This window comes from Chamaea fasciata, unplaced genomic scaffold (assembly GCF_029207755.1).
Source record: "Chamaea fasciata isolate MVZ Bird 193981 ecotype frontalis unplaced genomic scaffold, bChaFas1.0.hap1 SCAF_4, whole genome shotgun sequence".
In the NCBI taxonomy this organism is placed as follows: domain Eukaryota; kingdom Metazoa; phylum Chordata; class Aves; order Passeriformes; family Sylviidae; genus Chamaea; species Chamaea fasciata.
In genome coordinates this window covers 42511817-42572764 of record NW_027094089.1, presented here as the reverse complement: position 1 = coordinate 42572764, position 60948 = coordinate 42511817, and the positions used below count along the sequence as shown (strand labels likewise).

The 60948-nt window shown below is 36.2% G+C and overlaps 1 protein-coding gene across 4 annotated transcripts; it reads left to right on the top strand.

The window, feature by feature from the left end:
- Positions 1-4735: 4735 nt before the first annotated feature.
- CEP120 (centrosomal protein 120) lies at positions 4736-42790 on the top strand. Of its 4 annotated transcripts, XM_066181386.1 has the most exons (22): positions 4736-4886; positions 6025-6181; positions 7112-7226; positions 8114-8255; positions 10937-11085; positions 12177-12374; positions 14457-14684; positions 14942-15149; positions 16194-16307; positions 17545-17586; positions 17668-17722; positions 19618-19767; positions 20616-20798; positions 23102-23198; positions 23287-23439; positions 24075-24164; positions 24583-24675; positions 26259-26414; positions 29305-29427; positions 30863-30961; positions 41529-41674; positions 42278-42790. In XM_066181386.1, exons 1-22 carry the CDS (start codon positions 4835-4837, stop codon positions 42513-42515), a joined length of 2988 nt encoding a protein of 995 aa, XP_066037483.1. In that variant the 5' UTR covers positions 4736-4834; the 3' UTR covers positions 42516-42790. The 4 variants fall into 4 exon arrangements, with proteins under 4 accessions (XP_066037483.1, XP_066037482.1, XP_066037481.1 ...); XM_066181385.1 differs by having other exon boundaries at positions 10961-11085; positions 17545-17722; XM_066181384.1 differs by having other exon boundaries at positions 4763-4886; positions 17545-17722.
- The last annotated feature ends 18158 nt before the right edge of the window (positions 42791-60948 follow it).

Below are 60948 nucleotides of genomic sequence, written 5' to 3'. Positions count from 1 at the left end.
TTCCACTGATATTCATGATACATGATATCCATGAGTACAGTTCATGTGAATAGAATTAGGCATCACAATAAACTGTCCAGTGACATTTACACTATTTACACATACCACAGCTGTCAGTGGAGGAGAAATATTTTATGACCTTTTCTGAAAAAATATATTTCACCTTTTTTTCTCCCATTTCCAGAAGAATAAAACTTACTACTTTTCTAATCTAATCTAATCTAATCTAATCTAATCTAATCTAATCTAACATAATTTTTGAAAAGTGTCTTCAGCTTCATTTCTTCTTAAATTCACATATCTTTTGTGTAAATGATGTTTTTTCTCCTCCAGGTCATACACTGTGGATCAGTGATTCCCATTCTAAATTTTGCCTTAAAGATCGTATTTAAAATTTGTCTCTCATATTGAAACTTCATAATGTATGCTCTTACTGAGGCTATTTTATAATAAGTTACAAGAGAACACTTAGGAATACTTCCAAAGTATTCCAAAGTGTAACCAAACAACCATAAGAAGACTATTTTTAGAACACATATTCCACTTACATGCAATTTAAATCCCCGCTACAAAGGGATACAGCTATTTATTATTCTCTCTGCATGAACAATCCTCAAGTGCAAAAGGAGTTCCAAGAAAGGTTAAATAAGAACTAAATAAATGGTCCTAGGCCAATTAGAAATGCAGCAAGTAAAAATCTTTCAATATCAATATAAACACATTTTAAAATTTTTATTTAAGAGAATGAAGTAAAGAAGGCAGAATGAATAACTTTGTAAAATGAGGTATAAGGAAAGACATGGAGAAAAATTGACATGTCATGTCCATGGGAAGTGAAGCTATGATTGGAAAAAATAATCATGCCAAGAAAAATAATGTCATAATTAAGAACTGTTAAAAATTAATAGGCTCTAAATAGAGATAAACATGAAAAGTGTTGATTAAAGAATTTAATAATTGTACTCATAAATTATTACCTCAATAATTAGTTTAACCATTGTCTATATGAAAAAATTTGTAAATCAAACTTCTTGATTTGATTTCATTAGCTAACTTATAATATGTATTCACCTGAATTAATTATGTTGTTTCCTTAGAGACATGGGAAAAGTGAAGATAGTAATGAAGCAGAAGATAGTGGACAGTTTCTATCGTCTTCACAGAAATTTGAGTACAAATTGACAAATGAATAAATGCAACAGTTCTGTTGCTATAAAAGAAGCACAATAACATTAATTTGTTGAAGATGCATTAAAAGATTAAAAATGGAAAAAAATAATATAATGTAATAGAAACCGACTGTAGTTGAAACAGGCCATTTTATGACGTTTTTATGACAGTGGATTTTTTTTTACAGTTTCATCTTGAAAGTTTTTAAGTCTATATAATTTCAGATAGATTAAAACAGTCTCAAAATTATTACAAAGAAGTGTGCTGAATAGCAATAATATATAAAATCTTTTTAATACCAGCATTGTCTTTATATTGTTTCATTTAGATGCCTTTCCACATCTAGTACATGTCTAGAAGTGTGAGAGTCATTAGGTGGTTCCTACTGTTTGGAGTTTTCCTTAGTTTGGAGTCAATAAATGCATTTAGAAAAGGACAAAACAAATTTTAAGAAAACTTGTTTTACTCTTCCATCAATATTGTCAAGCTCTAGATGATAGTGAAAACAGTCCCTAACCCCTCCACCTCCTAAAGAGGCCTCTCTTTCTCTGCTGATTCCAAATAGCCACTTGTTGCAGCATTCCAGAATCACAAGTTATCCCACCATTTTTCCACAATTTCTTACACTTTAATTTTTGGGCTTCACAATGTTTTCCACTGGTGTAGATGCATTGTAGTTTCCCTGTCAATCCTGCCAGCTTTTTAGGGGAAGAAAACCTAATTCCTATTGGCTGTTCTCAGGTGTTTTCATGGTTTCTAGCACTTCAAATCCCACCCCTGCTGCACAAATTAGTACAGGGGCAATTCAAATCTGCTAGTGTCCATTTGCATACCACCCTTGAATATATTTGATCATCAGACCTGCTGCTGACAAATGGGGTGCACCTGCCTTAAAGTGAGAAAAGGATCTTCACTCTGGAGTTAAGAGGCCTCATTAAAGGTCTTATAAACTAGATTTGAAGAGGAAAGGGGATAAAAACAGGCTCACTAGAAATAAGCCTGGGAGCATCATGATGATCAAAACCCTCAAAATTCTGCCAGGGACCAGTCTGATCAGTCTCAGTTTCAGGTACTGATCTGTTGTTCTCTTGATCAGCTTCCTGTTTCTTCCTTCATCATTCCCTGAAACTGGAACAATAGAAGTGAATTTTACATGTGCTCCTGATCCTTTAACCAGTTAGTCTCAAGGTGCTGAATTCCCTTTTTGATTGCACTAAGACTTCTCATTGCAATTTCATCACTGCCTGCTCGAAAAAAATATTAGTAGTTAATAATCTGAAGGCTGTACCAGAGTAGAATGTGGCCTCCTAATGTCTTTAACACATGCTTTAGGGGACAGCATACTTTCTTTAATAAGTGGATCCAGTGTGCATATTGGGTTTTTTGTTCCTCTCAGAAGAAAGTCTCCTTTGACAGTGACACGTCTTTTTTTCTTTTTCTGTATGGAAGCAGTCTTGACACAGGGAGCAGGCTGACTTAACCTCAGTGACACCTCTGACCTAATTGAACAATTCTTCAAGCTGCACTTGCAGAGCCTTGTACCTGTTATGCCAGGGCACCTGGGAGGGTGGGTAGTAGGAGAGGATGCTCCACTGTGCAAGGCAGGAAATGTCACCATTTCTCTCCTATCTCTTAAGTTATGATGTTCTGCAGATTTAAGATGAAATAGGGAATCCCCTGTATCATACACCTTGTCTGCCTGACAGATTTGAACCTGGGAAGGTAGGGGGTTTTTCAAGTAGTCTGTCTCTCACTCAGACTCTCTGACGCTGCTTAATCTACTCACCTCCTCCCACAGTTCTGTCACTAAGTGGAGGTGTTCCTCTACCTGGGCACACCGCCCACAGCTGTGCTCACTGCCAGTGTTCTTGCACAGGGCACATCCTGCATCTGACACCTCGGCAGCCAAATGCGCAAGATGAGATACAAGTTAGCAAGACTACCATTGCATAATAAGAAAACAACCTTTGGTGGCTCTAGGGTGAATAGATAGAGACTTGGCATACTGCAAAGTAAACGTAGATGATAAGACCATCTTATCATGGTCCTATTGTCTTTTAAATGTCGCTTTTCTCTCCTTCTGTCTTCTTTTATTTTATATAAAAAAAGTCTTTACTGAAAACAGTTTATAGTGATGAGGTTCCTGGCACAATTAATATCTGTAACATGAAGATAAAAGTCAGGTTAAAGCCAGGAGAGAACGTCAAAGGATAAAGTTCCCTGAGGCAGGTGACCTGATTTAAAGGCTTGCTGTTACCCAAAGGAGAGATTTCCCATGCTTTGCCATGTGCAAACATAAACACCCATAAACCAGAGTTGTTGGTCACATGCTCTCAGTCTTTTGTGCTGGCTCTGGCATTTGTCTGACTCTGTGCTGAACCAGTCCAGCTTGCTAAGTAGGCAAAATGCAAATCCATGAACAGCTACAAGAAGAATGGTTCACAAAAATATTACTTTGACGAATCACACTAAAAGAAACCAATTTTCAAATATAAAAGCTGTACAGGTAGAACTGTTTATTTTTACCATCTGGGATAATGTTCCCTCACTAGTCCAAATCACTCACTTTTCAGATGTCTGCCTCCAGGTTTTGTGTAAGAAGTATAGATAAAAAGTACCTACAACCTGGCTTGCAGAAGGTGACAGTGATAGAAATTTAAGAATTCAGACTGTAGAGATAGAAAGTTGCTATGCCTCCTGCAGTGTTAAACACCTGAAGATGAACACAACAAAAAGGAGCAGCCAGAATTGAACTTGGGCAGATTCAACTCAGATGTAAGAAACCGTCTGTTTGGGAAGTGTTTCAGAACTAGAATAAAATTCTTGGAAAACAGGTTCTCCCTCTCCTGGTATTCACAAATTGTGACTCAGCAACTTTGCAGAATATACATGATACTAAAACTCAGGGACTTTATGTCTACACAAAGATTTTGCTAGGCCATCTACTAAAAAAAAAAAAAAAAAACGAAACAAACCTGTAAACTTAAAAATAGGGGGGTTTGCCTCACAGTCAAGACATACGTGTTTCACTTGGGATGTCAAGTACAGGGACACACTATTTCGTGATATTGCTGCTTTACTATTACTTCCTATGGAAGACAATACTCCAAAAAAATACCTAGGGAGAACAAAGCTGCATTTCACTACGACCGCATTCAAATTCTGCTCTGAGGCTCATCACAGTGGGGGGAAAAAAAACCGTAAAGAAACTTCCCCGTTTTAATAGAAGGCACGACTTTGAAGCAGCTGGCATTACTCCACTGGCAATGCAGACTGCTTGTGAAAAATCTTTTTATTCTTTTATTTGCGAGGTTTTCGACTACAGTTCCCCGCCCCGGTCTGACACTCCGCGCTACAGCACGGCCGCCAACCCTGCGGCCATGGGGCCGTGCGAGAGGGGCGCCGGGGTGGCGCCGGGGCGGTGCCGGGGCCGAGGAGAGGCGGTGCCGGGGCGGTGCCGGGGCGGTGCCCGCGGCGGAAGCGGCCGGGCCGGCGTTTCCGGGCGGAAGCGGCGGCGGTTGGTGTGTAAAGGCTCTGCGGCCGTTAAAGGGCGGTGAGTGGCGGCAGCGCGCGCGGAGCGGCCCGAGGGTTTGTGGTTTCTTCTGCTCTGCCTCGGGAGCTGCCGCGCTTCCCGGCCCCCGTGGCGCCCAGGCGGAGCGGGGAGATGGTCTCCAGAGCCGCCGATCGGCTGCTGATCGTCGTCTCCGTGCTGGAAGGTAGGTAACCGGGAGGGTCGCGGCCTTCCGACTGCTGCGGGTCCCCTCTGTCCCGAGAGGAGGATGAGGGCTGGTCGCTGCCTCCGAGGGGTTTTCTCTGGTGGCGTGAGCGCGGTAAGCCGAACACCGTTGTTTAAATCGATTTTATTAATGAAGCTTTGGACATACGTATCTTAAGGCCAGGGTTGGCTACCCTCCGTTAGGTTTTGGAGGTAGAAAAGTAATTGGCTTTCCCTGAGGATTTCGGCTTTGTTGGGGTTTTTTTGGTTTATTTTGGGGGTTTTTTTTAGCTAGTATTCCGACGTCTCTATTCCTTCGTAGCAATCCGCTGTAAGCTTTTTTTGGTAGTGCTGACTCACATGTATATCTAGTTGTTCATCTTGTATTTCTACAGTTTTTCTTTCTGTGGTCTAATTAGAGTGTGTGTGTGTGTGTGAGTTGTTTGTTGGGATGTCTTCTTCTGTTTTGGGCTGTTTTGGAGATCAGTGGGGGTTTGGGTTATTTTGGCTGTATGCTTTATCTTTGTCAAGTAAATCCTATTATCTCTGTGTCCATTTATGTAGTTTGCCAGAGGAGCTTACTAATAAGATCCTGTCGTCTGATATGCCAGTAATATCATCCCCCACACTGTGGTATAAGTAAATTTTTACTACTTTTTGTCATTTCAAATCGGAATATGGGATAATCCTGAACCCAGGACCAGTCCTATACTGTTTTAGCCACTCTCCTAATCGGTAATGATTTTTTTTTTTTCCAGCAAGTGGCGGGTGAAACACCTTTCACTACTTCTATAAGATCATGTTTTTCTATTTTGTTGTCAGTCAGTCATAACATCTTCACTTGATGTAAAATATTCATTCTCTTTCACATGCCTGTTCCCTTACCTTTTGCCAATCCTAGATTTCTCAAATAATTTTAATTGCTTGCTGCTTTGTTCTTTGTTACTTAATATCCTGTTTCTTCACAAATAGTCTGTTTCATGTTACGTTCTTTCATATTTCTGCATAATGCACTTTCTTTAAAGAACAGAGCAGGGAAGGTGATATAGGAAATTAATTTCAGGTAACTGATTTGTGGCATAAATCTGAGCTCTTGCGTCTGTTTTAGTGATGGTGCATGCAATGCCACTCTATTGCAGGGCGCTATTTCCCAAAACGGCCCAAGCAAGTGCTTATAGTTGAAGCTAAGTTAGATGGTGAACAGTTGGCTACTGACCCTGTGGAGCATACTGATCAGCCAGAATTTGCTACAGAACTGGCCTGGGAACTTGATAGAAAAGCACTTCATCAGCACAGGTAATGTTAAAAAGTGAAATCTAATTTGTGGTTAAAATTTAATTTTCTTGTATTTACAGTTAGTGAAATGCAGTTTTTGTGTTACTGTCATCTGAATAGTTTTTTAGAAACTTTCGCAACATTATGGTAAATAAAAGAAAAAATGTACTAGTGTACAGAAAAGGTAGTATGTGGCAAGAGAAGTGATGTTTAAAAATTCTAAAGGGTGTATTTTTATACTACTAAAAAACACCCCACAGCCTCTTAGAGCAAATTAATGCTATAATTCAAACATTGCAGTCAAGTTTCCTTATGTCTGCTGTGACACTAAATTAACTTAACTTCATATCTGAGAACCTATGTAAATAGGTTTTGAAAATGTCAAGGAGATAAGCTGAGAAATTGAATGTTTCCATAAATGTTATTTGGTTTTACAAGTCTTACAACTTACAGACTGTAATAATATGACCATATTATCAAAGAAGTTAAAACGACTGTATCATTTTTATTTTACAGGGAAAGATGCCTGCATTTGCCATGTGCTAGACATCTTATCTGTGCCTCAAAGTACTCAGGTGCTTTACCCAAAAATCTTCTCTAGAAGTTCTGTTTTTTAAGATGCCCCTGCGAGGCATCTTATTCAAATTCAAATTTTTTGTGAGGCACCGTGCTTATTTTTTATATGGATGAGGTATTTGTTGCTAATGTCTTTTTAACAATGCTTGAGACTTTGAGGCTTCAAAGCACTCTTCTTAAACAATTAAACCACTTGTTCATGCTCTCACTTAATGATGACTTTAAATGCCCAATAAAAATTCAGTTTCTGACCTAAAGAAGTTAGTTATATAGCAGATATATATCATTGGCTTGCTGGAAACTTATGAACTATCTTTGAGAACTATTGCAGAGATACATTTTATATTTAATATTTCAACTGAGTTACTTTTTCAGGCTGCAGCGTACACCTATCAAACTACAATGTTTTGCACTAGATCCTGTATCTTCAGCTAAGGAGAGTATAGGCTATATTGTACTGGATTTAAGGGCTGCACAGGAAAAGAAACAGGTAAGTTCTGGAATATAAAGACTTAAAATTTTATTTTGACAATAATGCTGTTACAGATAATATAATTTGAATTAAAGCATAGGCTGAACTTCTGAGTCTCATTTTGGAGTGTGACTGATCGTGTATGGGGATTTTGTTGCTTTACGTAAGAGGAGAGAGATCTTGACTATGAGAACGTGCAAATGAAAAAATACTGTTGGTACTAGTCTTGCTTATTTCTGAATTGGGTAATTGGATCACTAGCAACCAATTACACAATCTCATCATTTAATCAACTGGAAAATTTTATCTAAGCAATAGATATGGAGCAATTGAATTGAATCTCCATCATCAAATCAAGTCTGAAGTTTTTTTTTTCAGTGGGCATCCATGGAAGAATATGTATTAGGTGATCATTTCTAGCCCCTTAATAAAGCATAGAGTAAGCACAATATAATTTTTTATATAAATTTAATTAACAAGCACCCTTGTGTCAAGCTTGAGCAAAACATAACTGTGATATGGGTCATACAAGGAGCCTGATGTCCTATTTTGGCATCACTCTTCTAGAGAATTTTCATTTCATATGACTTACTATGCAGTTGAGGACTTGAAGGTTTTCTAAATAAAGATTTATGGTATATTTATCTTAACTTTTTCACTGTGCAAGTCAGTGGGAAAAAAACAAGTATGTTTAGCTAGTCATCCAGTAACCATTCTATAGAATATTTTAGTACAATAGTGTAGTAAATAGACCTAATTTTTAGAAGTAAGAAACAAAGTGTATTTCTGTAGATGATGAAATAGAAGTGCTGGATTAAGACTAAATTTTCTGTCATGGTAATACACTTTTTTTTTTCTGTGGATTTAAATGCTCTTGGGTCTTATTTTTGTTTTTTACTATGCAGGCCCCTAAATGGTATCCTCTGCTTAGTAACAAATACTCTAAGTTTAAACCTGAAATACAAATTGGTATTGCATTGGAGACGAATTCAAAAGCACTGGTTGAAGATTTTAAAGCAAAGGAGGCACCCCCTAGAGAAGGAAAGGGTAAGTAACATGGCATCACTCACTTTGAATTAAAAATCTTCCTGTGCAAGATGACATATCACTTGTTGCAAATGTGTTGCTTTACATCTCAAGAGAATATTAATTTCACAGCAATTCCAGCTGCAAATGCTTTACAGCTAATTAATGTACCTTGTGGTAGTAGGTTTTTCAAGGATTCTTCACTATGATAGTGTGGTTTTTTGAGGGACAGGTTACAAACCAACTGGTATTTAAAATGACGATCAGGGGCTCATAGCTAATTCCCTTGGGTATTTAATTTGTATTTATGGGCTTTGGAAACAGCCCATAATTGTTAGGAAAGAAATAGAAAATTGGTGTGAAAGAATTGGTATGAAAGAAATAGAAAAGGAGCTTCTTTATGGAAAGTAAAGTTTCAGTACCTTGGGTTTAGAACTGTAAAGTAGAAAAGTGTCTCATTTGTTGGGTAGGCTGGCTTCTTTTTTTGGTGGCTTGTAGTGGTTTGAAAGCAAAACAGATGAGAGGCTCTAAGTCAGAGATACAATTTAATAGGAAGAAAGTAAAATAAAATAGATGCAATAGTACAAAAGACCACTGACACAGTCAGAATACTACCTGAGCAGAGTGATGGAAGCAGTCCAGATGAGGTAGTCTTTCTGAAGCAGTGATTTTGTAGTAAGGTCTGGTAGCTCTGTTTTTCTGGGAATCTAGTGGGTAAGGGTCCCCTGCATTGTCTCAAAGTCCAGATTATGTCCAGATGAGAATGCTTGGTTCCTCCCCCTGGGCGGAGCATCTCACAATGGGATGATGTGTCATGCAGATGGTCCTTGATGACCCATTAAACAGAGATAGCTCCTGGAGGTGGTTATCTATGAGTCATGGGCAAGGCATCTGATGGGTCATTAACAGAAGATAATGGCCCAGAGGGAGGGGGTCATGGAAAACACTGCCCCACCTGGATTCAACAGTTCATGAAGATGGTGATAGAATACTTTGTGCACATCCTATACTACAACCCAGGACATGGCTTCTTCTGATCTTTACGTACTTAAATTATGTACTATTGTGAAGTTTTTTTGTAGTAAGATCTGCTTACTGTTGGGTCTGATTCCAATTCTGGGTTCTCTTGTTTATTTTTCTCAAAAGAAATCAGTGAAATGTATCAAAAATCTGTTGTAGCTCAAATGTTAACAGTAGTGGATGCCTTTACATGCTGTGCCTTTAAGTCGCTTTTTCATATGTGACTTTTTTTTTTTAATCCAGGTTAATAGTTGTGAAAAAAAACTAAAACAAGAACTTAGAAACTTGATTTAAAGAGCCCCAAAACAAAAACATGTTTCCATCTTGCCGTGATCTCTCACCCAAATGCCCATCTATTTAACTTTTGAAAAACGAGCCTTTTGGTACAACTAGTGGATTTTCTCCTGCATACCTTACAATACTTTGTGTTCTTGCCCTGAAGGTACCATTTCCCTAACTCTAAATCAATCATCTATCTGCTGATGATCTGTGGCTGTGATTTTGTAAAAGCAGAGTGGTCAGTGGCAGGACATGTTTCACAAGCTTCTGGCCTAGAATTCACAGACTTGTCTGCATTTCAAGATTGGTTAAGACAGTATTTAAATTTCAGTGTAAGGTAGCTTACTCTGTTCTTTCAGGTTTGCAACAAAACACAGGGAACTTCCTGTATTGTAAAATCTGTAAGGGAGGCAAAGAACCACTGTAAATGATTCCTTGGTCTGCATTTCTCATGTGGTCTTTGTGCCTGCAAATTCTCCTATCCCTGATGACACTCACAAAAAATAAAAGACCTTTCTGCCTTTGCTCAGCACTGTTTCCGATTTCATGTTTTCTGTGGAATAATTGTGGGAAACAAGTTTGCCGGCTTTGTCCTTTCTTTCATCATGTCAGTGGGGAAAAAACAAACTTTTTGGGTTTTCACAGTTGTAAAGTTAGTGTTCCAGTCATTTGGTATGACAAAGCTGGATTACCCAGTTCTAGTCCAGTCAGATACTTTCTGATTTAGTATTCCTATACCCTTTTTTCCTTTACTGACTTAAATTGTATAAAGCTTCCAGTATTTGAAATAGAACTTTTTTGTTCACAAAATGCAATGTCATTATTTCTATTTGGTGTAACCTGACTGCTGAATGTGTTGAACTACTGGCACAATAGAATAGTAACTGGCAAGCCAGAATACAATGTTTTATGCATTGAAGACTTCAGATGAAAAATCTTTAAATGAAACATTCTGAAGATCTGTGGAATGGCACACCATACGTGTTCCAATAGTTTGCGATATGCAGTTACTGTCCTGCATTTCCTTTAATGAGCCAGGTAGAGAAACAGCATGGTTTCAACAGCACTCTAGCCTAGTGAAATATACTTCCAGTTACTGTAATGTTTCTCATTGTAACACAAAATAAAAATAACAACTAGAATTCTGTCCAGCATGATGTTCAACATAACAGTTGTGAATAGAAGTTAATTTCAGAATTTTTTGTAGCTGTTCCAAAGCATACCTAGACATTTTTTTGTTTTGCAAAACTTTGGTACCAGGCATCAAGATCTTTATTTGTAATTTTTCTTCCCACATGTAATTTCTGTGTGTAATGCTTGAAAATAAAATTGCAATTATACATCAGATTGCTGCAGCAATTATAAAGACCACTAGTTACTTAGGTTTATTTCTTCCCTCTTAGTACTCAACTTTTTTCCTGGACTAGACCCTAACAGTATTGTGCCAGTCTTGAATGAAGAAGAGGGCTATCATCAAATTGGACCAGCAGAGTACTGCAAAGATCACTTTGTCATGTCTGTAACCATTGCATTTGCAACACAGTTGGAACAGGTCTGTTACCTTGTGAAGTTTTTTAGGAGTATTATCCCACTGTAGTATTTTCACCCTCCCATTCCTCATTTCTAATTAGGTTTTTTGTTTGTTTTCTAAGTTTATTTCAAGAAATAGCCTTGTCCTATATTGAATTTATATTAATTTTAAAACTTTATGAAGTTCTTAACATGTCAGACTGCAGATGAAATGTAATTCTTTTGCAGTGCTAAAGCTGTATTTACTTTTAATTAACCATTTTTATGAAATGCATATTTCCCTACTGCAATCTAGTGTAAAAAGTTAGTATATGGATAATACCAGTCTTCACTATGGTTCCCATGCACTGGAGTTCAAACAGTGTGAAATACTTTTCAAGTATGTAGAACAGAGTTTGTATATTGCCTGAGTGAAGAACTTATTAGCTTAGATAAAATGCCATGGTAATGATTGTTTCAGCTTTAGACCTCAGTTGTGTTTATGCTGTACTGACAGCATGGTTTTAATAGATTTAGAACTCATGGTGTATGATAAACTCTCGTCAGTCTTGTTGTCGTTGTTTTTTTTTGTTTTTTTTTTTTTTTAGGGTAGATACTCTTTCATGTCAGAATTATGGGACCTTAAGAAATAAAATTTATTGTGATCATTCACTGTAGGCCTTGAACTCGCAGTTGCCCACAGGATTAAGTAGCTGTTGGTCTGTTTCGGTCTTCTATTCAATCACACAAAATATGTAACAGTATCTAATCTGCATTATTTAAACTGAAAATATTTTATGAAGGCCCAGTTTGTTTCTGAGTATTTGTGCAGTACTTGATGTTATTAAATAACGTGTCAGTTACAGCCCTTGGTGTTGAGGAGTCTTAATTAAAAGGTAATTCAGAATATTTTGCAAGTAGTTATGCTTGTAAGTTAAAGCTTGTTTTTTTTTCTTATTTCAAAAAAAGAAAACTTTTAATTTGAGTATTAATATAGTAAGTTAAATGTGGAGTACAAGATAGGGTTTAGGTCAGCTGGTCACTTTAAACTCTTAATTTCCAAACTAGTGCTTCAGAATTACCGTAACTGCATCAAGGAAAGATAAACATTATTCTCTTCTGCATCTCTTTCAGTTAGTTCCTAGTACTATGAAGCTCCCTGATCCACAACCTGAGTTTTTTTTTTACTACTCATTACTGGGTAATGATGTCACAAATGAACCCTTCACTGATTTAATTAATCCAAACTTCGAGCCAGAAAGAGCCTCAGTTCGAATATGTAGTACAGTGGATGTTCTTCAAGTTTATCTTTGCACACAGTCAAAATTACAGGTAGGCTGTTTAATTTCAAATGTAAATGAAAATAAATCATTAAAATGAAAGAAATAGAGTATGTCTCAGGCTGTATCTATGAAGCATTTCTGTTTCCAAAGCTAAGATTGTATCATAGTATTCTGGCTCAAATATAAGTTTATTCTCTTGCTGATATGATGGAAACCATAGCAGCAAGTCTCCTAGCTCCAGTGGAGTGCTGTCTTTTTATTTAGTTGCTGTTACAGCAAGCTGATTTACATGTCGTGATAAAAGGTATTGCTGAAATATGATCTTTCCAAAGAACTGATGTGGCACTTTCAAGAGCTCTGAGCTTTGGGGCCTGCACTGCAATCAGACCATCTGCAACCCAGAGTCCTGCTTTGTGCTACCTATGGTATTCCCATGTCAGGTGCTCAGGTCACTCTTGCCTAAGTTCTAAAATCACTGCCCTCCACACTCTTTGTGAATGATAGAGGAGATCTGGCTTTTTTCCCCGCTCTGTGGCAAAATGCTGTTTCTAAATACACTACAGATGTTGTTGGGCTGTTATGGGATATTGCTTATGTTTAGACTTGTCTTTAAATGGAGGACATGGTTTAGTGATGGTTTGGCTTGGCAGTGTTAGGTTAGCAGCTGGACTCAGCAGTCTTAAGGGTCTTTTCCAAACTAAATGAATCTATGATTCTAGATATCAGGTAGTAATTAGAAAGTTTATGGCAGTCTGTGCATGGCTCGAACTAATTACCAAACAAGAGTCTGCTTCATTGAGTGTGGGTGGTGTAGGGTTTCTGGTAGTGTCGCTGGTAAATAGGACAGTATTAGTTTTACAAAGTAAGTTGTAGATCTGGACCTTTTTAAAGTTATATTTCTTTAAGTTTACACAGACCATTCTAAGGTTTTTATGCAGGGTGCTTTAAGAATATTTTTGTTTAAATCTTGTATTGTATCAGATTTTTTTTTTTGCCTCAACTTTAGGTATCTTTGGCTCAATGTGTGCACTGGTGTGTTTGGAATTTAATCTTACTCTACAGTCTTAAAAGTATCTAATATGGCATGTATGATGCATGTATCATATATGTACACATGTGTACATATATGGGGAATTATGCATGTTTGCATCATGTGTAAAGAACAACTTTTTGAACAAAAGTTCTTGTGCAGTCAGAGCCACATTTTGATGTACAGTTTTTTTTCTTTGACTTCTCACTCAGCATCTTAAATCTTGGGATATAGGATCAGAGCACTGTGTTCCAATTCTTAATTTTAACATAGGTTTCCAAAAATGAAGACTTTGGTTGTAAAAGGTGCTAGTGGCCAGACTAGAATGCGTGTATATATGTATTGCATGACTGTGTTTGTATGTATGTTCATATATATACACACCTAGGTACATATACTGGCAGCTCACACCTTTCAGCACAACAGTTTTCCTTAAGTGCAAAAAATATTAAGGATGGGGATACAGTGTTCTGATCTGCTAAATCACAACTGAAGTGATTCTTATTTGGGAAAAAGCAAGTTAGTATTTAAGTTTCAAAGAATAACTTTGAGGAAAATAGATTACCTTAGTGTGTGTTGGTTTTTGTAAGACCCATCTTTCACTCATATGTATAAATATTAACCTGTGTAAGGAATAAACTGTTGAGTCAAGTTTTCAAATAATTATATTTACCAGGAATTAAAACCACAGTTACTTAATTCCACAAATCCTTTCTACTTAAGTGGTGTCTAAATATATGCCCAAAGCCTTCAAGTAACCTTTTTCATTACTTTGCAGTCATGCATTTTATATGCCTATACATTAAGGGCAAGAATCTGTGCTGTGTTTAGAAGCCACAGAGTACTGAATCTATGCTACAGAAGGAATGATATAATAGGTCATCAGAAGGGCAGTGCAATGATTTGCTGCTGCCCTGTCAGTGAGTAAATCCCACCTGCTCAAAACTGATGTTTCACAGCTGTTCTTATTCTCAGCATGCAGGGACTAGATTAGGGATGATAACTGGTTGTATTTATGCTACCTTTACTGGAGGGTGCACAGATGGTTCCAGTGCAAATCGCACATGCCAGTTACTTTCTAGCACCTTTGTGTGTGTGCAGATCCATCTTTGTTGTGGGGACCACTCTCTTGGAAGCACTGAAGTTCCCCTGTCTGGACTACTGAAGAATGGAAATGTAGAGATTGACCAACATCCTGTGGCAATAGAAGGACCATTTGTTCTTGTTCCACCAAATAGAGCTAAACAGAAACTGCCACAACTGCCTTTGGATCTGGCTCCTACTGTTGGGGTATCTGTAGTTCTTCAAAGGGAGAGCATGACTACCCAGGTATGTCTTTCCAGTTCATTGTTGGTTTAGACACTGTTGCACAATTTCACATTAAAAAATTATTGGTGTTTCTAAATTCTATTTGACTAGGTTTTGTGTAAAAAAACCCAACAAAAACCTGAAAGAAATAATTGCTTTATATGAATAATCCTTTTGTTGTCATTTTTCTATGTCTGAAAAATAATCACGTATTATGAAATGTCACAGAATTTTTCAATGCAAGCCATGATTAATAAGAAAACTGTCATTTCATTCAGCCTTTGATTCCCTTAAATGCTGCAACTGAATCCAAACAGCCACAGGAGAAAGTTCTTTCACCTGTTAGTGGGAAGACAGAGAGCCAGCAGCAGAGATCCCAAAATGTCCCATCCCAAGATGACCAATTCTCTTCAAAAGAAGATGTAGCAACAGAAAGTGAAGTGGAAAGTCTTAAGTTTGAAAAAGGCACAAAAGCAAGGAAAAGGGGTATGTGGTATATAATTTTTTGCCCAATTGCCAAATGTGGTCTTGGATTGTGTGCTACTCCTCTCTACTATTTCATGAGGTAGTACTCTTTTCTGGTGATAAATTTCAGGCAAGTCAGAATTACTTGTATAAAACAACAAAGGGTATAAATGTTGTGATTTGAACATGATTGTTGTTCGATTGCTCTCTCTGCAAGAGCCAGATTAGGGATTTGGGGGTGTTTAGATTACAAGTGATGAGGATGGTCATCTGCTTGAAAAATCATAACGTATGTTTCTGGAATTTCTTGAAGTTGTGAATGAGAAAGTTTAGAGCAATACATATGAAGAAACTGACTTGCTCAATGAGATGAAGTGGTCTAATATTAACTTATTCAATCGAAAAGCAGGGGTAAGGTGGGACTTTCAAATTATCTATGGAATTTACTTATGTGGATAATAATTTGTGAAGTAATTTGTTTGTATAGTAGAGATTCCTGGACAAAACCAAGCAACTGGGTTGTTTTGTTTGTTTTTACATGATCCTGTTGTTTGGACTTGATAGCCCAAGCCCTGTGAAGACCTGTTTCTGATTTGAGAACTGAGTAGTGGAAAATGGAAGAGGAACAGAGATAAGAAATACCATATATAACAGAATAAATCTCATAAAAGTGTTGTTTAGCTAAACATTACTGAACATGAATCTTCTTAAGTGATGGTTGATGAATAAAGCAGAATGATTATTTTTCTAATGATATTTGTCTTGCTGGTGTTTTGAGATGTATCCTAAAGACACCCAGTTCAGTAGAGGAAATTCTGTGTCTTAGAATGGGCTCTCAGGATTTGTCTGCTAATTCAGCCAAATTTTCTTTTAATTCTAACTGATCTCATCTAAGCAAGGGTTAAGTCCTTTATATGGAATGTAAAAAGATATTGTGATCCCAGCAGCTGGTTTGAATCTCTGGTTAGGAAATCCAGGATTGTGCTTTTTTATTAATAGTGGCAGTCATTTTATAATTCTGTTTTGCTAAGATGTAAAACTTGTCCTTTGACATTTGTCTTTCAGGGCTGGTGACTGGCTGCCCTCTAGAGGTTAACAAACAGACATGTTTTGAAGAGCTTCCAGCCTTGAAATCACAGAGCAGAGCAAAGTCACCTCCGTTAGATCTGCAAAATCCCAGTAAGGCAAAAGTTATTGAATTTGGTACAGGAGATGAAATTTGTCTATAGTACCAGCTTAAATGAATTTAAACAGTAAATTTTTTTTTTTGTTTTGTAATGACTTTAAAATTCCACTTTGTCACTTCTTTGCTCCAAACAATCTACTGACATTTTATCTGAACCACTTAAAATTGTTTCATTCATACATTGTTAACTAGCTGATGTTGAAGTATTATAGCATTTTTCTTTTTTGTAATGTAAATAATAATGCAAACAAAACACTTAGAAAAAGGAGAAAAGAATAAAGTCAATGCTAGTAATGATGTATTTCTTTAAAAATTACAAAAAGGGGAAATTTTAAATAATTATGTAGGAAGTAGCACTTAGAAAAGGCAGTTGAGTTCTTATCTGACACTTTCATTCCCTCTTTTTGTAGGGGCTCGGTAGCCTGAATAGCCCTTAAAGACTTAAGCGAAATGTCTTCAACATTCTTCTAGAACGCATTTTTCAAGACACAAAACCTGTCTGTGGGACTTGTAGTTTGTTGTTTCCTCTCTAGAGGCAGTATTGTGTCTCACTGTAAGGATAGAAGAAGCCAGGATGCAGCTGGACAGGCACTCAATGTTGCTTCCACTTCCTAAATTATAAAATTCATGTCACAGTATGTGGGTTCTATGACGGAAGCAGATGTGCTTTGCACATTTTCGTTTGCTTTAATAGCTAAACCTCAGTTTGGGGCCAGGGGTGATGCTGGCTTACAGAAGCGCTACCATTGACCTGTGTTAATCTGCCTTTATAATTCCACTAAAGAAATCAGTTAATTTTAACAACCCCTAAATTGCTAAAAATAATTTTTTCCTATGCATGCCCTCAAGTTGGCTAAGAACAATTACTATAAACTGAAGTCTTACATCATCTTTCTGAAGAATTTAAGGTCTTTTATCGTAGTATAAACTTATTTCATTGAGTTAAACTTGCATAGCTTCAAAGATTAATAGAGAAAGGAAAAATATTGCAATCCTGTAAAAACGCTTAATGTATATTGGGTTTTTGGTGGTTTTTCTTTGGAAGTAGTAACTCCCAGAAGGAGTGGTTATTTTTCACAGTATTTGTTTATTTTTAAAGGAATAGAAATCTCTTAGGGAAGTAACCTATCTACTTGCATCTAAAATGTGACGTTTATTTCTGATATATTTTGTTATTTTGGGCAGAACAAGTCATAAAAAGTGTCCATAAATTCTCTTCTGCATTTTCAGCTGTCAGTGGTCCAGTGGCGATATCTCAGCCCAACCCTGTAGGTGCGTCCTGTTCTTCTGAGCCTGTGTCAGCACACAAAATTGTCATTCCAGCAGCCTCTCACCATTTTTGCTTTTCAATAGACTTAAGAAGTATACGTGGTCTGGAAGTTGGATTTCCAATAAATTGCATTTTAAGGTACAATTTATTTTTGTTGTTCTTGGTAAATACAAAACCTTCATAATTGGAATGATTGCTGGCATTTTGTTTCTCTGCTTCTTCATGCCTTTCATGCAGCTGATTTTCAGTAGCAAAAATACTTTAGAATGTTCATCTTGCTTATCACTAAACTGAGCATTTAAGTTGGTGTGTAAAACTTTACTTTTTAATGTAATTGGTATTAAATCTTATTTGAATGTCTGAGCTTGGACAACAAGGAACATCAGACTTTAAAGGAAGAGGAGAATTACTTTCCATGTTACCGTCTGGCTAATCATTTCCAGCTGATCAGTAAAGTGACTTTTTTTTTTTTTCTTTATTTCTGTAATTTTCCACGTTCCACCAAAAACTCTTCATAGTGTTTCAGTAAGAGACAGATCGCTTGTTTGTATATGAATCCAAAGGAAGCATATTGTAGTTTTAACGAAGAATCACTGTAGTTAAATTGCATTTCTGAGGGACTTGTAGATGCAAGAATGATTTTGATGTTTTAAAAAAGAAATTCTGCATTTGTTAAATTAGTTATTGATGGTGTATTTGAAGTCAGGGATTAATAATAGTTTTTACAATTTATTTTCTCATTTCCATCAGGGGGGTTTTGGTATTTGTGATGAAATGTATCCATAAATGGTGATTCAGTCTGAAACCATTGAGGATTTCTGTCTGGGGAGGTGTGTCTACATTGTTCTGCCTCTTCTCTGGCAGAGCTTGATTCCTGCAGTTTTAACTGGTCACTGGGAAGTCTAGTTGTGGTAGTGGTTCTTGGAGTTTAGACTTTGTCTGAACTAGTTTGAAAAGGTATGGATGGGATGTAGGGGTGGAATATTTTAAAACACAGCTAATATAGAGTGCATCATTAATGTCTTTCCATTCGGGCTTCATTATTAAATAGTATGTGGAAAGCAATATACAGTGGATGGAATTTTGCCACATAAAATCTTTATGTCAAATTTCAGTAACTAATTTGTTTCAGGACAGTAACAACGCATAGGTTTGTTTCATGCACTTGAATTTTTGTAGTCCCTGATGAACATGGCAGGAAGCTGAAGAGGAGAAACATCCAGATACCTAAATGTTAAGAAAAGTTGCAGGGTAAAAATTGCTTATTTGCTGTTGATTGGAAACTTTGTTTTATTCCAGTCCAAACAAGCTCTTTCAACAGCTCTCCACAAAAGGTGAAGAATGGAATTTTTATATATAGAGGCATCACTTGATGCAGCTTTTATTTTATTAGTAACTTAGCTGACAGCTGACATCATCAGTTTGAGCAAAATGAAGTTTAAGAGGTTTATGGCCTCCCCCTTTCTTACAGTTTATCATACACTGAAATGTGCCAGTAAAGTAATTTCATGCCACATTTTAAGTCATATTGGTAAAATGATTTGACTTGCCTTTTAGTCAATTAAACTGTGGAAATGAAAAGCTAATGAAATTTTCTAATGGTTCTGACACTGTATGTATGTATACTGAGTTATCAGTTACTGCATGTTAGTCTAGTCTGAACTGTAAGTATAGTTACAGATGTTCTCAAGTAACAATCTACATGTGAATATGAATTTTTCTTCTGTTTGTCTGCTCAGTTTATATAATAATTGCAGAGTTCTAGTAAAATATGAATTCATTGTGAACATACAGGTCATTAAAACTTTTTGTCAAAACAACAGCTAATATAAAGAATCTGGATCATTCCTGAAGTAAATGAAAACATGAATACTTGAGAACTAAGTTCTGTTGTTGTATGTACTAGTATAAATTTCTCAAACTTTGGTATAAGTCATGCTTTAGTAAATGATGTCTAAACTGATTTTCCTGTTGAAGGTATAAGAAAAGTTGTCTATTTATAGAATTATTATTTTTGTAACTGTTTTTATTAGGTACTCGTACCCATTTTTCGGCAGTGCAGCACCTATTATGACAAGTCCACCTGTAGAAGTTAGAAAGAACATGGAAGTCTTTCTTCCAAAGTCATATTGTGCATTTGACTTTGCAACTATACCTCATCAGCTTCAAGACGCATTTTTCAGGTAGTAATTTGCATTTTTTTAATCTTAATTACGCTTTTCTAGATTTTGTAAATGTCTAGATGTTGTAACTGCAGTCACTTTAAGATTATCAGTTTTATAATTTAGTAAATAATTCAAGGGCTAATGCAAATAAATATTTAATGGCTTACTCTTCCAGTTTCTCTATTAATTTCATTTAAAGTCAGGAATTCTATAGTTCTTAACTTTCTCTTGCATACTTAGGTATTGTTGGTTACAGAAACAAGTGGAATTGCCATAAATTTTCAAAGTAAAGCTTGATAGCACTGTTTTTGACGAAGTACTTCTTGAAATATTAACCTTTTTCTTTTTAATATGGAGTGTCTATATGATACCTTTGAAAATACAGCAGATACCTGGAAAGCAGTTCACAGTGTTGAGGGCTGTAAAGCAGTTCTCCCAGTAGTTCCACCAGCTTTCAATAAATGTTAAAGGTGTAAAAACGAATCATCAAAGAAGCAGTATTTTGAAAGTAGGAGTGGAGGGAGATGTATTTTGAGTAACAATGGCTAAAATTCATTTGTAGGTATTTTTAAATGAAGATGATTAAGTTTTGTTAGTATTATTCTGTCAGTCACTTTCACTGTAATGTTGTTAGTCCCTAATAATTGAAGAAAGGAATGATAATCTGACTGAACCAGGTAACTGAGAAGATAGAAAGTCTGTAAGTCTCATTCCTCTAAGTGAAAGGCAGTTAAAACCCACTCATTTTTGACATTTGTAACTATCACTGATTTAAGAAGTTACTTTTTGAACATGAGGTTCTTCTGAATAAGACTCTTCCTCCTTCATTTTGAAGAACTGACACTAAGATCCCTTCTTTGTTTCAGATTGCCTCTGCTGGTTGAATTGTGGCACAAGGATAAAACAGCCAAAGACTTACTTCTAGGAGTGGCGAGGCTTCAGCTCTCAAATGTTTTGGCTTCAGAAAAAACCCGCTTCTTGGGTGGGAATTGTGAACAATGCTGGCGTCAGACTTGTAATGAAACAGTCAGTTTCACAGCAGCACAAGGGTAAAACTATTTAAAAAATACTGAACTCCCGTAGCAAGTTTTCTAGAGTTGTTTGTTTAAAATTTCTCTGAAAAAAAGCAAGCTCTTCCTGCTTAACTTTTTGAATGGTAAACAGACTGCAGAGTACTGCAGTTTGCAGGAGGGGGATAGGCATCCAAGAGATGAAAAGCTAAACTGCCACTTCGTATTGGGCTATGACCACACTACTGTCAAAGTCATTGTAATAAACCTTTATATAATCATGATCCTGGGTAAATCAAACTTCCCAGACAGATTAAGAAATAAATAATTGAAAATAATGTTACTAAGGTACTTCTTTAAGTAAGTTATTCAGTTATAGAAAGTGTTGATATTCCAGAAAATAGTTAACATTGTTTTTCCATAGTATGCTTTTAGATACAACTGACTTCTGAAAGTTATGAGGGCAGATACATCCAGAGAATGGACATATCTCCTGTTTCAGGATAGTAGCAGGGGTTTCAGCTTGTGTACATCAGAAGGAGACATATGTTCATTTACACAGAGCGGTGATGGGGTTTTTTGTATATATATATGTATGTATATATATGTATGTATGTATATGTATATTATATATGTGTGTGTATATATGTGTGTGTATATTTTTTTTTAAATTTTAGTTATTTCTGTTCTGTGTCCTTGTTGAAGATGATTAGTGTTCACAATCAGGGTCTAGACCCTCATCTTTTCTGTGTGTTGAAGGAACTTGATTATGCCCTTAAAAATAACCATAATTGTTTTTAAGACTGAGATCAGTTTTAAACTGCTAATGCAACAGATTTTTAAAAAACCATGTTGTATTTAACTCACGGGAAATTTTATGTTAGTGACTGATAATCTCTCTCCTCACAACTTAATAGAAAATTGAACTCTGGCTTTCTTTAAATTTCTGTGGGAAAGTCAGCATGGCCTGATTCTGTGAAGAGTTACTTTAAGGTCTCACTGTACACTAAGGTTCCTACTTTTACTGTACATTAAATGAAACCTGGTTTTGCACAAAACATAACCACTAGATGGCATTCTCAAAATGTAATCAGGTCTGTGTTTTGCTGTGCTGTCCCCTTCTTCTCCTTGTCCTTGTTGGTGTAACCTTCTTTTTACAGTGGTGTGTTCAAAAGACTTGTTGAATCAATTACTCAGATTTCTGAGGTCCACTAATATGAATCTTTTTTTCTTTTTAAGTCAGTGGCTGATGAAAAGTTGTAAAAATTTAATGCAACGATTTATTTTAACTTAAGTGAAGTACAAGCATTTATTTGGTTTCTTTTCCTTTGCAAATAACTGTAGAAGGCTGCACCCTTGTAAAAGGCATTTTAGTGTTGTCTATATATATTTGCTGAAAGTGAATTTCTGTGAAAACTACAGCCATGGTTAATACCTTCAGCATCTTGTTGCTTGATGCATTCTGCAGGTTCCAGGTGACAAGTGATTGTGTAATTTGCCTTACTGAGTGGTTATCACTGAAATGAAAGGTTTTTTGTTGACCAAGGTCTACACTGCATTGTACTTTCTTGTGAGACTTTAGATAATTTCCAGTTTCATGACTTCTGTGTGTTCCTTAATACCTTTTTGTGCAAAAGACTGCCTTTGTTTGCTACATTTTGATTGTGATTAGAGACGAAGCAGTTGGAAACAAATTGTTCTTAAGCAGAAACCACAATTACTTTCAAATTAATTTATTAAATTATCTGTTGTCTAGGCCTTGTTGCCTTGTTTCACTGTACAAGGTCGGGTAGATGTTTAACCTCTAAGTGATTTAAAGTTGCCAGTTTCCTCTGCTGAAGCTTCCAGGAATGTTTTTTAGTAATTCAAGGATGTTTTCCCACAAATGATACACTAAGTTAATTATATGGTGGATAGCAAGAAGGTTACTGTTAAAGTCTAAACAAGGAAAGCTAAGGAAATTTAATATCTTAAGCTGAAGTCAGCAGCAATGCCTGTATATGAACAGTTATATCTTTAGGAAGACTTAAGACTGTAGGTACAATTTTGGATTATTCCCTTGTTACAGGGATGTGTTGATTATAGTAATCTGTTAGTTAAATAGGTTTCCAATGACAAGTTATCTGTTTAAGTCAGAAACCTTGCCATAGATTCATAAACTAAGCCCTAATTTAAAAATGTACATAGAAGAGCATGTTTGGACTCTCACATAGGCACCTCTTTAGAGATTCTGAGCTTGCACAGAACAACGTCACTTTTGCTGTTTTGTGTGTTGTATTACAGTTCTCTTTCTGTATATTTAGACAGTATTAATTAAAATAACGTTCTAATGCCATTTATAGGTCAGGCAGCAGAATAGCAGACCTTTCATATGCCATCACCTTGGAAGACTATGGACTTGTCAAAGTGCAAGAAGCTGTGGTGTCAGATTCTTCTCAAGTAATTTTATATAAATCTTTCCTTTTTCATTTGAACGTGTCTTTGAAAAGTTGAAGTTCCAGTGACAAATCCACTCTTTTTAAAACAGGATGTGGGTGCTGGTCAGCAACGGCATGTCCCTCACACTCAGCCTTGCTGTGTCCCAGAAGACCCTCCAGAACCTCGAGAAACTCTGGAATACAAAGCAGCACTGGAGTTAGAAATGTGGAAGGAAATGCAAGAGGACATTTTTGAAAATCAGGTTTTTACTCTCTTCTTTTATTACCTAAATTACATAGTTGCCAGAGAAGGTTTAGCAGAATTGGTACAGAGAATAACATTAATTGTATTTTATTTTACTGTTTCAAGTAAGAACTAAATTTGACTCATACAGAATATTAAAACTTCAGATGTAAACTACTCCATCCACAAATTCTGTGCTCTTAAGGAAGAAGGTTAATTCTTGAGTGCAGAAGATGCTAAGTTTGAAGTACCTTGCAGCGTACCATCTTCATGGTTTCCCATTACTCTTTATAAAGTACAATAGATTCAAGATTCAAACTATGTTGATGTTAAATATTAATTTTGTATTCCTTTACTTGCATCTCAAAAAACATTTGCTGTCTGCTCTTGAAGTCACTCTAGGTGTTTTTGTTTCCATGCTTCTTTTTAAAAGGTAGTGAAAATCCTTTGTTTGGATATTTTTCTCAAACACACATTTACTTTGTATTTCATACTTCAGTGTAAGAAATCTTTCACTATCAGAACCATATCTTGAGCTATACAAGTCAGCATACTTTTCCTCCAGACTTAGATCTGTAGGTACTCTGAAGGTGTAGTTCCAACAATTTTGATCGGATTTGGAGGTTTTTATCTTTTTTTTTTTTCCTCTAAAAGCTTAAAAAGAAGGAAATGATCCATATGCAAGCACTTGCAGAGGAATGGAAGAAAAGAGATAGAGAGAGAGAGGCATTAGTGAAGAAAAAGGTAAGGAAATTCCTCCTTATACTTGCAGAAAGTTTAAATTGTTACAAATTTTACAAGGTACTTGGTAACATGTAACAAAGGGTCTGTGATTAGCCTTTGCACCTACTTATGAATATGCATCTAGTCTACAACAGTAAAAAAGAATTAAAAGTTGCCTTTAATCATAGAATATTTGTTAGAAATTTCCTTAGGTTAGCTTGCTGTATATAAGAACTCTTTAATTGCATTTTACTTGCCTGGTCAAAAAGCCCTTCTACAGCCTAGCCGTGCTTGGCAACCCATTAATCTATGCTGAGTTAGAAGGATTTTTCATTGCAAGTTCTTAACTAAGAGCTGGAGATCTGTTTCATATGGAAATTTCCAAATAAAAACCATCGATATTTTATATTTTATATTTTCTTTTCCCACCTTTGTTTAGGTAACAGAATATAATGTTTTGGAAGAACAAGTTCAGAAAACCCTGAGAGATCTGGATAAGCGAGAGCGACAACTATTTAGTGCTGAATCAGAGGTAAAAATTGGTCGTATTAAACAATGTAATTGCATTAGCTACTTCTATAAGGTTTGAGTTTTCACATAGTGACAACTGTGTTTTTTATATAAGATATTAAATAGCCACATTCATAGTGATATGTAGAGGAGCACTAGTAATTAAGCCAAGTTTTGTTACAATTACGATTTTTTACTGAAATAGAAATTCAGTGAGATTTTAAATGGGTTGCTATAATTACAGAACTGTAAACCTTCGATTCTTGACAGAATTAATGTCAGTGTAGATGTTTATGTAACATTAGCATATCTCCATTTTAAGTTTAACACTGTCAGGTGAGTATTGAACATATAAACAAGAGTGCCTCCCTCCAAAAAGTAATCGCTAGGTTAATTGCAATAGGAGAGAGTAACTAGGAGATCTGGGAGAAACTTCAGGTTTTGTTGTCCAGCATTTTCAGATTTCCTTCTTCTGTTAATATTTTTTTTAGTGATGACAGGGTCAAGGAGGATGCAGGAGAAACCAGTAAACTACCACTGTACTGAACACCCCCAATCTAAAGAAGTGGGGTGTGACTTCAGGGGTGCTGGTCATATGAAAGGATAAAAACCTGCCTATTCTTATATTTCAGAACAAACTCAAAATTATATAGGTAGAATACTGTGGTGTTTTAGCTGTCCAACAAACTTTCTCTTTCCTCCTTGTAGCTCAGATTAATTTTTCAAGCCTACTAATCCCTTCTGTGCTTTTAACGAGAAGTCCCAACACAGGAATTGGCTGGCTGAGCCTGTGTCCTGGTCAGTACCCAGGCAGTCTGTACCTCAAGAGGCAGTTTGTCCTGTAAATAATGTTGTGATTTTAGAATCTGTGCAAAAAAATCTGGTTCTCAGGTTTGGCCAAGTGCATTTCAGTCTGAGTAGAAGTAGTTATTTTGAATCTCATGTATATTTCTCAAAAAACTTTCTCAAAGTTAGTGAGATTGTGACCTGAAAGCTAGAGATGATAAAAATCAGTGGATTCAAAAAACATCTGGTCAAAATGATGTAGTGTTTGTTCAGTTAGCAATTACACAGTTTGAGAAATGGGCCATTGGGCAAGTTTCTATTCAGCTAGCAGGTATCTGGGACAGTAGTATCTTTCTAGAAGGTTCAAACATGTCAAGGATTGTTCTTCTGTTTAGCTTGATTAGAAATTATCTTAATATGCTTGCAGTCTCACTGACCTAAAGACATTTTGGCTGTAGCTGTGACTTTCACAGTCTGTAGTAAATTGGAGTATTTAGCTTTTCACTTTTTATTAGGAAAGTAGATGTGAAATCTACCTTGACCAATCGTGTAGAATGTACAGAAGAGCTCCAGAGAGTCCTGTTTTTACAGTAGTCAAGCAAGGGTATATTTGTAGCCCAAATATAATAATTGACAGATTGTTAGTTAAACTGGAATGAGAATATATATGGTGAACACTTGGAAAATGGGCATTTTATTGTGTAATTTCAGAAATTAATGATAATTTTTCTGTCATGAGTATCAGTAACAGTTTTAAGAGACTTTTCAAATGAAGCTCTTGCTGCTATGGCTTAATATAAATATGTGTCTCTTTTTAAGCTTCAAAGAGCAAAGAAGGAGCTGCAAGCAGAGCATGAACGAAATCTGCAGGTGCTTCAGGATTCTCTGCGCGGAGCCAGATGTGCCCACCAGATAGAGCTAGAGAGGTCAAAAATCAAGCAACTGGAAGAAGACAAGCATCGCTTAGATCAGCAGGTAAGTACACTTATGTTTTCCAATAGAAGCAGGAATTTGTCTAAGTGTACTTAGTTAAGCAGTGGTTTGGAGGCAATTGTATTCTGGCAACTTTGTAACAAACATGTTATTTAAAGTGGGGAGCTCTGTGCTGAGATCCATCCATGTTAGTCTTGCTCAGTTGTCTGGCCAGTTTGCAGTATGGTGCTTGTAATTTTTTTTTCAACAATGAAAATCAAGTTTCCTTTAAAAACATACATTACATGAAGAACTTGAACAGCAGTGTACATTTCAGTACCTTAAAAAATTGTTGGCAGTTAACATCTAAGTAGTTTGACTGTACAATTAGTTTTATTCTTCTATTGCAAAAGAGTATTTCTTTTATCCTTATGGGGACAGAGGAGGAAACTCTCTTGTTATTGCAATCTTCTATTCTGAGAATAGTACCTTAAAAACAGAAAATTTAGACCATGTTCTGTTGTCCTGTAAGCTAACTTTGGCTAACAGCAACTAACTAACAACAGGAATAATCTAGGTGTTTTTACAGACTGTTAAAGTAAACTGTCACTTTATTTTTCCTATTCAGGACAGACATACATTTGTCAGACCAAAGATCATTTAGCTCAGTATTATGGTGCAGCAATGGCTGGATTTAGATGATAAGAAAATAAAAAGTGAGACTATGAAAAGTATGCAATTTTGGTATATCCAAAATTGTATATACCATCAAGGGTTATACGTACTCTTTGCCAGAGTCAGTTTCATACTTACTAGCTGTCCATGAAGGTTTTCTTCATGATCTCATGTGAGTCCTTTTAAAATGTATTTAGTATTGCAACATCCTGTGGCAGTGAGTTCTAAAATTTAATTATGTCTTTTATATTTAAAAACTTCTTTCTGTTCATTTTAAACACAGTTTTTAATAATTATGAAGAATCCTTTAGTGCCTGTGCAACATACCATTTCTGATTGCAGAGGTGGTGTCATACTATCTCTCTTCCAAACACAAGCCCGACTATGTTTTCTCGTTTCGTATGGAGGCCATTTTTTCCAGAGCATCCTGGCTGTCTTCCTCTGTGCTGTTCCTGCTATGCTTCAATATGTGGTGATTTGTTGCCATGTATTGTTCATTAGATGGGCTTTTTTCTTTTGCTTTGTTGGGAGTGGGGCTTTGTTTGCTTACTTTGGAGTTTACTCTAGGACCCTGCTCTTTGTAATGTGCACAACCAGCAAGTTTCTGTTCCTACCAGAGGAGTCTCTTTTTTAAAGACCTTTTGTGGGTGTGGAGTTTTTTGTTTGTGTTGTGTTTTTTGTGTTGTTTCTGGTTTCTTAACACAGAATGTTCTGGAATAAGTGATCTTACTCCATACTTCTTAAAGGGATTTGTAAATACATTATTTCCACATTTAAGCATTTAGAGAACTCAAGAATTCATCTTGTTTTGAGGTAAGCCCCACTGTGTACAAGAGAAGATCCTTGAAGCATCCACCTTGAAGAACATCACGCTTACTTTCTGAATAAGAAGGTTGTACTTATTTGTGGGATTTTTATAGTTTTCTCATGTCCACAGTTCTGAGGTCTCCTGAGAAATTAAATTTTTGAAAGTTTTTCCAGAACCAAACAAGAAATTAAGCATTGTTACAGTAGTTCTAGGGAGAGCTGATATTTCTAATAGCAAAAGAACTTAGTTATTGTCTCTGGCACCACGTCGGTATGTCTGCTTTAAAAATAAATAGGTAAAAATGAAAGGTGTTAAACAGCAGTATCTTTTGTTTGAGTTCAATAGGTTACTCTAGTTCTGTGAGAAAAACGATGGCAGTGATCTCTGGTTTTGTATGGCTCCCTAGGAAACATCTTTGCTTTCTTACATCCATTATGTAACAATTATAAACACAAAAAACCAAAAATTTGAGAGAAAAATAGAGGTGAACTTTTTAGAAGATCCAAAGAATTAAAATATTATTGTACTAGTAGAAATTGTTAGCTTTGAAACAGAAATATGTTCTCCAAAGCATTTTCACCGAGTATTTAAAGTGTTGGATACAATTCATGGAAATAGTTGCTTTATCTACTTGGACATAAATATAAGATCATCATGTGGGATCATATTCTGGTATGGAATGCTTCAGTTCCATCCAGGTGTATTAAGGTATTTATAGTTGCATAACATTTAACAGAAGAAGAAAACATTACGGAAAGTTTAGTTAATATATTTTTTGATATATTACAAAAAACACTGTTAAACATATGACTTCCCCACTTTCTCTGTAGCAATCGTGTATTGGCATCATTTTTCAAATTACTCATTGTGTGTAAAAAGCAAAGCACTCTCTTTATAAGAATCTTCTTGAAACTGTGGAAGTACACTGTGAAGGCAAGGTACTCAGCATTAAGTCATTAATCACTGAAGCCTTTCTGCTTCAGTCTTTCTTCTAAATCATTTGGCTGTACAAAGTATTAGTAGTTTCCTTTTACAGACATTCCTAAAAAAGTTATGCTGTGAAATTGAGTAAGTAATAAAATTTCATATAGTAGATAACACTGGCTTTCTTTAAAAGATGTGTAAATCTTAGTATTATGCTTTCTGTGTTTCTTCTGAAAGTTTTTTTTTGAGATGTGAACAAAAATTTGCATAAATCTTGATCTTATGTTTATGGGGACAGACTTGGTTTTTTCTTTCCAGTACTGAGCAAAGATCCTCTTTAAAACTCTTCCTATTAAAACATTGCTGTGTGCCATCATCAAGAAATCATAAATTATTAATTGTAACTTTCAGTGTCTGTTTTATATCAGATAATTAACAGTAAAATGTTTGTTCCAGAGACTAAGAAGTAACTTAAATTCTGTAGTCTAATTATTTGTCTGTGAATGGGCTTTTCTGCTAACTTGCATCTTGGTTTCCTTAATGTAGCTTTATGAAGCAGAAAATAAGCATAAGACTTTGGAGAAGGAGTTCCAGCAATACAAAGAGCAGCAAAGTAGCAAAGCAGAAATCCAGCTACAATCAGAAATAAATCTTCTCACTTTAGAAAAGGTATACTGGATTTTTCTAGTACCTAAAACTAGTCACAATGGTGTGTTCACTGATAAAGGGGATGTAGAATAATACTGTGTGATGAAGTGGTTAATTCGTCCAACTTGGTTTACTTTTTCCAGTGATTTCTTTAGAGTTTATATATTCAGACACAAATAAGGTCAACAGTGGCCTTTTTTCTATAGAGAAAGCAGTAATGTTAGAGGCTGAAACAAGAAAAATACCTATATATTTTAATCATGATTTATGATTGGGTCTCTGAACATTCTGTTTAAAAAAACTAAAGAAAAATGATGATTTTCTTGAGGATTAGTTTAAACTGACTTTCCATTATGTGCATTTTAGCAATTAAGTATTTCTGCAAAGAGATTGTGTTACTTACCAGTAAAATGGAATTTCTATCATTAGTTGATTTTCTTAAAAGCCGGATATTCCCACAGTAGAGAATTTAATTAGAATTACAGATATGGGCATTTAAAGCTCAGAATTATTGTGAGGTCTGAGTAAAATTGTTAGTGAAATAAGCCTAGAAAAACTTAGGCCAGGCTTCTTGGCACAAAATACACTCAGTAATATGGCCAGTCTGTATGTTACTAGCTGTTAGAAGTTTAATAACTTCTAATAATGCAAGCAACAGGTGCAAAATATTTGTGTTTCTACAGTCTTTTTAAGCTCTTACATTTTATATTTTTAGATTTCCTGTTTTTGTTTGATGAATTAAAAGTAATCAGTGCTTTAAGATCTTCACAAATTTAGTGAAAATAATTTTTTAAGATTAAAACAAAACCACTTCCTCAGAGATGTTTATTAAAAATACTTAATTTTTTATTGTGTTTGATATGCTTCATAAATATTTTCATTTGTCTTTCAATACAAAATTCTTTTTGCACAGATAAAAAATGAATTTTTTAATGGTAAAAACTTTTAAAGATTTATTTAGTTAGTAAGATTGAAGGTTCACACTAGATACAAAGATTTTAAAGGATGGTTTGAGCAGATGGGTATTTTAGAGAAAAGAATGTAGGACATATCTTCTATCAGCAAACTAAAAAAATCTGTGTACCTTTTTAAGAGAGATATATCCATCAGCATTTTTTTAAAACTAATGTTTATAACCTTACTTTGAATAAAAAAGGCATGAGGGGGTGACTGATTGTAGAATCTTAAATTTAAAGGTTACATCAGCAGATTTAGTGCTAAAAACTAATCTTTCTTTTTGTATATATGGCCATCCAATAAAAATAAGGTTATATTTTAAACAAGAAAATGTTCTTGTGCCATAATATTTACGTTATATTATATAACAGCTTTAGATGATGTTGTATATTACACTACATAAACACTTTCCTTAAACCAGACCTTTTGTATATATACATCTTTCAGTGATCGTTACTGCTGTTACTGCTTCAGCTGATACGATTTTAATTGCTTTTAGGTTGAACTTGAAAGAAAGTTAGAGTCAGCTACCAAGTCAAAGCTTCACTACAAGCAACAGTGGACAAGGGCTTTGAAAGAACTTGCAAGGTTAAAACAGGTAAGCAGATTTTCTTTGGTCAAATGATACAACAAGTTATTGTCATGTTGGAAGCTACTAGAATTACTGTTAACTACCGTTTTCATGCTATTAGTGTTTGTTTTTTGCAAAGTAAAGCTCTCAGCTATGCTTTTAACAAAAATGAGAACAGCAAAGCTGGCTTGTTTGACTTTGAACTCAAGAAAGGCGAAGGCTCAGACCTGCAAAGAAGGTCGAAATAGTTAAAAGCAGATGTGATTACAAAAAAAAAAGGTTTAATTTAATTCCAAGTAATTCTACATCAGCACTTCCAGGAAAATATTTTGCTACAATCCTAACCATCTTGGTCAGTTACTGTCTTAATAACTATTTTGTATTTTAATTGTATAATGAATGAAGGGTAAAGGTGAGATTTTACTGCTAGGTTTTTACAGAATGTGTGTCCGTGGCATCTGTATAGATACAGATATACATTTGACTTGAAATTACTCTGTTTAAACTTGCAGTAGTAGCAGCTTCATCCGTGTTGAATTTGTATTACATGATGTGTTTTGTCATCATCTATCTTTCATGAATTCTAGTAAACATTAGTGACACGATGTGCTTAAGAATGACTAGCTTTTCCATTGGCCCAGACAAATTAGTAAATCATCAATCCCAATTGATTCATGAACAGACTTTGACATGAACACATGAACACAAAGCTTCAGAATTCAAGTTTAGTAAAACAGTTTTATTGCCTGTATTCATACCTGCTTCCACCTTGAGGAACACTGTTGGGTTTTCTTACAGATTGTGGTACCTACTTCGTTTCTACTGACAGAATATTTAGGTTTGGAGAGTTAGAAGTTAAGCCCATGCTGTTCTAATTTCTAACACTTCTTTATCTGTATTTCTGCTTGAAAAGAGTTAATGCACACTATAATCATTATTAGTAAGTTAAAGCTAATCTTCATTTGCAGTCTTCAAACTGTGCCTTTTTCGCCGACTGATAAAAGGAGTCATCTCCAATTTGTGAAACACCTATGCTTGAGAAGGTGATAGAAGGCAGAATATAAATCCCATCCCTCTGATTAAGATTCCTTCAGCAGTCATGAAATACCCAGCCTATTTTTTTCTTGTCATGTTTTAAAATTTTTGTAGAATAAAAGCAAAAATGGTCACTTGCCACACTAACACTAATGTATATCACCATCAGGTTCTTGTTACAAATTTCATCACCATAGACCTGATGATCTGAATTCATTAATATATGTTGATAGTTTCAGCTGAACCTCTTGATGAAAGTCTGAGCCATGAAATAAGTTGGCATGTACAGTGAATTATGCTATATAAAACTTCTACAACAGAACAGACCCTTTCAAAGTAACTTCTTGTGATTTTTATAATCCTGTGCTTCATCTATACTTATGTCTTGGTTTAGATAGACAGGTATCTGCCAGGGAGGGTTGGAGTCTCCCTTGAAATGTAAGCCCTTCCCTCCTTTTCCAAATTATTATAAATTTGCAATTAAAGGGCTGTCAGGCAAAGGTTTTGGGAATAGGTATAGCAGTTCTTTACTAGGGATATAAAAATGTTGTAGTACAGAAGAATAAGCAAGCAAACAAACAAGAAATTTTAGAAAACCCTGACAGAGTCAGAAATACAACCTGACACCCTGTTGGTCAGGGTGTTGGAAGCAGTCCAAAGTAAGCCCTCCTGGAGTGGCAGATGTGGTTCTGTTGGAGTAGAGATGGTCCCGTTGAAGAAAAAAGATCTAGTAATGGTGAGATGGGTCCAGTCTTCCTCCAGGGATCTGGTGGAAAACTGGATACCTAGTGGCACTGTGGCTCCTTTTTGTCTAGGTTAAGATGGTTAGGCTTGTCCTCCCTGTGTGGAGCATCTTACAATAGTATGATGTATCATGTCATTGGTGAACTCTTAATGGTCCATTAGCAGAAGATATCCCCGTGGGAGTAGTGAAGCAGTGAAGAGAGATAAGAGCACTCTACTATCTGATAAGCGACACTGACCCATTTGGGCAAAGATAAGCAATTCTGCTCCACCAGATGGAATAGAATAACATGTTCTTTACAAAACCCACAACAACTTAGTCTATTAATAAAGGTTTTAAGTGACTTAAGAGCCAAATAAAAATTGAAGCAAATCTAATTAAAAAAAAAATTACTGTGTTTTAAATATAAATTTGGAAACTGTAGCTTAAGGAATTCTAGGTTTGCTTTAGTTCAGATGATTTGTGCAATTGTGCATAGTCTGACTAATTTCTTGTTTGAATTGGATTAGTACCATGTTAATTTTGCATTGCCTCTGGTGAATAGCCATAGGGCTGTAATCTGTGCCAGTAATTTGTCACACCAAAGCTCTCTAGAGAACTATACAAAATATTTGTGTAGTGAGGATTAGATGCTGAAAGCCGTGTCTTAGATTGTTAATAAATGTTAATGATAAAACCCAGCTGGTAAGTATTGGAAATGAGATCTAATGCTTTGTGCCCATTGCCAAAAAATGTTTAAACAGAGATTTCCATTACTTAAAGGTGACCTGGTGAATTCAATTTGTGAATTAAAGAAGCATAATCTACAGGCTAAGCATTTAGTAAAATGCTCTTCTGATTTGCAGCCATAAAAGTCAATGTTTCCTTAATTAAAATGTTTTCTTTTACTTTGGAACTAGTTCTTAGCACACATCTGGGACAGTTCTATATTTTACAGAATATGAGAGACACAACACATAACTTAAAATATGGGACTGTTAATAGAATATGATCTAAACCTCTCCATGGGTAGGATTTTGAATGCTAAACTAAGTGCCAGTTTTACTGAAGTACATAAAGGCACACATACATCATATTTGCCTGTACTTAGAAAATACAGAAGTTAGTTAAATTTAAACAGTTTGTAAGACTGAGTGACAAGAGACTTCACCCAGCTTACTTTTCTTTTCTCTGTTATTCAGTAAAAGTATGTATTAATACTTCATTTGTTATAGCCTTACTCAACTTCTAGGGAGACAGAAATGTCATCAAATCAGCTACATATCTGTGCACCCAGGTAAATTTTACCATTTCTGGAGATTTCAAAAACTCTTTCAATGTTTGCTGATTGGGTGATCTTAATACTGCACTAATGAGATTTAATTTAATTTTTAATTTATGTGAGCATTATTTCTAGGAGAAATTCCAACTATTTAAATGAAATTGCATTCAAGCTTACACAGAAATTATATATCAAATTTAGTACTTGTCTGAGTGTAAGAAACATTGTATCAAAACAAAAATCAAAACAGGTAGAACTGTAATTTTCAGAAATTGATAATTTCAGTTAGATTTAATCTAAATAGCCAAAATCTCAAAATGTACGTGCATCCAGTGTTGTGGAAGAAGTATTGTTTTCTTATGTGTTTGTGTCCTACAGACCTGTTAGGGCCAGAATTGAGGTATTTGTTTAAAAGAGCATAGACCATATGGGCTGGCTAACAGTTCATTCTGTCTTGTCCAGTATCTTGCTTATCCGCTCAGTAATTAATTTGATTAATTTATATGTAATTTAGCCAAGGATAGGATGTAAATCTTTGTTAAAAAAATAAAAAGGCACACACACACAAAAAAACCTCACCACAGCTGAAAGTCTAAATCTTGGTTAAAAACTGTGCCTTGAAACCATCCAGGCCCTCCTACTGACTTGTCAGCTCTGGGTTATTTTCAGAAAACTTTACTTGAGTTCCTTAGCTTCAATGGTAAGTTTTTCCCACAGACTTGCATGGTATGTGTGAGTGGGAGAGTGAATAGTGGCTGCTATTTAGCCATTGTTTAGTCTAGTGTATGTATGTTTACATCTCCCTTTTGGATTTATAGGCAGCTATGGCAAAATAAAGATTGTGCTTCCTTGATTGAAGAGCCTCTTAACTAAAGCACCTGATGGCATACAGGGGTTCTTTAATGATCTGGTTATAATTCACATTTTGATTTTTTTATTATTATTGGTTAATTTTTATTAAACACTGATATTTCTGTAATATCATAGGTTTCAAAATGTGATTAAGATTTCCACCATACAAGCTTCTAAAACAGTATTCATTTCTCGAGCACTACATTAGAGATGAAAACTGGTGAAGAAAATTAGTAATACTTTGAAGTAGATTATCTGATAACTAGAATGCAGACTTGTTTGGTATGGATTCATTTTGTTTGTGAAGAGAATGGCAAAATATGAAATTAATAAGTGAAAGGAATATTGGTGATGAGTTTTATCTAAGGAGGCAGGTGGGAAGTTGAAGGAATAGGAGCAAGAGGAATAGCAGGATTAGCGTTGCTAAGAAAGTAGTGCAGGAGAAGGTACATGGACCAACCAATACATATCGCAGAGATAATTCTTGATATTCTTGCATATGATATTCTTGATTCATCTGTTGCTGCCTTGCTGTGGAATAGTGGCTGATGATTGGGTGATTGTGCTAGTGTAATGTATTTCCAAGTGTTCTGAGTTTCTGGTGGGTTTTATATTCTATTCACAATGTTGTCTTTAGTCCAGCAGCTGATGATTCTGGAGTGTTCCCTTAGATGAAATTTGTTTAGATGAAAAATGTTTAGAAACAAAAATTGTAGAAACTTCTTATAGAGGTTTAAAATAGCCTGACTGTCCAGAATAAGCAGTTGGGAATAAATCTGATATGTTCCTCATTTTAGGATATGTTATAGTAGTAAAATTTGGAAAGTTAGCCAGAAAGTCTTGACTGAGAATTTTCAGCACGCAGTATGTATGTTTAAACTTGTGTGCACTGAGATACACTTGAGGAATACCAAGTATTCAATTATAACTTAATTTTTCAGTATACACGGAATAAAATTAAGATGTTACAAGAAGATTTAGAAATGCAGGACTTAATTTTATGCATAAAGGAAATGTGCAGATGTGTTTTATTGATATTGTATTTTTACTTTGAAACATCTCACAATAAATTCTGCTACATTTCAAGTTCTACTATACAGCAGAGATCTGCTCCTTCTCTGTTTAAAAAAGACAAGTGCTCGTTGCTCAGTGGATTGTTACATTGTCATGGAAAAAATGGATTTAACATCTGAGTGTCTGATGAAGGGACCAGTTTCATCACTGAGATGAATAAGAAATCCTTCCTTCTCTCTCACCATAACAAAACAGTCTTTTTATGGTCCCTCAACATATCATAAAAAAAAGTATATAAATTAATTTAAGGTGAACATGCCTCCCTTCTTATCAAACTGTTGTAAATCCTTTGCCATCTTCTTGTATTGATGGATTATTTGGAAATGGGTTTCTCTTGCTCTACTATGAATGGTATACATAGAACAAGTTTTCTGTTATGCACCCTACAAATTGTTATGGCAGACTTTTTAAAGAAGTCAAAGACTAATGTTGGGAAAGACATTTGAAACTCACAGAATATGAAGTGTGTAATGTAAATTACACACAGGATTCATCATGGAAGAGCCCCTTCTCACTTGTTTAAGTGTCTGTTTTCCAAGAGGAACTGTCATGAACTGAATGGTAGGAAAATCTTGCTTCAGCAAATTTTGATTTTCTTTTTTTTTTTAATATTGTTGTACTTAAGTGTTGCTGTACAGGGCCACAGCATGGCACGCCTCTAAAATTCTTGACTTTCACTGACTTAAATTAATCTGGACTTTTCCCTCAACACTCCAAATAAGTAAGTGCCAAATATTTGCCATGTTTTTTATCACAATTGTATGAGTAATTAAATTAAATATCAAATCACATTTACCTGAAAGAAATTCCTACCCAACATTAGCTTGGAGACAAAATGCACTGATAAAGGTATTTCTCTCCTGTATTGAGAAATAAAGAATTTGGCACACACTATTAAGTTTCTTATATGGTATTTAATCCTACTTCCCTACAAATTTGGGACTATTATCCCTAGCAAGGAGCATGCTCACTTAGTGACACTGGCTTTGGTTTCGTTTGTGTTTGTGGGAGTTTTTTGATAGAATTTTTCTCCAGAGAAAAATATCAAAGGGAACAGGAACTGAACAAAGGATTCTGCAGAAAAGTCTTGCTTTTCCTTTATCTCACCTTGACCTCTTCATCATTCTCATTCATCTTCTTCTTGGTTAAATTAAACATTATTAAAGATATACTTAAAAAGTTACAGTTCTGAAATGAACTTGTTCAGTGAGGGCATAAAGGGCAAATCTGTTAAATAAGATCGGATCAATATGAAAGCACTGGGAGTAGTGTGTCCTCTTTCTGGACTGATTGAGCTTCAGACATTGTTCTATTAACCTTAAGTATCAGTACTTGTTCTAATGTATACCTCTCCTTTGAGCTAGTCTTAAATGCCGTTTTTGCTCTCAGATTGCCATTGTGAGCATGTTGATGGACAGCAGAAATATATGGATCATTGAACTTTGCTGCCTCAAATAGTAACACATCAGCATGTCACGAAACCAGTGGTCCCACACACTGCTTCTGGCCAGCATGCAGTTCTGCCTTTCTTCTGCAGTGCAGGTGGAAGAACACTTTCAAAATTTTCTCTCATAGATCTGAGTAATATGCTTCACAACTGAGGGACTTTATTAGAAGGCTTCTACTCATTATAGTCACAGCTATGTGATGATTTGTGTTTATGCGAAAGTATTGCTGTCATAGTAACAGGTGCTACTCTGTTTTGTATTAGTTTTGCAGTATTAGTATTAGTTTTTGGTCAATTTTTGCACAATGTACCTTCAAAATTAATTCTCTCATAGAACTATAGAAATACACAAATTTGACAGACTTAGATTAATACCCCAGCTTCCCGTGACAGTACCCCTAGTTTAAAATGAGACAGTGAGAGCATAAATAAACTGAATTGCAGGAGGAGTTTCCTAAAATTAATCCTTACCTTATGATCTGCAAAAAAACTTACTGGACTGAAACTAATCATATTACAAGTCAGCATAAGTTGAAAGGCTGATAAAAGAGGTAATGGCAATTAAAAGTCCTCTTTGGTGTAAAAAAGTTAAATTTTTGACATCACCTTAAGAGGAAAATGTCAGTCTCATCCTCCAAGATGGTTTTCCTACAGAGAAGTCTGGTTTTTGTAGATGACATTCTTATATAATTTATTGTGAGTCCTTCGAGACTCTTACCACTGTTAGATAGTGTCAACAGGAATTCCAGGATGTACTAGACAAATTATTTTAAAACCATGCCTTGTAAATGCAAGGTGTGCTGCATCTACTTCAGTGATACCTGTGTTAAGTTTCTTATACTTGTCTAATCAGGAGAAGTAGCTAATCACCAGACTGAATTACTGGATTCCTTACCTGTAAAAAGAGATAACTAGAAATTTCTGGATTTGTTCTACATGTACAGGTCAACAGCTCTTCCCCTGAGACTAAATAGGACTTCACAAAGGAGATTTAACACAGACAAAATTTTAGGTCTCATGTTTGAATTAAGGTGTTAGTTGCAACTTTTTTTTTTTTTTTTTTTTTTTTGAAACAGCTGTATTTTAATTTGCTTAACTTTGTAAAGGATTTAGCTTAGGAAATTGAATGGGGACACTGAGAACAGTGATTGATGGTCTCAAAAATAAGTAAATATTAGCTTGTCCTCATACTTCTTGATTATATGTAATTGGGGTAAAAAGATTGACTATCAGTCTGTGTTCTTGTTCTCCTAACTGAAGTTGAACTAGTTTTGTAGCAACCTGCTTAAGACAAGATCATGCTCAGGGTTTTTTCTTACTGCCTGCGTTTAGCGAAATAAATAACGATATTCCAAGTACCAAAATAGTTACTATAATTCCATTCTTTCTCATAGACCATTTATTCCATTCTTCTTTGTAGCCGGTTTTATACTTGAAATACAGCCTTACTGTGTGTATACTGTTGCCTGTCTACATATTTGGGAACTATGGAATATCATTTTGATGTTTGCTGGATCTTTAGGGAAAAAAAAACCTGACAAAACCTGCTCTCTGCCTCTTCTTTCAAATATTTCAACTGTACTGCTCTATATGTAGCATTTTTTTTCAAGCATAAATGTCTGTCTTCAATCAAAACTTTCTGTGATCAAGAAGCTCCTTGCATGCTCAAGTGTATTGCTTAAGTTATTAAATTCCACTTCTTTAATAACTTGAATCATGTCTCTAGTTGGAATATACCTAGTTTTGAGTTTCAGCCATGATTTCATTGGATGGAAAAGACCCAGCTAGTGAACTGATGTGAAATATCACATCAGACCAGCAGCAGATGCACAAGAAATGCAGCTAGGATGTCTTTGAATAGCCTTCAGCAGCCCTCAGTTAAGTATGTCATGAGCCACCATTTCCATTCAGGCTATTGTCTTTAATGGACATAAGTGAAGGCTTTCTTTATTATCTGTTTCCTTTTCAAACTGCTTCCTTTTCATTTTTGTCTCCATAATATCCCATTCTTCACACACTTGCATTTTCCCCACTGAATTATGTTGTATCAGCAGCAAACTTCCATAGTGATTTCCTCATTTATGAATATGTTGAAGAGTAGATTCTTGTGGAATTCCCCTGTTACCTTCTTGTTCTTGTGGAGATGATCAATTTTCTGTTCTGTCTTTGGTGTTCTAAATCCTGAATCACCTGAGAGTACTTTTAACTGTGACTGCTTAGTTGTGCGTTTGGTAGGAGGTTTCTTTAGTGTGGTGTTTGGCTGGGTTTTTTAGACGAGTGGGAAGAGTGACTTTTCTATAAAAGCTAGATTCATTCTTCCTGGTGTACACATACACTGTGTTAGGTTTGGGTTTAGTTGTGGTTTCAACCAGTTTGGTCACTGTGAAAATTAAGTTCTGCTGGTACTTCCTGGTATTTCTAAGGCCTCTGTTTAAAGAAAGAATAAAATAAAAAATTGGAAAAGAGTTATTCCTGTGGTGTCAACACCAGTTTTGGTGATGGATTAAGACTAACCTGCAGTCAGGTAACAACTTTTTGTTTGAATTTCCTTCTAATTCTTAAAAATTCTAAATATCAGTAGTCTGTAGTAACTTATTTTAATATTTGCTGTATGTTTTTTGCAGATTACTCTCAGACTAAAGCAGAATAGGTTTTATTACAGTACTATTCAACTCCTTCCCACATTAAAAAAAGGATTTCTCTCGCATGGGAATGTTCTTCTGCAATGAATTCTTGATGGGGAAGGAAGGACTATGGCCTTATCTTCACTAAGTGCTTTTTCTATGCTTCAGTCATCTATCAGCTGTAGACTCTTTGGCAGGATTCCTGCTTCTGTTTTTTTATTAGTATGTATCTCTTTAGCAAGATGTTCTTCAAGATTTATACCCTGTCTCACTGAAGTTCTAACATTTAATTTGACTGTCTGGTGTATTGAATTAAGTATAAAAACAAAGTTTTTAGACTATTTAGGGCTGATTTCTTGTTGAGTACTTCTCTATTGCATTGTCTGTTAACATTAACAGTTAAAGTCGTTTTTCAATACCATTTCCTTCTGAAATTCAGATTTTCTTGCCCATTATTGATCATCAACAGGGAGTGCTTAAAATGCTGGCAGCTAGAATTCAGGACACTCCCTGATTAAAGCTCTTCAAATATTATGAAGTTGACTATATGTATAATATGCTCACACATATCAAACAAAAAATTACCTTTTTTTTTTTAAACCCACGTAATAAATATAATACTGGTTGTATTAATAATCAAACACTCCAGATAAAGCAATGTCAGAATTGCAAAGATAAACTTGCACTTCACAATATGCCTAGATCCAGGATGTTTATGTAACCTCCTGTCTTATTTTTTAACTATTTGAGGTCTCCTGTCTTATTCTGGGTGTATGACTGACTGTATTCAGATAGTGTACAAGGTCATATGGAAAATAACTGGGAGCAAAACAAGTGGAGAGAGGACCATGTTTACTAAATCATTTTAATGTCATGGAGTGGTAGTGGATTCAAACCTTAGGTTTTTTATTATCTGTAGTGAGTAAAAAAATTAAGCCAAGCAAACTTTTAGAATGGATAGACTGATTTTATTAAATCCACAAAGTAAGTTATCTTTTACATAGTGCTATACAAATGCAAAGAACACCTTGCAAGAATTTTTTTTCCAAGGCTTATTTTTTAACCAGAAATTATAATTTCAAAAAGCAGTTCTTGAAGCTTTGGTACTAGGCACTATGGGGTTGATGATGGAAGTTTCCTGTAGCTACTTCGCTTTTATTTTCTCAAACAAATTTATTTCATATTCCATATAGTGAAGGAATAAATCTCAGTAGCTTGGGGAGTTCCAGAAGTGTAAGGTTTATGTCTACTGACTTAAGCTAGAGTTAGTAAGAGGGTTTGTTAATAATTTTGCTATTTTGTTAATGGGAAGATATCTGTGATTGGGCTGCCGTTGATCCAGCTTGAACAGGTTTACTGTGATGGTGATGTCACTGGTCTTACTGTGTTATAGATATCACTAGCTAAGATATTCTGTTAACTCCTACATTCCTAATACTCCTGAAGATGTAACTGTCATGACTTCACTCCTAAAGTTCTGCTCTGTTGCTATAATTAGCACTATTACATGTAATCTCATAGTCAACTGAGTTATGTCTTCACCCTTTCCCACACAGAGAGAACAAGAAAATGCAATGGCTCACCTTAAAAAGCAGCAACAAGAGCTCGAGCACATGAGGTTGCGCTATTTGGCAGCTGAAGAAAAAGAGCTGGGGAAAACAGACCGACAAGAGCTGGAGCATATCAGAAATGAACTTAACAGGTATGAAGTGTATTTGTAAGATTCCTCCTCAACTGTCCACTTTCCTTCATTGTCTTCCTGTCAGTCTCAAAACAGAAGATTCAGTGAAATCAAGATTATAATTGGCTTTCAGGAAAAACACAGTTTAGTGTCCCTTGGGTAAAGACGGCACATTTGTATAATGGAACAGTACGGCAGTATAGAAAAATCCATGTGTAACACCACCTGGTTTATTTTTTGTTAATGTCGTAGATGTACAGCACCAAGCTTTTGTTCTTATTTTGAACACATTAAAATTTTAAATTTATCTAATGTTATCCTCTAAAAGCTGTCTGCACTAGTTTTGTATGTTGAGCCCTTTTAATTTGAGTACAGTTTACATTACCAAGCAGAAGCCTTGATAATGAGTATCATAGTTGCATATGAATATACAGAAGGTTTTGTTAATATTTAAGTATTATATTAATATTTATTTTTGTTGTAGTTGTTTTCCCCACAGAATAATTTTTTACCTTTTTTTGTTTATTTTATTTAGTAGTTCAGTAGATAAACTAAAGACTTAATACAAAGATAATCAAAGTGGGGGTTAATATTCTCTAATTCTTTCTATTTTATCAATCTCAGGCTAAAACAACATGAAGAGAGAAAGAAATCGCAGGATGCTAGAGATAATTCTGCTGGTAGAGGGGATAGTCTTTATTGTAGAAAACTAAATGAGAATACAGATGATTACCTCTCTCGTCTGATAGAAGAGAGGGATACCTTGTTGAGAACAGGAGTCTATAATCATGAAGACCATATTGTAAGTGAACTTGATCGTCAAATCAGAGAAGCTATTGCAAAAAGGAACATTACTATTTAAAAGCATGCAAAAAGTTTTTAGAAAGAGCTAAAATCTGAATAGAGTGACTTTTAGAAGCCTATAGTACTTTGAGAAATATGTAACATCATGCTTTATTTTGCACATTATGGTCAGCTCTTTGAAGTCAGTGTAAATATTTGGAACATGTCAACTGTCAACAACTGTTAAACATAGTTGTAAGTTTTATGGGGGATATGACTGGTTTTTAATGTTTTTATACTCATATGTACATATATAATTGTGTGTGTATAAATATATTTATCTTGTGTACCCTCTTCCGAAATGTTTCCTACCTCTTTTTTGCATCACCCTGGCTAGGTTCATTTGTAATATTTTTAAGATTTATTCTAAGAGGTTTTTAGTCAATATTGTTACGATTTCATTCAATTTTTAAAAATATCTCTTTAGCTATACTAGGGCAAAATGACATCAGCTGATTTCTCTGACAAAACTCTTAATTCTGAACTAAGCACTGACCCATTTTTTTTTTTTTAACTAAATGACAAGTAATAAATTTTTGCTTCTCTGCAGCTAACATAACTAAGTTATGTAGTAAATAAGAGAAGATTTTGAGTGTGAGGGGGAAAAAAAATAAAACCTTATGAAACTGAAGCTGAATCAGTTATTAACTAGCCTGATTGTACAGGGTTGCCCTAGCAGTTTTGCACATACTGGTAAGGGTACACCTAGGACGCTGAAGACCTTATTCAGAAGTGTACATGCATTCTTACATCAATCCCTAATGAGTAAAGATGGTTGAAACATAAAACAAGAGCCTAAGTCAAGATGTTTTCTTTAATCGGGATGTAACCACTTTCAAGTTATTTAACATGTATTTCAAAACATGTCATCTCATTACCACGTAAATTGTATGCAAAGTTTTGTTTGATTGTGGAAATACAAACAGCATGCAAGGGAGAAATCCACAATTAATGTTTGTTTATGCATAATCACAAATGAAAAAATTTGGTTTCCAGCTTTCATTCCATTTCTGTTAGATTTGTCTGGATTTACCTAATAACATTAACTTACAACACCATCTATTCAATAGGCATTCTTGTCTGTCCTGTGCTCACAAGTTTCCATTTGAATGTCAAGTACAAAAATCATCTTGGGGTTTGTTACTTTTAAAATGAACGAAGGTACCAATGGAAAAAATAACGGGTTGGGTTTTTTGCATAAAATCAGTGAACTTTCATAGAGAATATACATGCGACCTTTCTTAGAGAGTTGTATACATGCGACCTTCCTGTTCTTTGTGGTATGAATTATAAAACAGGAGGAGGGGTATTTGTATCTGGCTTTACCTCTCCATGGATTGTTTGTTCTCCTCCTTACCATGAGTTTAGGTCCTACTAAATAAACTGTTCTTTTAGACTCCTTAGAAAAGTTATAAACAAGCTGTATAAACATTGAGATCATATTACCTGAGGAGTACTTGAATACTTATCAATGCCAGACTTTGTAAGAAATGCTTTTATAAATGTATTTTTCTTTGTAGTGTGCTTAGAGATCCCTCTCCACTGGCAAAGAAAATATCACCCTCTTAAATCCCATAGAAATATGGGAAATGCAATTTTACAATACTTCTTACATCATGCTGTGTCATATTACTGATGCAGAGTTATATGCAATTACTGTAAATGATGCAGGGAGCTTCTGTCTTGGCAGGAAAACTTGTTCATGGCTTTTTTTCTTCAAATGCTTGCTCACTTGTGTAGTTTCTTCTCTAAACACTGGAGGGTGCCTGAGACTTAAATATTGCAAAGACAGTGTTGGCTAAATTTTCATAAGTGATTGGTTTTTGAACTGGTCTTTTATGACTTTTCAGGTGTATTATTTTATGAAATACAAAAATAAAATTTGATTTTCAAGTTAATATTAAAGACTTTGCATTTATTTTTTAACTATGTATTTGAGCAAATAATTTTGTTTACTATTTCCAATCATATGACAGTCTTTACTGCTTGAATCTATAAAATAATAAACTTGTTAATCAAAGTTAATTTCACTTTTTGTGTTTTTTTAATTAATTTTTTAATTTAGTCTCTTTATGGCGTGTAAAAAAATTGCAATAATGTTGCTGTATGTTTTAAAAAGAACTTGAGTTTTCTTTCTAGCAAATCAAAGTACTGAGTAAATGAAACATAGAATGTTTGGTTTTTTAAAAACATTTATAAACTTTATAATTTAAGCTATTTGGGTCCATTTAGCCATTTGAAAGATCACAACTTGCAAGGTACAAAGCATAAATTTTGTGATTATTAAAATAACTTACATGGAATATTTTTTTTATAACCATTACTCTTGGTGTTCATTGTTTGTATTAGAATGAGGAAATTAATGATAGTATAAGCTGTATGTTTCAATTTAATTTTTTCCAGTACAATTTGTCTCTGCTTCAGTCTGAAGTAGTCCAGAAGCAGAATACTTTTGTAGTAGATATATATAGCAGACATGAGCTCAATATTACTGTCTTTCAAAGAAAATTTTTATGTTGGGTTCTGTTTACCTTTTTATTATCTCAAAGCCATTTTAGAGCTTAGAGTCATTCAGTGGAAAAACCAAATAACATGTTTTTTAAATAGAAATGTCTCAAAATTTTTAACTTAATATCTCTTCATTGCACGAGAAATGTCATTTCAAACAGATACATGGGATAAGAAGCCCATTTTAATTTACCCGGCATAAAAAGGCTGCTGGAAGTGAGACCTGTGTTTACAGGTTCAGACCTGGCTCCATAGGCCAGAGAAAATGTGGTGGGAAGAGGAACAACTGCTCGACCCTCCTGGAATTCTGACAAAGTGCTACTGATTTTGTTGCAGCCAGGTTTCACTAGGGAAGCTGATGGAATTATTTCAAAACAAGTACTCTTGCCGATATGTTTCTGTGAACCCTGGTTACAGACGTGTCAGTTCCATGTCAAATTATTTCCATCTTCAGCTTCATGTGCCTTAAGATTTGGGCCCAGGACTTGCAGTTCCTTTGAATAAGGAAACTTTGGTTATAGCCTGAATTTGTACAGTGTACTCTAGGAAAAACTTTAGTCCGATTTGGAATTAGGACATTTAGAAACTCTGGGGTTTTTTTTTCATTATGATCTTCAGGCAGAGGATCCCTCCCTGTGTCTTTATGTGGCAATTTTTCTTGCGGTGGTGAGGACTTGTTGTTGCCTCAAATTACTTACTATGGGTTTAAATGTAGGGCAGGAAACCTGGATGTGGTGTTTGATTGATGTGGAGCATTTGCTAAGATTTGAGAAATTTTACGTAGAAATAGACCTTATTCCTCTGATAGTTGTTAGACTATCTAACTGAAAAAATTGTCTAAATTCTTAATTGCATATTAAAGCAGTGGAATGCTAATACATATATCTATGAAAAAATATGACCAGTTATTTCAGAAATAAGATAGTGTAGTTTTGCTTTGAATCTGAATAATTTAAGTATATAATTACGTTACTGATCCTTATGGTATTTTTTTTTATTTTGGAGTGAATCTTTAAGCACTGTTTCTATAATATTTCAGCAGAAACCCAACATTTTTAACACTTATGTGCTTTCTAAACTGCTGTTGCAGAAAAGGAGCATTTTTATATCTGGCACTGAACTTTCAAGTGTTCAATCTGCAGTTCTCCTTCATTGCAGTTTAAATGCTTCTCCCTTCCATCCACTGAGATAAATGTTAATGCACAGCTGAAAACAGAAGTCCTTTATCATATCTTCTAAGTGCTCCTGGAGTATTTATACCAGTTATTACATATTTACACAATTGTTTATTTTGCTACTACTGTGCCTTAATGATTGTGACCTGTGTCAAGCCTTGGATGGGAAGCACTAGCCCCACTTTGTTAAAGACAGAGCTGTAGAAAGGCGGCTGCATACTTAGATCTCATTTCATTTGTTTCTCCAGGGAGTTGTATTAGTAGTGTTTTCATTAGAAATGTTTTTACAGATGTTGGCTATCCAGATATGAAGTCCCTGTAGTGGAGAAGCAGTCAGGAGTTTGGCATTCAGAACAGAAAGGAAAAAAAAATCATCTTTGAGATACTAATTTATAGAAAAATAATTTACTGACTTTCTAATGTATAAATGTACAGTAACCACATGGCAGCTTTAATGCAGAGTAATTGAATTCTTGCAAGTACGGTTGTTTTCTGTTCTCAACTTGAAAAAATGCTATAGCCTGTCATTCCCCATCACTGAAGACTAAAATAGTCCCCATTAATAATGCTGCTGGAAAAGTGATGTCCCTTGCTTGGTAGTCCAGTACTCTTTATTCCAAGTGAAAAACTTGTGGTAGTTTGACCTCATTTTAAACAATTTATTACTACAAAAAGTTTTGTTCCAACAACATACATAGCAAGTAGATAGTTATGGAAATGTAGTGTCATCGAGTGTTTGAGCAAAAGGTTTTAGTGCAGTTTACTGAGACATAACTTCATTGACAAAATAATATGGTATCAAAATTTAGAGTGACTTTGCTGAGGCAGATGGAGTCTAGGAGAACAGTCCACAGCCTAATATTCTTTCAGCAGTTAGTGTACATTGCTCATAGTTTTAAATGTGCTATGAAAAAAACCTAAAATTTGAAAATTGTTAAGTATGGTAAATATCATAAATTCTGAATCTCATAAATTTCAATAAATTTACAAAGGTAAATGTAAATAGAGCCACAAAATTAAATCACCAGGACTTGAGGAGCAGGCAGTCAAGCTAATAATTTCTTTGTAAAATTTAGGAGGCAATGGTAAATCTCCAAAATTTGTGTATTTGCTTGATGGCATAAGTGAGGGTGGTTTTTTTGGTTTGGTTTTCTGATCTGGAGTTACAGAAAATGATTTTGTGTTAAGAGATGTTCATTGTACAGACACCAGACCGTCAGTATGTTTGCCTGAAAAGGCTATGCTTTTCAAGAAGTTAAATACTGTAATACAATAGATCATCCAGATCAGGGCCGGAAAGCACCATGAGCTGCTACTTGCTTTATAATTAAGCGTGGACACAGCCAAAGTTGTGTCCCTTTCATGTCAGATACCAAGTGGACGTGATGCTTCTCATCCAAAGGAATAACACAGTTTAGGAGTTTGCTAGAGCCAGCACTGTGGGTGTGCTCTCATGAATACCAATGTGTATTTGGTGTAAACCACAGAGCCTATCTGCTGCTCCAGGAGACCTGCAGCCAAGGTATAAGGGATGTTTGGTCTAGATAACATTTTTGATGTTTCCATAGCAATAATGGGTTTTTTTACTACAGCTTTCCTGAATGTGAATGCAATGATTTAAATATTCTAACTTACTGGTTTATCCTGACTCCCTGATAATAGAAAATTGGACTGAATAAATGGGGCTAATAATCCAAAGTAAAAGGAAAATTAAAAACCCAAACATAGAATATTAGAAGCAAGAACACACCAGTACCGTAGAGAACTGGTAGGTACATCTCTGTAAGTGGGCAGTGCTATTTGTGGAAAAAGTTGCACACCTCAGCAACATGATTATGTATCACTAAAGTGAGTTTTACCTCCTGTCCCATCCTAATACATCTTGCAGAACACATAGCTTTTTTTTTTTCTTTTTTTTTTGGGTCTCTTGACTATCATCTTGCTGCATATTTACAGCAAATCATTAAAATGGTCTTAAAGTTTTACCTGAGGATACAGATTTTTATGCTGCCGATCCCATTTAATTTACTTATATTATCTTCAATGCAGATGACTTGTAACTGCCTAATCAGAAATAGGTAGGCTTAGCAGGAGGGTGTCTTAAAAGCTAGTATCTCTCAACACTGTGTAAGGGGCTGGGAATGCTTTGCCATCCTGACCAATAGCTTGTGTTGCAGTACTTTGTGCAACATAGGAAAATCTCTCCTGAGTTGCTCCTCAAGGTGTTCCCACTGGTAGGCTGAGGGTTGGATGCCAAGTCTGTGGTTTCTCTGCCCATCTTGGTTATAGGGGTGTTGAGTGATCCTAAACAGGGCTCTAGGCTTTCACTTCCTATCAGCAAAATGAGAATAATGTGGGAAAAGCTTTTCTGTGTAAGTGGTTCACAAACTGCTTTAAACTCCAGGTATTTGTGTTGTTTGCAGTTGTCTTAATGCCCTTAAAGGGGTAAGGGGTAGATAGTAACTTCTACTGAGATGCTTCTTCAACAAATGAGTACAAGCTATTTACTTTGCTCTTTTATAGCAGATAAATTATCAGCGATTGATGGAGAGACGGGAAGACTGATTCATGATCAGATTCAATTTTACTCAGGTTTTCCAAGAACTTAAATACCATTTCAGTAAGGTTAATAATTTCTACTACAATAATTAGGTTAAAAGATCATACAAGCAATTTATGCATTTTACAACATCTTTATCGTAGGGGGTTGATTGAATCTTTTCCCTTAAGCAGGTTTAATTCCATCTTCTCATAAGCTCAAAGTTCTGTTTGTCCTTGCCATGGCATCCTAGTCACCAGATTAACTATGCTAATTAAGTCTGTCTTACTCTCAGTCTTTTGTATTCACACAATAAATCAGTACATTCTTTCATTCTTCTTAATGACCAATTCACCTGAAACCTTTAGAAAAAAGCAAAAATTACTTCAATCCGTCTGTATAACTGTAATTTCTAAGGAAGTTAAGGGAGTCTAAGGCTGCAGCCTTCTGTGCAAGGCTAGGTTAACCATTTTGTTAAGACATTAATTAAATAAAATTATTTTATGAGGGCAGGGAAAAGGACAAAATATCTGAAGTTTTGGGTCTGCCTCAAGCAAGATTTTTTTTACTCCTATGGGGTAGTACTACTTCTGTTTCTCTCTTGGTAGGGTGGAAGTGATTCCTCATTATACTGATGATTTGATGAATAGCTAGTTAATTCTTGGTTGTTACAGCTCTTTGAAAAAGAAAAGGTCAAGCATTTTTTTGCCATATTCCATCTATTGAGTAAATACGTAATTGTGAGGATTTTAGTGAAAACTTTTATAGGAAAATCATGTCATGACTTATTAGTATTGAAACACTAATAAAAGCAAATCCCTATTATCCTAACAAACATGACACATACTTCTGGAAATTATTCTTGAGAGTGGGAGGAGGCCAACTCTTATCTAAGTAACTCAAATGCTGTGAAACCACAGTCACTGCCCACATGCCAAACATGACTGTGCCCATGAGATAGTCACAAACTCTCTATCCTGATCTGAAGTTCAGTACAGAAACTCAGGGGCTGCTGGGCCACAGTGGGAGGAGGAGGAGGTGACTTGGTATCATTGCACTTTCCATAGCATGGAAAAGATACTTTTACTGCCACTCACAAAACCTTAGCCTTGTCCAGTATGCCAAGAAATTCCCATTTCTTTGCCAGAGTGAACTTATGCACATATACTCTTTTTTTTTTCCTCTCCTTTTCCTGTTATCAAATATACACATGATGATGAGAATAGCAGATTTCACTAGAAAACAAATTATTGAATTATTTCTTTACAGTGAATAATAGAAAAGTTTCATAATTAAACATGCAGAGAAATTATGTGCTACTTTATTATTGTATTTGATCAAGCAACCTTGATCAAATAATTATTTTTTGAAGAGCAGTATGTACAAAAAATAGGTTCGTTTGCTTTTCAAAGATATATTTTATGCTTACTCAAGCAATCTTTCACAAAGATTGTAGGGTTTTAGTGAGTTTTCTGCCCTTCCTTTTATGCTCATTGAGTAAGTCATTCACACCATCTGCACCATTATTCCTGGAAGTATCTCATCATTCTAAAAGTAGAATATCTTAGCTAAAATAAATGCTTGTAGAATGAAACAACAACAACAAAGAGAGAAAAGCCTGCCCATGTGTTTAATTTGATTGCTGCTTATTTTTCCACTCAAGTTTCAGATAAAAAGGCATTTCATGCTCTATGGAATGCAACTTTTTACAGAGCACAGAGAGCATGCTAACTTGTGTACCACAAAATAACAAGCTAGTATGAGTACAGGCAGGGCTCCTGTTTGTATTGCCAGATTCAAACTTTAAGTTAGATAGTTTTTGGCAGTGAAAGCACCTAGTCTGTTACTTATACACCAGTTAATCCTGACTTAGAAAAAAATGAAAGTCCATCTAGGGCCTTTAAAACCCTAGCTAAACTTTTATATTGTACTAAGAGATGATTTAAAGTATGTCACATTAAAGACGATAATTCTTAAAATCTTCCCACTGTTACAGGCATTAGGTCTTTAAATGCTAACACTTTTTTACACAAAAACAGAAGAATTAATAGTGAGACAAAATAAAAAGCAACTTTTAGTGGGTTAAGCTCAAAATTTGTTCTGTGGTCACAAGAGGAGAAAGCAGGCATTTAGAGCTGTCTGCTTTTTTTAACAGAGGAACAAGGACTGCAATGAAGAATAGCAGTATGAAGGAAATGGACTACCCTACGTGGCTTGAACAAAGATCTATGTATGTGTGTGTGTGTTTAAATATGCTGTTATAAGAAGAAACCTAGTAAAAAGAATCCACACAGGTTTGTTGTGGTGTTGGTTTTTTGGGGGGGTTTTTTTGGGTTTTTTTTGTTTTTTTAAGGCAGAGAAACTTGCTTTATCTCATGGCGCTTTCTTGATTTTCTTCTGCAGCACAGAGCAGTACTTCAATGGCTCAGCAGCCAGATTACATGAAGTCATTTTAGTAAGAAACAAAATTCTCTTTGGGGACACAAGAGACAACATGTAATCTGGTTCACAATATCTTCCCTTTTTAATTCTCTTCTTATGAAAAAAACCCCAGCTAAACCAAATCCAACCATTTGGGGGTTTCCTTACAGAAATTCCTCAAATCTTGCAGTTATTCATGTAAGTCTTATCAATACATATTTTTAAAATATCACAACCTTGACTCCCTTTTCTAATTCTATTTTTATTATCACAGTATCTATTTTAATGGGTATTAAGCTACAATGTCCCTATCTTATCTTTGTCAGTTAAATGTATCTAATTTCACCTTCCCAGAGGGAATAAACTTGAAGCTAAAGCCTGCAATATATTATAGAATCAAGAACGCTTATGCAGAACAAACAGAGGATTTAGCCTGGATAAACAGCAGAGAGCTCAGTGTCTTTTATGTCCAGAGCTCAGGACTGGATGAAGAAAATTACTATAAATCATCCCTGAGAAACAACATAAATGTTGTCTGTTTATTTAAAACTTTATACAATCATTTATCTGGGCTATAGCTCAGTTTCAAAAAGTGGTCTGCTGTAATGAGGTACTGAGACTAGCAGTGATCAAGAGTAAAATGATATATAGTCTTCAACCAGAATTTGCTTATGGGGAGAATGGAAAGCACTTAAGCAGATACCAAGTATCTATAGCTAGTTGGTCAAGCAGGAGGATAATGCAATAATAACAAAAACTTTGATAATTTTTTTCCTGTTTCTCTTCAAAATATCACATTTCTTGTAATGTGACATTGTTTTGAGAGCTAAGCAGCCAGGAATTTATGCCTAAATTTTCACATTTGAATTAAGACTGATTTGTTGTGAACGTCTGAGGTTTGACACAATGTTCCACCAGACTTAAATTTATAAAAGAGGCTAAATCTTTGTGAGGCCTTGCATCCAGGGACAAGTGCTCTTTAAAATGCTGGGTTTTGTTCTCGCAGGAGCAAGCACTTATGTGATTTCATGGCTAGTAATTGTCAATTTTTTTACTTTGGGAAATTTAAGAGCCACTGATGATACATTTACTGCCTAACCGAGACAGGCAAAAAATATAACGCAGCTTTTATTGCAGAAGGAGATTTTTCCCGCAAGTGCTTTACTCTCTGGAGTATTCCAGAGGTGAGCCTGTGGTGTCCCAGAAGATGCCAGTGTTTGGCCCCAGGAGTGCCCAAGCAACCATGAGGTTCCAGGGCAGGTTTAGCCATGACATCCCTGGCAGGACTGGTGCACCTACCATGGTGTGTGGGCACACTCTGGCACACTGCAATCCCCAGCACAGCACCTTTTACTTTGCATCTCAGTGTCATGCCAGCAGATCTTCTTCAGTGGGGAAGATTCTGTGTTCTGTGGCACAATAGGTCCCACTCAACCCTTGGCAAAGTGTCTACAGTGGTGGCAGCTTCTGATGTGACTGCAGGCACTGTCCCTCTTCCCAGGTGCTGGATGCAAAGATTTTGTACTCGGCCTGACAAATCTCCCAGCACTTGACAGGACATTTGGGCCCAAAAATCATATAAATTTTTCATTTCCTCAAGAGATGATTTGGTGACAATTTAAAACCTGCTCTCTGATACCAAATTAATGTTAATTTAAGCTCTCTCTGTTACTAAATTAATGTTAATTAAGCTGCTCTGTGTTAACTTGCAGGACTACAGATCTATTTATTAGTCACTAAAGAGCCAACCATAAAAAACCCCAAAACTAAATCAAGTCACACCATCTTCACCTAGATATTTTTATTTATTTTGTGGTCCGTGAAAATGAAGGCCTGCAGAGATGGGACTGACTGGAGCACTGTATCTCTTGACAAGAACATCAGAGGTGAAACCTTCTTCCTTCTGCTTCCCCTCCACAGTTGACAACACCCTGTAAAACAGTGCTGTAAAGAGCACAGACTCATAAATACTTCTAGGCCTATGCTGCTCCGGATGTTTTCAAGCAAATATATTATTATGTTGATAACTATAAAAAAAAGATTACTTATTCAATAATTCATAATGGTTTCAGAGCTACTGGAGGCTAATATGGCACACTTTACTGTAGATAACTTATAAATGTAGATTATATTCATGACAGACTGAAATTATTTTCTAGTGAATATTTACTTGAGCTTTAATTTTCCTATTAACCAAACATGTACTAGAAGAGGATGGTGCTACTGTCTTTCTTGTGCTGATCTCCCAGACGTCAGTAACAAAATCTCCAAGAAGTGTTTTGTGAAAGCAAGGTCTTAAAAATTCTTCCATGTCATCAACAGCAGAGAAAACTAGTGTAGGTTTTTTGTTGTTTTTTGTTTGTTGGTTTGGTTTGGTTTGGTTTGGTTTTGTAGCTAAAACTTTTTTGTCTTTCCAGCATCTGAGTGTAAATAAACAATTCTACAAGAAATAGGGAAGGCTGGGCCACTGCTTTCCCCATGAGAACTGCTCCCAAACCCTGCAGCAGCTCTTGCACAATGCCCAGGTTCCCAGACAGCCCTGGCAGAGCTGGAGCATCCTTTGTGGCCAAGGCACCTGAGGGAAGGATGGGAAGGCAAGGAAAAGTTTGGAGACAAGAAAATGTGTCAGGCACATCAGGCACTCCCATATCCTGAGGGATGCAGGACATTGCCACCATCAGACCCCTCCAAACTTGACCCACATTGGATAATGGCCTGATCCTACTCTGCCCTTTATTTGCACATGGCACATACTGAAACAGAAGAGGCATCCAAAATCCTAAAAATACTTTAAATTCCCTCTGGAGTTTCCATCTTCAGAGTAAGTAAAAGCTGGAATATCTTCTGGAGAGGGGAAGCAGAGTAGGGGCAGGAAACAGCTGTAAGAGGAGGGACACCCACAGAGAAAAAACTCAGCCCTTGTCCCTACAGCAGGCTGACTTCCTTCTCTTTTTCTCTAGGTGAAATATCAAATTCAGGATATTCTGTTATGCATGTGTCTATATCCCAACAACCACAACATTTCAACTGAGAGCTGCTGTGATGGTGCTTGAGCCATCTGAAGAAAGCATTTAGTGTACGCATAGGAAAACATACTGGGACCAAGTTTAGGGTGGCTTTTCTAGCTTGTTGTTTGAAGTTAAATTGTACAAAAGAGTACGTTTTGAATTTACAAATGTCTTTTCCACAGTGTCTTTATATTTAACAGGACATATCTAATCTATACTTCTACTACATTAAATTGTTTTATTATTTTAATTTTGCACATGCAAGAAATATGCAAGCACGGCAATCCATAAATAGAGGCACGTTAAAAATAAACCTTGCCCTAACACCAATAAAAGCTAGCAACAAATATTTGGAAACTTGAACTCTGTACAAATATGCAAGAAATCCGCTTGGAGCCTGTTTGGAGCCAGTTTCGGGGCAGAAAAGGGTGACTGCAGAGCGTGTCTGAGGCCGTGCACCCCTGGCCAGAGCCGGGACTGTCGCACGTGACAAACCTGCAGGGAGGTGCGCGTGGCGTGCCCGGAGACCCTCCCTTCCCAAAAAGTTGCCCTGCCACACCGAGGGCTCCGCTCCCCAGCCCGCCGGCTGCCTGACCCGCGCCAGCAGGGACAGAGAGCACCCTCTCTCTTTAATCACTTAAGAAGTTACTTATTATATGCAACTAAATATTTAGTTGTGCAGAGGACAGCTTGTCACAGACAGCTTTGTTGCTAATGTATACAAATGCTGGTATGGCACTGGCTTCCTCCCTGCGCGCACAGAGCTACACACACACTGACCACAGCCTAAATAAGCTGATTTATTTGTTTCAGTTATTTGATAAGTGCATCATACCTCAAACCCTGCGAAACCACTTTAAGAGGATTATAAGTTTTATGATGTGAAAAGATTACCCTGAGTGTGCTGGGCAAAGTTTATATTCAGAGACTGTGCAGGAGGCGAGGCATTCACAGAGGCTAGAGAAAAAGGGCTTGATAGATCAAAAAGGGATTTTCATTGTTGCTGCACCAGTTGCTGGACTTTTTTCTTTCTCTTTTCTTCCATTAAAAGAATGGTCCTGGCAAGCCCCAGATTTGCTCACCTTGCTAACACATTCCTCTGCCTTACACTCAACAATGGGAATTTCAGGATCTACACTTTTTGTAAAAAAAGAAACATCCTTTCACTGGCAAATGAAGAGAGGGGAAAACTGAGTCTGGGGGTTGCCTGCAAAACGTGTCTGTGAGGCTCATCCTGAATTGGGAGTGTGGGGAGTGTGGCTCAGCCCCGTTTCCCTCAGGGTTCCACGAATACGCCACTACTAAGCACAGTGTCCCAGGGAGGCTGGAGCAAACAGGGTATCTGTAGAGATGCCAGGTACTCACCCAGTCTTTGGGAGGGCTGTCCTATCACCCTTCTCCATGGTAGGAACCAGCATCCACCAGGCCCAGTGCAGCAGAGAGTAAAGAGTGGTGAGCAGGTGAGGGGAACCCGAGAACAAGTCTTGGCTTTGGCCTTGAACTGACAAAGTTGTGCTCATCTCATGTGACTTTGTTGGGCTTGACACCTGTGTCATGGCATGGCAGAGGGAGGAAAATAATTTAGCCTTTTTACTCTTATTGTTTAATGTTTGACAGATGCTCAGGGAATAATTGTAAAAAGGAGAGGAACAAAATCCCTGATGTATGCTTCCACCCATCCTTTTTAAAGGAATGGTCTTGCACAGCAAATCTTTAATACTGTGCTCTGATAATATTCTTATAATAATAGAGCAATGCGGATATAACGGGATGCACAAGAAAGAAAACAGGAACAGTAAGTGGAGGTAGTGCACACAGCACCACAGAGGTCTGCTGTTCTCAGAGAGCTTTGCTCTGGTGCCGGGGCAGCACTCAGGGAGGCTGCCTGTGGGGGTTTTGCTTTCCCACAAAGTCCTCTGTGTCCTGCCTGACCTCATCCCTTCTGCCCTGGCTGCATCAAAGTAAGGTCCCTATCACCCTCGCCCCTACCTCCCCCATCACATGATTGGGCAGTGCTGCCCATGAGATCTCTATTAAAAAATGTGTTTGTGCCCAGTACTGTACAGTCCACAGTACTCTGCTGTTACTACAAAAGTATCTATATTATATTCTGTCTCCTGTGTCTTTCACAAGAGAGTTTTTATGTGTCACCAGAAAATACTGGGTAACACACTTTATTAGCCTCATGATACTGTGGCCCATCAATACTTGTCAAGGACTGATGAGATCATGCTATGATTGTTAATCAGAGCTAAGGAAGGAGGTGGAGTAGTGGGAAATACCTTTAGGAAAGAATCAATTAGAGACAGCAGTATTGCAGGTAAGCATGAGTTCTGTTTTCTAGTGTATAACAGCGGGCAGCTGCTCAGCCCATCACTGAAGTTTAAACATAACTTTCATTTAATAACAAACATTCCTCTATTCAAGGAGAGAAGAAATACTCTGTTAGCTTGTGATCAGTCTGTGGCTCTTTCAACCATTATCAGCCTCCTTAAGATCCATAATTTAGGAAAGTACTTAGGTGCACAACTGGCTTTAAACAGATGGAGTGTTGCTGGGGCAGTCTCATTTATTCTTTGTTAGACTAAAAGGTTTCAGCTTAAGAGATCGCCCCGCACAGCTCAGCGTTGATTACCCACTTGGAAGGGTGCTCTTGACTTGGATTTTTCCTCTTCAGTAATGACTGGTTTCCTTGAGAGGGAGGTGTATGATTTTTACTTCTTTGCATCTTTGTAAAACCTCAGAGCAAAGGCTCAGCCTGCTGCCAAAGTGATCTGAGTGTCACACAGGTGACATGAAGGATGTGGCGAGATCTGTGCCACCACCCAGTGATCACCAGGATGTATTTAAGCAGTGTGGCTCCAGGTGATGTTTGGTTTTCAGAGCCTACTACTGTTGCTTGGTACTGATAGTGCATAATTTCTTTCTGATGTATTTTTCATCCTATCCAGACCAAAAGAGGGTAAAATTTTTGTGACATAACAGGGAGATTAAGTAGTCATATGACTTTTCTTGGACTGCAGCAGAAGTCTGCAGCTCTAGTGCTCACCTCTCATCCCTCCAAACTCTTGCTTGAGTTCCTAGAAGGACCCTTTAGATTGTGGTCAGAAAAGCCCAAGATACTTTGATGACACCTTGGTTGAAAAACACTGAATTTACAGAACCTGTTTTGCACACCGGGCTAAGAATGAAGCAAAGTGTTCAGTGGTTTCCATCCCTCAAAGTAATGCAGACCAGGCTGATGACAGATGCCAGGCTGACTGCTCAGTGCCACCAGCCTAGGTAGCACTTTGTCTGGTTTAAGAAGTACAAATATCTGTAACTTAGATACTCCTTGCTGATTTGGTGCCAAGTGGAGAATTTCAGAAAAAAAACTGAGAAAAGAATCAGTTCAGACCCTGGTAACTCACACTGACAGAGTGCTTGAGATGCATCTCCTTATACTTTTCCAAGGATACAAATTAGAATGAATTTTGCATGTCTGGGACCAGCCATCCTTTAACAGGAGAAACCTAGAAATCCTATTGCATTATTAGTATAGCAACATCCTACTCTATTCATTTGTATCCTAGGGAATTCATGTTGAGAAAAAAAAAGGGTGCTCAACTGTCCTAGTAGAAAAGATTCAGAGAAATAAAAAGTAAACAGTAACACCTACTGAATCAGCTGAACATTTCAGAGAGTCCCTGGAGTTATTTTAAGAAGTTCTCATAGGCAACCCTTGATCTGAGCTGTGTCAGCACATCTGAGAGACTCCCTAAGGACTCTGGGTAGAAGGTACCTCATCCATGGTTAATACGGTCTCTATCTTCACAGCACAGTGAATGGGCTCTTGTGAATGTTAAACACAGCACCAGACTTGGGACTTCCATGACAGCAGGAGTAGGTTGGGGTTTTTTAGTGTATTTCTCAAAGTTTAAAGTTAATATGTGAGCTCAGTAAGTATAAAAAGAACAAGAAATCTCAAAAAACAAAATTCCAAGTAGCAAAACCTCCACATCATCAAAACAACAAAAACAACAGAACAAAACCTCACTAGAAACCAGAGGGCAACAATCATGATTCTGTAGATGCTTTAACAAGCCAAACATATTTACTTTTACCAAAAGGCACCTGCCTGAACTACTGACCAGAGGAATAGAACTCAGTGCATCTCAGTGAGATGAAAGTGTTTCAGGAGGCTGTGTATCTGTATTGTCATATGCCCTAAAAAGTACTGGGAGTCTACATTTAACAACAGCAACCTCATTCCATTGGCTCTTCTGGAGCAGAGGTACTGTCAAAAGCATTTCTGTGCAAGTCCTGATGCATCTGATGATTGTGTTGGGTACAGGGACAAAAAAGCTGCTACAAGTATAAATTTCCTGTGCATTGATTAGCACAATTCCTGCAGGCCCCATGTGGGTCTTTTTGGTTTTTTGTTTGTTTGTTTTGGGTTTTGTTTGTTTGGTTGTTGTTTTTTTAAATTTTATTTTATGGATATCAGGTACTAGAACAAAGCTGTGAACTCAAATACAAATCTGCTTTGCACAGGACAAAATTCTGTGTTCATAGTTCATCCCTATGCCTTGTAGAGCTATTCCAATTAACAATGCATCTGACAAATGGGAAAAAAGTCCTAAATACTCCAGTTTTGGTGGAATATTTCAGTTCAGAAGGAACCATTAGATCATACAGCCTCGTTTTTGTTTATCGGGGACTTTCTATTTAATCTACTATACTTGGATAGTACCCAGTGGTCCTTTTGGCTGGAGAACACTTGCTTTGACTTAACCATATCTTCCAGAAACATTCCCTGGTTTAATTTGAGGACATGGGTTTAGGTACTAAGCATCCTGCCTGCCCACATGCAAATCCTATGTGTCCCTGTCAGGTTGATGGGAGGAGAACTCTTCAGTGAGTCTGACAGGGCCAGATCCTGAATTAGCCGGCAGGAGAGAGAAAATTTTTCTAAACCCATTTGCAAACAATTTTCACTAAACACTTCCGTAAACCTGCTGGGTTCTGTAATTCAACACTGGCTTTGAGTTCCAGCTTTTTATTGGCAGTGTATCTTGGCTTGATCTCATGCCTCCACTGTTAAAAGCCAAGTTTTGAAAATTAAGCTGTTGGGTTGACTATGGGTTAGATACACCATTGATCCAAGTACAGAAGTTTTTGAATCTGTTTGTACTGATTTACAATGAAATCAGTCTTTCAATCTTTTTTTTTTTTCAGTTTTTCCTCTTTTTCCATAAGAACAAATAATAAAATCTGTTCATTTAAACTGATTTGCTTTCTATTGAATTCTGGAATCCTTATGGACATATGTGGCTCTGACTGTTGCAAGACTGGTGTTTCCAGTTCTTTCAGGTAATTCCCCTCCCCCAATCCCTCTCATGGCAAAAAAGAATTTGATGTGAATAGAGCAAAAGGTGATGGGTACAAATGAGGGTGTGCAATGGAGATATACTTTAGGAATCAGAAAAAGATGGAAAGAGTAAAAAGCAAAGATGTCATCCATATTCCTCCTGATCAGCACTGAGGAGGCATGACAGGTCTTTTTATTTAAATCTTGCAGTTTACTTGTCATGAGCAAGACAACCTGGTGAGATTAACTAGTTTAACTTAGTTTTGGATTTAATGCAAAGAAATCTTCACACAATTTTGTTTTATCATCTGTGTGCCTCATGTGACACCTCACTCTTTTGTTTCCATGTGTTCTGCTGTTGCCATAGAATGACATTCACTTTTCATTTTGTCCTTCTCATGGACGAGAGGTGATCTCTTTGTTCCCAGCTCTCAAGCCTACTGAGCGTACTGGCAGTACATTTGACTTCCTCTGTCCTTAAAATAACATGCAGACAGGAGGCAAACAGTGAAAGATTTGCCACCTGTGTCATGGGGTAAAGGCAATTTAAATCAAAGAGAAGATATATGTATATATGAAATATGTATATGCATGTCTGGATTTTTTCTTTATTGGCTTGTGTTGCTCCCTTCATTTTTGCTTGACTAATAATACAATACCCTGCTAGTTTAAAGTTAGCTTAGGAAACTACGTAGCTTAAGGGACTCATAACTTTGTATTCTTCTGGGAACTGACCCAGACACTTGAAGTGTTGCCACAATAAGGCAGACTAAGTGTTTGCTGGTGAGACGTCTTATGGCAACTTTGAGGTGTCTATCACTCATCATACCTGTTTTCTATTTTTTTTCCTTACAATTCACTATATCTCTTGGGAAAGTTTACCTTAGAAAACTGTTGTGGGAGTAGAAAGAAATGTTTTGGTCTGGTAAATGGAAATGTGAAGTTTTGACCACTTTCCTCACACTAAATACCACAGAAGCTCAACATAGCTCTCCTGTCAACCATCCTCATCAACCAGACAGGTGCTGCTCCATTTTTGCACTCATTTAAACCAGGACGCATTTGCATTTCTCATTAATTTGTCAGCTTCCATTTGGGATGCATTCTTTCAGAAATACTTGAAGAGGCTGTGCCTAATAGGATCATTCAGGCAGTTGTTGACCACAGTGTCACAGGGATGGGAATACATCCTTGGAAAAAAACTCATGCACATTTGTGTGTGCACAAACTTATGCACTCTTCCTCACACACCCCTTTTTTCCTCTGCTCCTGGGAAACCCTGCACCTTCAGGGGCACGCATGTACTCAGTGCACATGCAGTGCTAGAATATCATTGAAGCTATAGTTTAACTTCCTCATATGAATAAAACTAATGGTGCTATTTAAATACAATAAAAACATGCAGAGCTTCACTGCCAAGTTGTGCAAGGTCACATTGCAATGTGTTGGCT

Excerpts from the sequence above, each read along its gene's own strand:
- CEP120 (XM_066181384.1), top strand. The coding sequence starts at position 4,835 with ATGGTCTCCAGAGCCGCCGATCGGCTGCTGATCGTCGTCTCCGTGCTG. Across the intron at positions 8,256-10,936 it reads ACCCCCTAGAGAAGGAAAGG|TACTCAACTTTTTTCCTGGA; the intron begins GTAAGTAACATG and ends CTTCCCTCTTAG. Across the intron at positions 24,676-26,258 it reads TATTTAGTGCTGAATCAGAG|CTTCAAAGAGCAAAGAAGGA; the intron begins GTAAAAATTGGT and ends TCTCTTTTTAAG.